This window comes from Aulonocara sp. 'chitande type north' Nkhata Bay, linkage group LG8, assembly GCF_057382095.1.
Source record: "Aulonocara sp. 'chitande type north' Nkhata Bay isolate Kocher_YH1m ecotype deep benthic linkage group LG8, A_spYH_male_GT1.1, whole genome shotgun sequence".
NCBI classification, from domain to species: Eukaryota; Metazoa; Chordata; class Actinopteri; order Cichliformes; family Cichlidae; genus Aulonocara; species Aulonocara sp. 'chitande type north' Nkhata Bay.
The window spans coordinates 21,241,994-21,294,249 of record NC_141351.1 but is presented as its reverse complement, the minus strand read 5'-3'; the positions used below and the strand labels follow the sequence as shown (position 1 = coordinate 21,294,249).

General features: G+C 38.2%; 3 protein-coding genes and 1 non-coding gene across 6 annotated transcripts; 2 read left to right on the top strand and 2 right to left on the bottom strand.

Moving 5' to 3' along the window:
- The first annotated feature begins 8,645 nt into the window (after positions 1-8,645).
- On the top strand, positions 8,646-24,208 carry LOC147323726 (plexin domain-containing protein 1-like). The gene is made up of 13 exons (XM_086304257.1): positions 8,646-9,167; positions 16,280-16,440; positions 19,652-19,795; positions 19,881-19,950; positions 20,051-20,173; positions 20,259-20,377; positions 20,508-20,607; positions 20,861-20,956; positions 21,047-21,128; positions 21,197-21,257; positions 21,343-21,460; positions 22,570-22,727; positions 23,465-24,208. Exons 1-13 carry the CDS (start codon positions 9,092-9,094, stop codon positions 23,588-23,590), a joined length of 1,434 nt encoding a protein of 477 aa, XP_086160383.1. The 5' UTR covers positions 8,646-9,091; the 3' UTR covers positions 23,591-24,208.
- An 872-nt stretch (positions 24,209-25,080) lies between these two features.
- On the bottom strand, positions 25,081-25,152 carry trnac-gca (transfer RNA cysteine (anticodon GCA)). The gene has a single exon. It is a non-coding gene; the product is annotated as a tRNA-Cys (tRNA).
- Positions 25,153-25,991: 839 nt separating this feature from the next.
- LOC147323724 (LIM and SH3 domain protein 1-like) lies at positions 25,992-42,105 on the top strand. 2 transcript variants are annotated; one of them, XM_086304255.1, is made up of 8 exons: positions 25,992-26,159; positions 27,106-27,200; positions 29,435-29,519; positions 33,147-33,254; positions 34,622-34,729; positions 37,187-37,256; positions 37,333-37,424; positions 38,192-42,105. In XM_086304255.1, the coding sequence occupies exons 1-8, from the start codon at positions 26,091-26,093 to the stop codon at positions 38,363-38,365; spliced, it is 801 nt and encodes a 266-aa protein (XP_086160381.1). In that variant the 5' UTR covers positions 25,992-26,090; the 3' UTR covers positions 38,366-42,105. The 2 variants fall into 2 exon arrangements, with proteins under 2 accessions (XP_086160381.1, XP_086160382.1); XM_086304256.1 differs by lacking the exon at positions 33,147-33,254.
- On the bottom strand, positions 38,781-51,736 carry LOC147323723 (kelch domain-containing protein 1-like). 2 transcript variants are annotated; one of them, XM_086304253.1, is made up of 14 exons: positions 51,624-51,736; positions 51,146-51,515; positions 50,339-50,409; positions 49,966-50,083; positions 46,395-46,507; positions 45,685-45,775; positions 45,496-45,594; positions 44,497-44,571; positions 42,081-42,139; positions 41,846-41,958; positions 41,490-41,562; positions 41,227-41,311; positions 39,921-40,000; positions 38,781-39,237 (listed from the first exon to the last, which is right to left on the bottom strand). In XM_086304253.1, the coding sequence occupies exons 2-14, from the start codon at positions 51,245-51,247 to the stop codon at positions 39,117-39,119; spliced, it is 1,200 nt and encodes a 399-aa protein (XP_086160379.1). In that variant the 5' UTR covers positions 51,248-51,515; positions 51,624-51,736; the 3' UTR covers positions 38,781-39,116. The 2 variants fall into 2 exon arrangements, with proteins under 2 accessions (XP_086160379.1, XP_086160380.1); XM_086304254.1 differs by lacking the exons at positions 51,146-51,515; positions 51,624-51,736 and adding an exon at positions 50,791-50,960.
- Between the last annotated feature and the right edge of the window lie 520 nt (positions 51,737-52,256).

Genomic DNA, 52,256 nt, shown 5'->3' with positions numbered 1-52,256 from the left:
GCAGTACTCTGTTTGCTGTGGAAGTTTCAAGATGTTAGAAGCTAAAGCTGCAAGCTAAAGCTGCAAGCCATGCAGCAAACCTGCGTGTTGAGTGGTTGCTGATGTTTGTTATGTTTGTTTAAACCAGCATGCTGTTGCAGCTCTGTTTACCCCCCCCCCCCACACACACACACACTTTGTCTTTCTTACTCATTGTCAGAAGTGGTTTCTATAACTAGATTTGATGAGTTTAAGAGCTTCGTAGGGGTTCGCTGCCATTCTTTTTTACTTACTTAATTTCCCTGTTTTGTGTAGAGTTACAAAGCTTAACATTGTTCTTTTTGTTGGACTGTTGGGGGGGAAAGGGGCATCCATGTTTTTCTTATCAGCTTCACTATTTTGTAATTTTAAAGCTACAGACATGTTTTTTCTGTATTTGGCCAACATCCTGTAACCCTTAAAGGATAAATTGACTTTTTGGACTTTGATTTCCAAATAATCAACTTCCATCCAAGTGTCTGAACACATTGATAAATGCAATGATATTCATACAATTTGTCCTCCGAGAACAATTCAAGAAGTGTGAGCAGAATTTGTACAACCCCCATGCTGTGAATCTGGCTGTATCCCTGTAGCACGATGTGTTCGTATCATAGTGTTCTTCCAAATTGAGGTTACAATTTAAAATGAGGTGCTAGAAATGCCTTAAAGCCTTTTCTCTGTGTTTGTGGGCAGGCAATTCACACCTTGAGCAAGCAGGGCAGAGGTTTTATGGTGCTTTGCATGAAGTGAAGTGAGCAGTGAAATGAAGCCAGTAGATGTTAGCAGGTAGAAGACTGCTGCTGGGACTAAGATAGGATTAAAGCTGTACTCACATCAGTACACAAATACAAATACACGTACATGTTAAAAAAAAAATCTAAAGTAAAGTTTGTATTACTAGTAAAGTTACAGTAATACAAAAGTAGTTGATAGACAATTAATTAAATAATGTCCAGTCATTAACTGTATTCTTTAAAAAATGAGGTAACTTTATTATTGGTAAAACAGATGTTATTTCTAAGGGAATGGCTCCTATGTTTAGTGTCAGGTTTTCTGTAAATAAGATGACTTGTTCTTGAATTGAACTGAACTTTTATGCTTTAATTTAATACAGAAAAAAGAACTTAAAAGGGTGACGTGAGAAAATATAAGTCTTGAATTTGACTCATCTTGAAATCGACTAACACAATATATGGCGAGCTGAAGGATTCACAAAAACACCATATGTCTGCCTCTGTGACTCAACCAGTTCCACATCTGTCCGTTATGATTACTAATATAGGGTGACAGTAATCCTGCAAAGACACATATTTGACAGGGACATGTTGTTCTAAACCTCATGATAGTATTATGTCAGCTGTGTTTTGTATCCATAAAACAAAATAAACCCCCATCTTAACACTAAAAATAACCTCAAATGAACCAAACGTGTGTTTATTTTGTCGTTAGATCTTTGAGTACACTCCTATCCAGGTTTAAATAAGATACTGCTGATACCTGTTTTCAATTGGAACAAGACCTAAGAGTGTGATTCCTTCTATAATGGGAAACAGGCATGCTTTCTTTGTGCCAGGTTTAGGGGTTTTTATCATTAAGATGGGAAAAGAAGCAAAGGACAAGAATGTAGAACAAGGGTCATTGGTGCCCAATAGTTAAAACTGTTATTAATATTAGTTTAAAGCATATAACTGGACCCCACAAAAAAACTGGTGTAAATTGTGTCAAAATAGGCACCTTTGGAACATCTTCAGTGTATTTTGGTATATATTTTTAAGTGTCTTAAACTTTACTGGTCTATCTTGTAAAAAACGTTCCCCTAATTTGGTGTAGAGCTGCCTAACACATCACTTTAAAAGAGTTAAGATCTTAAAACTCTGTGTCATTGCTCTCCTTGTCTGCCAGGTGTGGCGCCTGCCTTTTCTTCTAGAAGTGCAGTTGTGAGGTCAGACAGTGATTTTGTACGAGAAGGCCTCGCAGTCTCAGTTCTAATTAATCCCAAAGGTGTTCTCTCAGGTTAAGGTCGGGACTCTATGCAGGTCAGTCAAGTTCTTCCACACCAAACTCTCTCATCTATGTCTTTATGGACCTTGTTTTTTGCACTGGTGTGCAGTCACGTTGGAACTGGAAGGCGACATCTCTAAACTGTTCCCATGAAGGTGGGAGCCTGAAATTGTTGTGACTGCACAATGCAGTCAGACAAGTACTGTTCTCATGGCAATCACCAAACCAAGACGGAGAAGCATGATTTGTTACTCCAGATAACACGTGGCTCAACCCTTTAGAGTCCAGTTAGGGTTAGAGGGGGTTAGGGTTAGCTGCTTTACACCACGGCATCCAACACTTTGCATTGCACTTGGTTATGCAAGGCTTGCAGCTGCTTGGCCATGGAAACCCATTCTATGAAGCTCTCCATGTACTGTTCTTGAACTAATCTGAAGGCTGCATGAAGTTTGGAGATCTGCAATAACTGACTCTGCAGAAAGTTGATGAACTCTGCCCACTATGTACCTCAATATCTGCTGACCCTGCTTTACAGAACCTGAGTTGCTATCATTCCCACTTTGTTATAATACCACTTCCAGCTGACTGGAATATTTATTAGTGAGGAAATTTAATGACTGGACTTATTGCACAGGTTGCATCCTATCACAGTACAAAGCTGGAATTCAATAAGCTCCTTAGACCTCACAGATGTTTGGAGAAGCAGTCTGCATGCCTAGGTGCCTAATTTTATACATCTCTGACCATGGAAATGATTTGAACACCTGAATCCAAGTGACTTCTTCAGTCTCAGCTGACTGCAGGTCAAACTGCAGGTCAAACTGCAGTCAGCTGAGACTGAAGAAGTCACTTGGATGAGTGACGAAACGTTTCTCCCACAAAACGCTACATCCAGATGAACAGAATCAACATTTGGAGATTTATTTTCCTGGATGATTGAGAATGCATCAAGACGCTTTTGGTAATATAGTGTATGTCTTCCAGTGATGGGAAGAAACCCTGACCAGCCATACCTGTCATCCATCTGCAGTCAGCATAGTGTTTTAACTCAGCCTTCAATATGCATTGCCAGTTTATTAACATACCCATTTGGTAGTATTGCTCAGGCCTTTAGTTACTTGTCAGCTTGCTTGAGTTAATTCTGCGTAATAGTTATTCACTTGTCTTTTCCACTGCTCAGGGAGTCTACCCTTGACCCACCCACCTGCTTACCTGACCTGTTCATTCTGATTATACTTGCTGGAAATGTAACCTGCTTTATGTTCCCAAGTCCTGACACTGCTATCCTAGAAATCGAGAGACTTTAATCTCCTGACAAGGCAAATCCACACAGTCATGCAGCAGTTTCTGTAGTGTAGTGGTTATCACGTTCGCCTCACACGCAAAAGGTCCCCGGTTCGGAACCAGATGTTAGTTTGGTCCTTTACATGTCACACATAGTTTTGATAAAAACAACTCCAGCCCTCTGATGGTCATAGTCAAAAAAGGGACCCTTTTGGGTCCCCTTGGATTTTTGATTCTCAATATATCAGTCATTTTAAAGACTAGTTGCATGAAACTTGGCTAGGATGTGCATTTTAGCATTATTTTTAAAATTCATTGATCCCCTCTATGGTGTTGTGTATAGTAAAGGAGATTCACATAAGTGTTACCATCTGTGGTCCTCGTACCATTTTGGGTCCCATTGACTCCCATTATAATCACATATTTTCGATATACTGTAATCCTGACATGTGATAATTTTTTTCTCGTGAATACCTAATGGATCTAAGCCTCAGGCTTCAAAATAAAGGAAAAATATGTTTTGGATCCAATGAGCACAATATTAGGTACAGCACCACCATAGACATTTTCAGTGGTTTTGAATGCAGGACATGGTTATCTTATTATGCAAAATACATGACAATAAAACAGCTGACCACCATAAAATAGTCTCGATGTAGTGGAACTGATATAAGAGAGTGGTGTGAATGTGATTGAGAATATATTTATAATATATATTACGGGTTAAATAAATAAATAAAAAATAAACAGGGGTCTTTATGACAATAAAGCTATAAAAACATAAAAAATATTTACAAATTTATGAAAAACTTTATATCTGTGGTTAGGTCTGAAGTTGTTTAAAAGATCTGATGTGAAAAAAAATGAAAAAACAATTCATAAAATTCATTGCTATATCACCTTTTGGATGGGGACCATTTTGGGTCCCGAGGGATACCAATGGAAGTATATTGCAAAAACTCTTATTGCTCCAAAAATAATAATGCATCCAAATCAATTCTATTCTGAATTCTTTACCTATCCAAGGCTCTAATAACCTCATGCCAAGTAGTTCCATTTGCAACTCATTTTTTGAAAATATTGCATATTATGGTTTTTTACCCCCCAAAGAAAATAAACAGGGGTCTTTATGACAATAAAGCCATAAAAACCTAAAAAATATAAAGAAAATTATGAAAAACTTTATATCAGTGGATAGGTCTGAAGTTGTTTAAAAGATCTGATGTGAAAAAAAATGAAAAAACAATTCATAAAATTCATTGCTATATCACCTTTTGGATGGGGACCATTTTGGGTCCCGAGGACCATAAAAGGGTGTAAATTTGAAAAACTCTTATTGCTCCAAAAATAATAATGCATCCAAATCAATTCTATTCTGAATTCTTTACCTATCCAAGGCTCTAATAACCTCATGCCAAGTAGTTCCATTTGCAACTCATTTTTTGAAAATATTGCATATTATGGTTTTTTACCCCCCAAAATATAAACAGGGGTCTTTATGACAATAAAGCCATAAAAACCTAAAAAAATGTAAAAAAATTAAGAAAAACTTTATATCAGTGGATAGGTCTGAAGTTGTTTAAAAGATCTGATGTGAAAAAAAATGAAAAATTAATTCATATATGATATTGCTATATCACCTTTTGGATGGGGACCCCTTTGGGTCCCAAGGGATACCAATGGATGTATATTGTAAAAACTCTTATTGCTCCAAAAATAATAAAGTATCCAAATCAATTCTGTTATGAATTTTTTACCTATCCAAGGCTCTAATAACCTCATGCCAAGTAGTTCCATTTGCAACTCATTTTTTAAAAATATTGCATATTATGATTTTTTACCCCCCAAAAAACAGGGGTTTTTATGACAATAAAGCCATAAAAACCTAAAAAATATGAAAAAAATTATGAAAAACTTTATATCAGTGGATAGGTCTGAAGTTGTTTAAAAGATCTGATGTGAAAAAAAATGAAAAAAAAATTCATAAAATCCATTGCTATATCACCTTTTGGATGGGGACCATTTTGGGTCCCGAGGACCATAAAAGGGTGTAAATTCTGACGACCATCCAAGAGCTAGTTCTGCTTTTTCTGTCTGGTTTCCTCTTTTTATTAATATGCCTCTGCAGCTTTGCACTACACTTCCTGTTTTTTAAACTTCCACTAACTTAAGCCTCTGTTGCTAAGGCACTAAGAACATATATTTATTCTTTAACACTTTACAAATGCAGCTTACTAACCAATTTTGCTAGAGTTACTGTATTACTTCATATTGTCATTCTCCAACTGAATAAAGTTAGTTTACACATTTTATTATCTAATACCTTTAACCACTTAACATCTAGTGTTTCAAGGATCAGTGTGAGTGAAGTTAAAAACTCAAATATGCAAATTAATATTTCCTTTTTTTTGTAAATCAGAATTTTCAATTAAGACACTACTTAATTGAAAATGGTAAATATTTCATGGCTCAGACTTTAAAGTTTTAAGCGGATTAAAGTGTACATATGGTATAAAACATTTCTCATTAATGCAGCAAACATTGTGTTGCTCACATTAGTTTTGTTGTTGTTCTTTCTTTTCTTTTTTAAACAGTTCACACAGTTCACAAACATTATGAGTCTGGAGGAAATTCTCATACTTGGCAAACATTTGTGTGTTGTAGCAATATCAGTGAATATACTTTTAATGAACTTCTCACATCAATCGGCAAAATAAACAGTCTCCTAAATAATCATGTGGTACAAATTTACCGGCTTACTGGATCTATAAAAACAGTAAAACCTTCTGCTCTACAGTCACTGTGTTTGCGTATTAAAACAGGGGAAGATAAAACATTGTGTAAGTTTATGGGGAATCACAAGGCAGGTCATATTTTAAGCATAATTCTCCCCGCTAAAGGATCAGAGTGTGTTGGATCATTTTCAGCCAGATCTAGCAGCTCATCTCCATCCAACATCTTGTTCCAATTGATGACAAATGCGCTCATTTAACATTTTGACAGGCGTGAAACACATTTTGAGTTGGCCTTTTTGGTTTAGTCAAGTTAAACCTCTTTCACGTTTCATCCAGAGTTTTGCCCTAATTATGGTACCTTGTGAACAAGCAAGAAGTCACATGAGGAGAAACCCAAGGTAGACACATAGAAAAGATAAAAGAAAAAAAATGAAAATATCCTATACAATACAAAAAGAAGAATATGCTTAAAGTAAGCCGACCACACTGCCTGTTTAATTTAGGACTAGTTTTGTGTACATCTGCTCTGTTTGGTTTATGCACCAAAATATAATGTGCATATTCTGGGAATTTGCACGTTTCAACATTTATAATATAAATGCAAGAATTTAACAAGGCCTACTCTACACAGAACCACATGATGTCCTCCTACCAGTTCATAAAAACACAGGAGGATATAGGAGAAAAATATTGGGGGGCATTAACTGATCATTTCAGAAGAACTATGAATATCTTAATACACCTACTAACATTTCGTCATCCCACTACACTGGGACATTCATCGCTGAAAGTAGAGCAGCACCAATTGCAAATATATGCTGGTGGTTTCCTTATTGTTAACAAATCCTACGAAAAGACCAAAACAATAAAGAGATTCATATAAAAAAAAATATTGTTATGCAGCTACAACCTACACACAGTCACACACAGTCACACACACACACACACACAAACATGTCACAAATTCAGTGTGTGACATGTTCCCTTATTACAACAAGCACACACACCTTGACTTCCAATCCTGTTAACAGAAATGCTCATTGGAGCACCAAATGTGTATTAATCTTCCATAAATTTGCTGTGCGTTTTAGAAAAGGTGAGGACAATGATTTAGGTTTTTTTTTAATTGATATATAAAATAAGGCCAGCCACAAAACCTGTTATTTCAGTTTAATTATTCTTTAGTTTTATACTTGTGTGATCTTTATATAAGACCAATAATAAAAACAAACTAAAAAGAAAAAGATGTAAGCTCTCTAAAAGCAAAAAACTTCAGTTTTAGAGATTTTTTTTATGTGGACAGCTGTCTGTAACATGCTATTGGGACAGATGGAGAAACTTGTGAGGTGCGTTCAGATGATGTTTCTTGTGCCTAAACATAATTACTTTGTGTGAGTAAGGGCAGGAGTGGGCAATTACCAATTTACCAATGGGCCAAAACGGGCTATTGTTCAGAGCCTCGTGAATAAGATGAATATAGTTCAGTTTATAAAGAGATAATCTTAATTTTATGTCTTTATAAACTGCTAGTGGTCAGAGTAGATGATTTAATTATTGTTTTTCTTATTTAATTAACCAGGAAAAGTAAGACAACAAAGATTAAAGTTCCTTTTATGTTCGCGAAGGACAGCAGTCCAAAATTAGTAGCACATACACACATACACATCCAAATCCATGCACCAGTTAGATTCAAAATCCAAAATTTTAGGACAGCCCAACCCTAGGTTTGAGTCATATCATCAATTCTCCGTGCCTGACTCTGTGCAGCACGTATCATAACAGCAATTCTTCTACAAATAAAGAAGTTACTAAACTACACACAAGGCTAACACCGAAGTTTTGTGCTTGTTAGTTTTTATTTGCAATATTTGCTTAATTAATTACTTACTTAAAGCACCGACACCAGTCTTTCCCTCCTGAAGTGGCCCATAGTTCTGAGAGGGTTTTCTGAGAGACATATCAGGCATCTAGTGTGAACACAGGAAAAGCTCTGATAAAATCCAGCAATCCAATAGATAAGATGGGAGTTTTCATCATGGAGCTGTAGCCAAGAAGTCTACAGCAACTGTGTGATGCTATCATGGACCAAAATGTCTGAGGAATTTTTCCAGCTCCTTGTTTAATTCTTTCCACGAAAAATTCATATAGTCCTGAAGACCAAACTACCAATCTGTACCTAATGAAATTGTCAGAGACTTATATAGCACTCCTAGAGGGAAAAGAAACTGGGAAATAAAAATGGTCACCATAGCGCCACTATCAACAGCACCTAAATAATTCCAGGTTCTTCTTTTTCAAGTGTTGGACACAAAACATATTTACCTCATCAAATAATCTTCTACTACCAAGAGTAGAAAAACAGTTCTTTTCAAACCTTTCAATTAAAAATGTGGATTATCTCTGTAACAGACTACAGAGGAAGTTCTTCTCAAAACGCCAACCATTTAACTACCACATTTGTTTTGGTTCAGCTTGCTTCCACATGGGGGAGACATGCTCCTCCCATCTTCAACACCCCCTTTTTTTCTACTGTGTAAGGAAAGGAAAAAAAATGTAGAAATACATAAATATTTCCTCATTTTGGGAAGTCTTCTAAAAATCCAGAGCTCTGTTTTGGAGAAAACAGAAAAACACAAGCGAGACAGACAGACATCCAGAGGGGAGGAGGTGAGACAACCGAGTGAAGAGCTAATTCAAAGATAGAAATGTGACTGAAGCAAAGGAAGAGCACAGAGAAAACACATCTCTTCACTTCAGCTGTTTATCATCTCTCCTGCGTTATGGACCGATCATCTGAGACAGTATTCTGAGGGCCAAACAAGGGCAAAAAAGGAGGAGGGAGAAAAGCAGTAAAACTTGGCTGAAGTGAGGAAACAGCAATTGTGTGGGTGAGCAGAGGCGAAGAGACAGAGACGAAAGGTGGGGGAGTGGTGGAGTGAGGTGCCCTATTCCTTTACACAAAGTGAGAGGGGAAACTGGGGAAAAGAAGAAGAAGAAGACGACAAGGAGTGATCAAGAGAAGGGGAAGGAGGGAGAAGAGTCAGCCGGACATGGGGCTTTATGCTGTTCTCCTCATCTGTCTCTCCCAGGCTGAGCTAGGCAGAGTCTGGGCTCAAGAGCATGAAGGTAAGCCCCCTTTCTTTAACGTCAACACCCAATACAGATCTACAAACAACAGCACCATTACGACTACCTTTTTGCACAACAGACTGTCAAGTGCCACACAAAACAGCTTCTAAAAATCTCAGTTAAAGTTAATATCACACACACACACACCTGAATTTGTTGTCACTAACTATGGAAGGCTTAAAATGCTTTTTGGCACTTTTTATGGCATGTCTATGGATACGTGCATGCGTGAAGTTAACTGGTCTCGTGGTAGTTCTCACTGTCAGTCACAGGAAGCACATAAAAGATGGTGTGCGAGTCTGGATTTTTATTTTCTCTCTCTTTTCATGATGCTATTCCAAAACTTCTGTATTTCCAGTTTGGAGGGGGGAAAATAAATGTCTGGGGTTCATTTGCTTTAATAATACTGATCCTGTGAATGAGAATTTTGGATTTTAACAAATAAATATTTGAGGGTTTAAGATTCATTTCCAAAGTAAAAGATGAAAGTCAGTCAGTGAGAACAGCATCTGAGCTAGGATTTCTTAAATTTGGAAAGCTTCATCTCAGACTGTGTCTCATCACCTGCTCTGTGCATTTCCTGTATATGGATCCTCTGCCATCCTATCTGTAGGTGTGTGTTGGTGCGTGTGTGCATGTATGTATTTTTGTTCTCCTTGGAGATATATTATTTTTAGCCAGCCCCCGTTCTTCCGCTGTTCCTCCTCCTCCTCCGACAATCAGCAGTGCTCTAGTTTCTCTGGCCTCTCCTGTGGTCCCAGTTCCTCTGATCAGGGGCCTAGCTCTGCAGAGGACAACCAGACATACAGAGAGACAGATCTCCTCAAATATACGGTCACACGAAGTCCAGCATAATGTCCAGGCTCATCTTTCCTACTAACACTCCAAAACCAGTGATCCAGATCAATTTATTAGAGTCTCCCTCGTAAAGATGGATTCATATTTGGGCCCTGTAAACTCAGACGTTTTTAGATTAGTGTTCTGTTTCAACAGAAAGTAGAACAGCTCTATACTAAAAAGGAAGTGCTGGAAGCTTGGTAATTAAATGACTACACGCTCAATGACTTATCCAAAGGAACGCCTGACTGCAGATGATGCCAAATCTCTTTTACAGAGCAGATAATAATACAGCAGAGTTAGGTAAAAAGACTACATGGCTGTCCCAACTTTCTCAAAGGTCAGGACCATCAAGACTGTTTACACATCTGCAAATTTCAGTGTAAATTTCACAGAAGTTAAACACCACATAAAAGATATGTGTGGATTTTATGAATGCTGATATATCCATGTACGTGTTGCTTTTATAAGCAGGATATCATCATATTATATCAAATCTGTCTGAAAAATACCAGGAAAATACCTGTGCTAATGAGTTTGTGCAAAAGCAGGCAACACTGTAACTATGAGTCTATAAAGATGCTAGTTGCTAACGTGCAGTAACAGTGCTAACAGTATTTAGCAGTCAGTATCCTTAGCATGTTAGCATGCTAACTTTTGCCATTTAATCTTAAATACAAACAACATGTGGCCCAGGTATCTGGGCTAAAAGCACTAGATGAGAAGCCCAAGTTTATTCACTAATCATCTTCATGTTAGCTGAACCAAATTTCCACAACAACCAATCCAACTAGAACCTAATGGAAGAAGCACAGTATAGGTTTCTGGCACAACCACCTACGTTCAAGGTGGAGAGGAAAAGGTCTGACTTTATGGTCTTGATGGCTTTGATGATACTGATAAAGGTCAAAAGCTAAAACACGTCAGTCAAACAATAATGCAGTGTCAGAGCTTAAAAGTCTTAAGGCAACAGGGAGTTTTTTGCTTAAAAATGCCTTTGCTGCAAGACCTCTGTTGGTCAACAAATGACAGCAACCTATGTTTCGTATGCACAGTCGTGCACTTCTAAAGTTGTGTGATAACCACCTTGGCTTGAAATCTAAACTATAATCACAAGGATCTTTAATGACAAAGTAGCTTTAATTTATATGTATGTACAAGTAACCACTATAAGGGACTGGATCTGTGTTACCTCTATAGTTTCCATTTGTAGTCCAAGTTCCTAATGACCAATCATGTTTGAGCAGATTCTGGTTGTGTACAGGCAGACAATCTGCACGAAGAGCCAAACAGACATTAGCCAAAGGGTAGTTTTTTTAAACCTGACGATTTTTTAGCTTTTTCTTAGCTGAAAAAGCTTTTCTGCATAACAAGCAGTGAATAGAAGACGGAGGACAAAGTCTTGGCCTGGACATCGCCTGAACACTCCGGAAACCTCCAAAAATTGGCAATGGACTCCAGAAGCGAGGGTTACCAGATGTCCCACTTTATATGGGAATGCACAGCATAATTGTCCCTTGTTCCGCCGTTCCACATACTGAGATGATGTATCGCATTTTGATTGGAACTAGTTTACAAAAGTGAACACATGTGGGTCTCACAAGAAACACATGGTTCAAAAAGAGATTCGCTGACCTACTGCAACCCAAAGATCAGTAGGCGGGAGAAGAGCAGCTGAAATAATATTTAAAGTTTTTAACAGTATTTACAACAGAAAAAGGGAATGCACAGATATATAAAGACTATAAATATACATTGTGGCTTTCATTTATATTAATAATAAGTTGTGGAAAATTGCTTTCAAATACAAAACAGCATTTTCCAATAGATGGTCATTGCTAAATCATTAATTTAAACTTTTGTGTATTTATTAAGTTAGACGTTAAAACGTGAGACTACCTCTTAGCCCCATGTGGTTAACATTTGCCTCATGTAGATGGATTTGCACTATTAAGAGTTTTTTAAACAATGTGGCATCTATACAAGACTATTTTGATTTTAATCTGATCGGCTGCACTTATCATTTCAAGGGGCAGAACATTATTTTCCTCTGAAGTCATTTCTTGGTTGCTACTGCACATTTCTTACTAAGGTAAGCTCAGATTTATGACTATAAATATTAAAGCACTAAATAAACAGTTAACTACAACTGGCCAAGCACATCTGCAAACTCAAATCATATGTCATCTGGACTGAAAATGAAAGATCTGTTCAAAAACATAAACAACTGACCCTTGTCAATTTGTGCACATTAATCTAAACACCACATTTTTCTATTTATTTTCAGGTCTTTATCATTCCAGCTGCTAGTGTTTGCGATTGTGTGTTATGGTTACTGCTGTTCTGAGGATAAGGTGCCAAATAGGTCCTCCCACGCTACTAGCTCCAGGCTGGTTTTAACACAGATCACCCTTTTAAAATCCAAAATAATAAAACCACTGCACTGAACTATACTGAGTCGACAAGCGATGACCTCGTCTTGTGATTATTGTTCCCTAATCCCTCTCCTGACAAAGCACGTAATACTGTGTCTCATTTCCACCACTAGAAAAGAGTGATAGGGTCAAGACTTTGATTGTATCTTGAGATTTAATCTGCTCTCGTGTGCTGTGTTTGGACAGTGCACAATAGTTCACTCTCTTCAGTGTGTCTGCCTTTGGAGCAAAGATGTTGGCCTTTTGTTCTCTGTTGATGGGCCTGCAGATAATTCTCTTTCCCCTTCATTGACCAAGTACATGCCCTCGATGTATTCCCGCCTGTACTCAAACTTCAAAGTGTTGCACATTTACCCAGGAAAATATTGTTTTCAGAAGAAATGTATTTTTCGCCCATGGACTTGATCCATCTGAGCAGACTGAAAGGCCATTTAGCTTTTGTCTCAGTTTAGGAACGTGGCTCTGGTTTTTGTAGAGCCTTCAAAAAATACTTTCATACAGAAGAAAATATACCCTGTTGTGTTTCTTAGATATTTGTCTTTGACAACAGATAATGAGGTAAATTATAAGGATAAGTAAAAGGTTTGTGTGTTTATATTGTTATTATATTACAGCTTTGCATTTTCATACTTATAAAGGAAAAAAATAGAGCAAAAAATGAGAGAAATGGAAATAGGAGTGTGTAACATGGTACTGGCATGAATGAATACAATCCATGTATCAACAGAGCAATGTATATGGTTCATCAGGCTGTGTCCTAGTTTGACAACACCCACTAGATTTGTGGCGGTTGCTGCAATGCAGACACATGTGAAGGTACAGTGGACACCGCTGCCATGCAGGTGCCATCTCCTCAAAATAGCGAGCATTTGTTAAGGGATTTAATGTTTCTTAATCAAGTCAACAGACTTGGCACAGAAATAAGGATTTTCTGCTGTTGGATATGTGAGGTTGGCTAAAAAAAAGTAGAAAATCTGACATCCTGCAGATGCATAGATGTAAATTCAAAGGACTGTCAGAATGTGTTTCATGCCTTTGATTTTATTTAGCAGCAACATCAGAGGGCATTTTTGCAGTGAAGCCACTGACTATTCACCCGTACATCTGTCACACATCATATCTGTCACGTCAACAATTAGACCATTCATCAGCATAGGTTTTTTGTTTTTTTTTTTGCACCAGTTTGCACATTCCCAGTGCAGGGTCCACACGCACATGTGTCTGCCAGACATGATGCTACTGAGGCCTGTCTTAAGTCCAGGTCCTTATGCAAAGCCCAGCACACTTTTGATGTTGAAGTTCATCCAGCCCCACATGCAGACAGTTAGATAAGGTTAATGATGTTTCAGGAAAGAAAATGTGAACACTTGGAAGATCTGTAAAGCAAATCTCAAAGTGACCTATTGTAAGGGTGGCGGGAAAAATCTAAGTATAGTCATGGTCTATTAGACTGTAGCCTAAACTGCGCTAACTTGTGTGCAGCCCCTGAACTCCCCTTTTCAGTTTTCCTGCTCCTCAAAGCTCCTCCTCATTGTTTAACTCTGCTGTTTGAAGCCTCCTCCGCTGTTTAGTGATGATGATGATAAGTGCCAATCTGACCCAGTTAGAAGCTTTTTGTTCTGCAGCAGTGAAATTAGCTTCCACCGCACCATAATCAAACAAGATTCCTCATTAGCACAATCTCCCCCGAGTGTGTAATAACCTCTCTTTTTCACTTGTCCTATTTTGTCCCTTAAGACTTTTTAATTTAATATCATTCTTACTTTAGAAAAATTAACATTTTATATATATTTATTTTATGCACTCTCTGTTTGTGTGGTATCAGGTATAACTTTGCGGAGTGCATGTTTTTTGAATCAGCGAAACAATCAAAATACAGGCAGTTAATGTTGGGCTTTAAAACCGGACAGGAACCTTTTGATGTTGAAGCCACAAATTTCTAATTTTATTTTATTTTTATAAAACTAAGTTTAACTATATTAGGTGCACAAAAACTATAAGGTCATAGCCACCGTGACACGTTGGCTTGTGAAGTCCCATTATGAAGCCTCAACCTGAGTTGTACGCCAAGGCGCTAGATAATCCTTCTTTCTGACAAATTTTATTTTATTTTATTTTATTTTATTTTATTTTATTTTATTTTATTTTATTTTATTCAGTATGACACAAAATGAGCGACTGAGCCCATAAACTCATCAGCAAAGTGTTTACAGAGGCCTGGGACGAGGGCCACTTTCTCTTCTTTTGCAACCACATGTATTTCCCCCTGGTGATCGTTAAAAAGAATGCAGTTTTAAGATACATTAAGACCCAGGAACTACATCCATCTTTTTCAGTCTTTATGATTAGGTGTGAGTTAGTCATAAATATTCATTGTAGTTTTTGTATTAATATATAGTCTATATGTCTATATAAAAGATGGAAAGCAATGTCAACGCAGAAGTGCCTTAAAGCAGCTCCCCTCTCCCCCAGCAGAGATTGACTCCACTGGTCACAACACGAAGTCTGATTGTATAGATGACTGTGAAAAAATTACTAGTAAAACTACTAATAGTTAATTTACCGCCTGTGTTAAGAAACTGGAAGGTTACAAAGCTATGCCTATGCAGCAGCGATTTGCTTTCCTGCCAATCTCACTTTCAAGCACGTTAGCAAGTCCAGCCTTTGATCTTAGGTCATCTTAGGATCACAGTCAAAGTTTTCAGTTCATACCAGAGCTGCAGGATGGGGTCATGGTTGGGGGTTTGTGCAGTTCTTCAACAACAAACGGTGAAAAACATTTTCTACAGGCCTATTTTTTTGTACACAGGCCTTTCATGTTAGATGAGACAGGGGAGGAATACAAACTACTGCTAAACTTATAATCTGGCATTAACATTTTAATCATAACAAACTGTCAATCCAATAAAACAGCTCCAGACTGAAGGGGGGGGGGTTATCCACATAATTTTGGCCATAACTTCGAGACGGGGTTCATCTTTCTCACACTGAAGGGAATGTTCATAACATGCTGTTAATTAATAGCTCAGTTCAGTGAACTAACAGCTCAGAACCAGACAGCAAAGGGAATTTAATCCCTCTGTTTCAGAGGGAATAATGAGCTCTTAACCCTGTAGAACTATCAGTGAGTTCTGCTGATTTTGCAACTGCCAACTAAAAATGTGGACAGTGAGTCATAGATCGGTTGAAAAAAACATAAACAGCCATCTATGATCTGTTAAGCAGATGTCACGAAAGCCCACACAAATGTAGGTGGTCAGTAGAGATGTGAGTGCTCTAAAAAGATGCACACACAGACAAACCCCCACAATCCTTTTGTACATACACAGGGATTATTTGAACAAAGAACAATGTTGGCACCACATGATTAAAAAGGAATCATGCCCCTATTTCTGCATGACAGATGTATACAAAATCTACGGTGTTGTTTGTGCTGATCTTATTTCTGTCTCTGTGTGAGTTATTGCTCCGTGACCTCTAAACATGGATTTAATTTTCTTTAGATATGTATGCCTGTTAATGATCCAGATTATGGTAACCAATAAAGAACAGATGTGACCACAGAGTTTAAAGTCAAAGTCATTATAATGTCTATAACACAGTTTTCACACATTTTGAGAGATAATTACATTATCTTGTTTTTCCTCAAAGTAATTGTGATTTAGTAAGCAAGTCTGTGGCTTTTTGTTTGTTGAACTCTTATGTCTCAAATTGATGGTTAACAACAGGTGAGAGATTATGTGGTGAGAGTATTTATTCATGGATTAAATCCTCAAGAAGTACATCATCGTGAATGAATCTGCATGTATGTGTGTGCTGCTGCTTGTGTTGTTCTAGATGCATGGAGTGGAACTGCTTTGGAAGATCCGTCCAGTTTTCACAGAACCAGGAGAGACCAGCAGACCCCACACAAACACAGGGAAGCCCGCAGCTCACAGGCTGAAGGAGGAGGAGGAGTTGATATCAGTCCCCTGCCTGACAACATGACTCGCATAGTGGTGAGATGCAATGACTGATTCATGGCTAAGACCTTAGATTACAATAGTGACAGTAGGAAAATCAACTATTTTAATATGGCCTAAATTCTGTTCATAGAAATGACGCTCCCATTGCTCTTTTACTTACAACACATACAGTAAATATCAAGTTTAATGTAAGCTCTAAAATAATGACATCATGCCTATGCTTGAAGCTAAAGCTACACAGCATATAGCTGTTCCTTAAGCTTTCAATCTCTCTAATGGCCAGCAGGGGGCATCTGCTCTGGTTGTGGTCCAGCTAGATGGCCATGAGAAAGTGAGCTTCATATCAGTCGATTTCATACCATAGTAAACACTTTCCTAATGTCTTTACTGTCTTAATTGTTTATCTTATTCTTATTGTATTCCAGTGTTCTCTAACTTTGCACTGTCCACTTTCTGCTGTAACAAAACAAATTTCCCCCGTCTGGGACTAATAAAGGTTATCTTATCTTTTCTTAGATGGCCAACTCTTTTTCAATTGAGAATAATGTTCATTTAGAAAATTATGGTCCTATTTAGAATAAAACAGATGTTTTTGTGTTGGCAAACCTTTTGTAAGACTGCGATGGCCAAAACCGCCAACAGTTTCTTATAGAGCCACTTTCAGCTGTCATAACTCTAAGTTGGTATGAGGTTTCCTGTTGAGCAGATATGCTGTGTTTGGTTTTTTGCAAACATGGCACTGTGCATAATAACCAAACATCTTCAATTTGGTTTTATGTTTCCAACGGGCACTTAGGATTGCAACTGTGCAAACCTTAGCATGCTGTTATGTTCTTTCTAGAGAGAAGAGCAGTCCAAACAACCCATATTATTCAGCCATTTTCTAACTGTACTGTCTTGAACTTTAAAAGTTCTACAGAGGAACTGTCTACAGAGTCAGTTTTGTTGCTAAGTTTGTATGTTGAGACTGCGTCACTGCATGTGGCTTCAGAATGTGCTGTTTGTATTGTATTATCTAACTCTGCTAAAATTATGCTAAAATTAGCCTAAACTGCATAATACTTCCTTATGGAGGGCTCATTGTTGTAGAAAACTGTACAGCCACAGAGCTACAACCAGTAAGAGCATGAGAAAAACTGCCCCAAAAACTGTGACCAGTGAGAATGAGGTCAACACAGCTGTGCAAGTCATTGTCAGCTGAATTACAGAAATGAGAATTCTTATATTTATTGGTTCTGCAAGAAAAAGGGCATTAATAGCTGCCAACTTAAAATGACATTAGCCTGAGGGATAAATATCCCCTACTTATTTTAGGAAAACTAAACCATCCATTACACCAAAGCCAAAGAATCTTTAGTGTCAATCAATATAGTGATGTTTACATGGTTATTATAATCTTTAAACCAAGAAACAAGTTACTTTCACGAACGCTGCAGAATTAACCTAACCATAGGCTGGGGTATCACAGGTTGGTATGCTGACCCCTAACAACATTTTAACCTTTAATATAGCTCATTGTTATCTGTGTATGACAATATGAAGAGATAAATGTGAGGCAAACTCTAACTGTAAATGGCTTTGGTAATGATATTGTGCTGACAAGTCAAGTAGCTACTGCCAAGCCAGAAAAAATAAAGTTTAGTCAAAGGTAAAGCCTGTAGCACATCACTGTCCTGTGCCATTTTCCAGTCATTATTTTAGAAGTGTGTGTCTGCGTGTGTGTGTTTTTAGTGCATGGGATGAGGTTTTATGAGTGTCTTACCTCCTAGACTCATCTTTCACTTCAATCAGCCTCAGTAAAAATTAGCCCAAATAAATTGTGTTCTACGTTTTTTTCTTCCTCTCCCTACAATTCAAATTGAAAACAGACCACATACTTGTGTTGCCAGCTTACAGTGTTTGTTTAAGCATGGCTGCGCACGAGTATGTGCATGTGTGTGTGACTCACTTGGATTGGATCACAAGTAACCCTGTTATAATGCTGCTGCTGCTGCTGCTTTTTTAGGGGGAGGCCTGATCTCAATTTCCAAAACCCTCCATCTCCTGTCCAATCAGAGTCACTTCAATAAGTCAGTCAGCTGTGAGGGAAAATAAATGATTATTCTCCTCACCTAGAATCCCCCTAGAAAATACAGGCTGGTGTCAGGCAGTGGAGATGGAAGAAAAAAGTGGGTCACTTGCTGTAAGTGGAGCAGCCGGAGCTGCATTTAACTGCTCCACTTTCTGAGCCCATACTAAACCCCAGAACCATTGCTCTCTGTCACCTTCAACTATGCTATAGATTAATAATGCCATCAAGACTGGAGATCTGTATGAAGACACAAGTGCTTGTTGTCAAAGCCAATGTGTAAACAGCTCCATCAAGTGGCACTATGTGAGAAGGACTGAAGGGAAAAATCCCTGCATGACTCACTGAGTTTTATCCCAGTTGTTTTTTCAAAATAAGACATTTTTGCTTTTTTCACATTATTTTTGAGCTGATCGACTAAATAGTGTTTTTTTTTTCACTTCACACTTACACTAACCTAAATATTTTTCACAAAAAAGAGGAAAAAAGGTAAGACTGTACTTTCATCTAATACCAGTAATAATACCTGTAATACCTGTACTACAATATGGTGCAGCGAATAATTATAAGCTTTATTTAACTAAGTAAGCCATTAAGAGCAGAGGAAATAGAGTAGCTTAAAACATATATATCAAAATGTAAACACTGGAAAATCTCAACAAACCAACTCACAAAATGCTGCCTCCTGTTGGTGAAAGTCAAGTTCTGAAGAAGGTAATTTAAAAAAAAGTACCTTGTACAAACACAAATGTAAGAAATCTGTTTAGAACGATGATAAATGTTTTGATTAGCTATTAGAAACTGGTACAATAGGATGCAAAAATCCCCCAAATGTTCATAAAGATGAGTTCTCTTTGATAAGATTTCTTCTCAGAGATATGTAAAAGGGTAAGATGTTCTATTTTTTTCATTTGTTATTATTATATGGAAATGCACGTAGCAATCCTTTAGACTACTAGTTTAAGATGTACATAAAACAAGATTGAAAACTATGCATCTTTATTTTGGAGTGTCTAGAGCTACCCAAAATGTATACATTTTGAATTATCCAGTCCTGTAGTAAGTCATTGATTTCAATATAAATCAGTCTATTTCATACAGAGACCTACTCTAAACTACCTCACCATGATTAATGTATTCAGGAAACTTGTCTAATGAGTGACCTCTTTCTCTCAGGAGGACTCCCAGAAGTACTACAGATGGCAGAGTTTTGGTCCAACAGACACACAGACTGCAAGCTTGTGGGTGGATATGGACAACCTGCACAAAAACCAAGTCAGAATTCACGGCATACTGTCCAACGCGCATCGACAGGCAGCGGTGAGATGAGCGTTCGCACATTCAAGCACTAATGTCTGATTTACAGACAGATTTAACCACATCTGACATGTCTTCTTATTCACAGAGAGTGGCACTCTCCTTTGATTTCCCCTTCTATGGGCACTACTTGAGACAAATTATTATAGCAACTGGAGGTAGGTCACATGCTTCAGTTTAAAGATGTGCTGTTCGACCATGAGGTAGAGGTGTTTTTAAAATCTTTAACAGTTCACTTCTCTTAATGTTTCTCTTCAGGTTTCATCTACATGGGTGAAATAACTCACAGAATGCTAACCGCCACCCAGTATGTCGCTCCCCTCATGGCCAATTTTGACCCTAGCTTTACTAAAAATTCAACAGTGAGGTACTCGGATAATGGTAGGTAAAGGTTCCTCTATGAAGTCTCTAGAGTTTGGGAGCTCCTGGGTATCTCTGACTGGCCTTTGTATACTGCTTTGCCCAGGAAATTTATTTGTCGTGCAGTGGGACAAAGTGCGGTTAAAGGACCGAGAGGCAGCGGGGCCTTTTACTTTCCAGGCAGCGCTCCACAAAAATGGAACAATTGTTTTCAACTACAAAGATGTAAGTTATGTATTTTTAATCAGATGTAGCAAAAAATATAATTCCACCACTTCAATATTTTGTAAAAAACACAGCTCAGCTTGAATGTCAGGTTTACCAGTGTCAAAACAAACTTCTGTTCTTTTTTGAGATCCCATTGCCAGTGGAGGAAATAAATTCTACTGAGCATCCGCTGAAAGTTGGACTATCTGACGCTTTCATGGGACACCTCCCTACATCACTGCTGTCAGGTCAGTTCCTTTAAAATAAAAAAGAGATGCTTCCTCTACTGTTAATTTAAAGTAATTATTCATATTTTAGTAAATTATTAAGCCAGTTAAGGCAGAGGAGTAAAAGCAGAAACTAAATACTTTCCATTACAAGTAGTTCAATTTGAACAGGAGTTAGTCCCCTCTCAGAAACATGGAGAACAGACTTCATTTTAAGTTTTCACATGAGACTTAATACAGAAGAAAGGCTGACATTCAATTTTTGTCTTGATAGAAGCAAAGCGGCGTACTATCTATGAGTATCATCGTGTTGCCATTGACACCACAAAGATTGTGAGCGGATCAGCTTTTGAGTTCACACCTCTGCCCAGTAAGTTCTGTTTCAAACTAGTTTTTGTTCGACAGCCTAGCCTCATTACTCACCCCGTAACTGCGTAATGATGCGATTCCCGTTCCCCAGCTTGTCTTCAACACACATCCTGTGATCTCTGCCTAACATCCAACTTGACAAGCAGCTGTGGCTGGTGCAACACACTTCAACGGTAAGACAAAGTTCAATTCGTGATGTTATGAGACTCTCGCCTTTTCTCACTTTGCTTTTCATTTCTAGATGTTCTGATGGTATAGACCGACATAGACAAGAGTGGCTGGATTACAACTGCCCTGAAGAGGTGAGACTCATTACCATATTACACAAGAGAGAGATGAGCAGCTTTGTTACTGATTCCTGAGTCATTCTTTTCGGCATTCACTCAGGCTAAAGGCATGTGTGAGGACTACAACACAGTTCTACCTGAAGCAACTATGAGCTCCTTTAATCACTCCTCTCCAGGTCCAACCGTTTCAGTGCTTGAAGAACAGCCTGTTACTAGGGGTGAGTTGGAAAATACAGTGCTGGTATTTCAGCAAAAACTCAGTCCCACAACTGGTGAAGGATTAATGAAGGAATATTTAATTGTTTATTTTTTGGGGGATCATGCAAAATGTGACCCTTTGTGAATAGATTAAGGAGAAGCAGAATTACTAGTAGCTCTCTGACTTCTGAGCATTACAGAATTAAAGCTGAATTTCCATAGAGAGCATAAGCATTCAGGTACCAGCTGCACGACTCAATATAAACAGTAGATAGCCCCTAAATCTGTGTCAGATTTAAACTTGTACATCTTTGCAAACATTTTCAGAATGTAAAAAATAACAATAACAGAAAGCTTATCATAAAGCTAGTCTCACTATAAAATTATGACTAATAATTGCTGAACTTATCTATGTATTTATATATGAGATTTTATGTAGATCTTTTCAAAGACATGTTTATGTAAAATCAAATGTACCTAAGCAAATAGGAGTGCCTTCTGTTGCATTGGCAGGGACACTTTTTATGAATAACTAAATTTTCACTTTTGACAGTAATAATCAGAAGAAACCATTAGAAGTGTGTGAGCAGAAGCTATGATTTCCAAAGCTTGTAATCTAACCAGGGGTAGGCCCCAGGGATCAATCCTAGGACCACAATTTATTCATTCAATATGTTCAAAAATTTTAAGTTCATCTATATGTTTCTACTTATTTATTTGTATAAATTCTGCTAATTAAGAACCCACTGATTTTAAATCTCATGTGTTCTATTATCATAGTTAAATAAAGATTATGTAAGTGTCAAACTCAACTTTAATAAAGTCCAACAGTAAAGTAGTCAAATATTTGTTTTTCCATGTGGACTTTGGGAAGAGACTGATGATTGTTTTTTAATGTTTTTCTGTTGATTTTCTGTGTATACAGATTTTGGGGAGATTTACTGTAAATACAAACAAGTGAACATGAATTTCTTTTTTTTTTTTTTTTAATTTGAAAACGAAAATTGTCCCCACTTAGTTTTAGGAAGTTGGCCACAGAGTTTTCCAAAGTAAAGTCCATAGTTAGCTACCTAGGCATTTCTATATTTAGAAATGCTTTAACAGGAGCAACAATCTTCCTTCCTTTCAGATATACAGACGAGCCCTCCAAACAACGGGATGACAGAGAACACGGCCATCATCGCAGGCGTTGTGGCTGCTCTAGTTCTGCTTGTAGCTCTCACCTTACTGGCTGTTTACTACATCAACACACATCCCACAGTGGCTCCACCATTCTACCTCATGCAGGTCAGAAAAACAACATCCAGCTCTCATTCCCTCTGCAGTAGGGATGGTCACAGACTTTAATTTTCTTTTAAAATATAGAGGACCTTTTCTTGTCTTAAAATATATGTTTTCCCTTAATTTCACTTTGACCTGGTGGGCTGTAATATACTGCTATGGTCAGATGGTGGTGGTAAAGTTGTTTTAAGCCACTGTTGAAATACATCATTGATGCTGGTATTAAAAGGAATGTAGATTTAAGGCACTTCTGCATTGGCTTCCCTTTTAAACCTGGAAGTTATGTCCATCTTTTATAATGTCTACATAACTACCAGACTTCAGACAGGTGAAACGTGTAAGCATGCATACTCTGTCACTGGGTGACCAGTTTATTTCACAGGTCAATGAAATGACAGATTCACCTGATGAATGAGAAGTGGGTGATGTTCATGTGTCTGCAAAAAGACTTGCAGAAGTCTGTGACAAAACAGCCCTGAACACTGGAAACACTCTCCTGATGATCTTTAAGCTCCAATGGGCCAATGAGCTTGTGGCTTCACAGTAAAACCCACTCTTGACTTGAAAACACTCACCTTTAAAATTCATAAAAGCACTTGCAGTAAAGTTTAGGGGATTTATGGATGTGCAATAGGCACATCCCAGTGGCTACATTCATCTTTTATGCCGTCTATGGTTGAAGCCTGCATCTTCCCATTTGCCTGCTAGGTGGTCTTTACCTACTACTGTTTCTCTGTCTGCAGCGACGCACCAATAACTACTGGCCCTCTATGAAGTTCCGCAATCAGGGCTGTCACTCCAGTTATGCTGAAGTCGAGCTCGGGGGCCATGAAAAGGAAGGCTTCATTGAAGCTGAGCACTGCTGCTAAGGGTCTAGGACTTGCAGGACTCAATCAGTGGAAGAGAGGACACCATCTTGAGGAAAACTGCGGTACTACAGGAGGATGAATATGGACATTCAGGCTGACCATCAACACAAGATGTCCTTACTCCAACCTTTGAGGCTGGACAGTGTTTACTGTAACTGCTCTTGTAGCTCTTGCCAGCTTTCTCTGTGTCTTTTGCTGTTTGCCATCACACAGAGGATTAGCCATATTATCTAAGGGTTGGAGGGTTTGAGAGGAAGACGGCAGTACAGAAATGATGAGATGCAAATGTCCAAAAGCCAATGATGCAAGGGCCTGTCAGGGAATGAATTAAACTAGCCTTCATACTGCAAATCAATGTACCACTCAACTTTACTCTGTGTTTTTTGTTTTTATCCATTTTATGGAGTCACTTTTGTTTCATGAAACTTCTACGCGAGCAACGATGAGTTCATAAAATGTTATATCTATGTGGATATTTAGCTTTATAGCTGATAGTGATTATAAGGACGTATGTTGTTTGGATGAATTTTAGAGACGTGTTATGAGGGTTTTCTTTGAACCTTTCTGTTTAAATGTCTTCTAATAAAAGCTGGTGACGAGTCTGGATTTTGATCTCAAGGTCATAGTCTGGTGAGTGACTAACATCTATTTAGATGGTTTTCAATTTTTATAACTAAATGAATGAGCCTTAAAATATAAGGAAACAGCATTAAAGATACTATTAGAGAAATACCTTATGTGGGCATTAATACTTCATGTGCATCTAATTTTTAAAAATAAATTTACATTATAGCTTAAGCACTGCTGTGATAACAACTCAAAATGACTGCATGTATGGAATTCATTTTTTATGCAAATTTATTTGACAGCAAATGCATCTGTCTCGCCCTGAGACAGCTAGGATGGATGGAAATTTATCTCCTTCCTTGCTGAAGTCCCATGATAGGTTAAAAATTGCAAAAATGTAAGGTATTTAGGGCTGTGCACAGCATTGCCACAGGATGGCGCCATAACACAACACGAAATTCCACATGACAAGCGCAGCCACGGTGATCATTTGTTATATTGAGCTTAAAGATCAAGGTGTGTACCGAGCAGAGACAGATATTCCGATAGTTTTGCTAACATACAGGCATATTAACCGCTTGCAACGTCTATAAATACTTGTAAACTTTGCAGATTAATAAGAAAAGAGATTTTCCACACAACTAATGGTGACAAAATCAAAAAGTAAAGTAAAAGTACACATTGGGACATGTAATTAATTTAGTGGTAAAACCCTCTGAAGAATTTCTTTTAGATAAGGTGGAATATAGTATTTTAAGACGCGGTGGGAAACATAAAAGCGACAAAAAGACATACGGCTACTCGTAGAGATTATGTTCGTTAAGTAAGGAATAAACTTCATATATCGCTAGGCAATCGGTGAAGTTTTCTATTACATTTATTTATACGAACGCAACGACAAAAAGTCACCAAGGAAAGAAAAGAGGGGGCACCCGGATTTGAACCGGGGACCTCTTGATCTGCAGTCAAATGCTCTACCACTGAGCTATACCCCCGATGCACGAAATAGGCCAGTTTTGGCTATATGAATATACCACATGTTCAGTACTGACACGCTGAATATACTATATAGTTGTTTCTTGCATTTACTCATAAATCCCAACATATATTATAATACACAGGTTTGTTTAGTCCGAAGCTTTCCGCTAACTTAACAATGTAAACAAAATGGCAGACCTGGTTGTAATCGAGCTTGTTTCCAGCAGAGGGCGTCAAATAAACAAAGTCGAACCGCAGTACAGTATATTATCATGTCCCCACGTAGCAGTTGGTGATATCTATTTATCATTCACGTCATCAATAGCATGGAAAATTCTTTGTTTTCTTTACTGGTTAAATTTTTGTGTTAGTGCTGTGTATGGGGTTTTTTTTTAAATAAAAAGTTGTAACCCTGTTGTTGTATAAATGTAGATATTTAGAGCTTACCGCGATAAATTTATGTTTAGAGTCGACCTTATTTATTTAAAAGCGTTATTACAGTACATTTGGATTAGTCTATGTTGTTACTCCTTTTAAGGTTATCAACCTCACTTCTCCTCAACGCTGCTGATGCTGCCTTCAAGGCATGCGAAAACCCTGTAATTTACAAAACATATTTGGACAAGCTAAAGAGGCCGCTGAATGATGCGCAATGGTTTCGTTTGTTTTGTTGTTAATTCATTTTAAGTTACTAAAAATATCATATAGAATCACATTTGACGACCATCTCGTATTAATTACTTAAACACCAGAAGTAAAATTGCTATGTCCGACGACCCGTAAAGGCGACATGAGGTCTCCGTGCTGCACAGTTGACTCCTCCTCGCCTTGGGGTCATATTAACTGAAATGCCTGCGAGAAAGCGGGAGGACGGTTCGAGTACCAGCTGCCCATTACAGGTCCTTTACTCCTGAACTTTTGGACTAGTAAACTTGTTTTTGTTTTTTCTGCAATCATGAATCCGCCCTGTGGGAGATGCAATAAACCAGTTTACCCAACAGAAAAAATAAACTGCCTTGATAAGGTAAGGTGAAACAAGTTTAAGCCCATCCACTGACCTTAATGTGATTTACTCTAATGTATGCAAAGATTTATCAGGTGAGTTTCAAGACTAACTTATACTTTCAATTTTATTATAGATATTTTAAATTTAAAATAGTTTTGTCCACTTGCAAAAGTTCTTTTTTATTCTACAGTTTTAAAAATATTTTTATGCAGTCATATCTCATGTGATGCTTTAACTGGGTGCATATTTTGTACAGTCACAACCAAGCCAAAAAAAACATGCAAAATGGAAGTCTAGATAATACACATAAAAATCAACTAGAAATTTCCAAATGTTAAAAAATTTATATCTTACATAATCAATAATAATCTATGTATCTGTGGTTTCTCAAATAGATGTACTCTGATCATTTTAGTGGAATCAGATGAATATTATTTATAATCAAGATGATCTAATCAATTTAAGGACTTAATCAAAGCAAAGTGACCTGAGTTACAGAGATGTTATCAATTCCTGATTTCTTTTGGGAAAAATGGCTTCCTGCAGGACTTTTATTTAATAATGCAAAAAATATATTTATGGGAAAGTTTATATGCATAGTGCATAGGTTTAAAAATGCACCTAATTTCACAGCATTATTTCTCACAGTCATTTTCCATTTGAACCATTTCTTATTGGAAATCTTTTAGTGAAGCGATGGGAGAAATAGAAACAGATTAGTAGGACAGCTGTGGCCTTATGTAGAGGAGTCAAGGGATTTCCCCGCTCAGAGAGAGAAAGAGAGAGAAAAAAGTTTTATTTTTTCAAATGAAAAACCATTTAATTCAATCAGCCAGTAAGAGTGAACAAGATTTCCACAGTGTTCTGTCAAAAAAGGTTAATACAGATCTAAATTTGTGTCGATGGAAATGCATTTTCTTCTAAGTTTAATACTTCAGACTTTATTTCTTCTCTTTTTTCCTAGTATTGGCACAAAGGTTGTTTCAGCTGTGAGGTCTGCAAGATGGCCTTGAGCATGACGAACTACAAAGGCTTTGAGAAGAAACCTTACTGCACTATGTGAGCGTTCACAGCATGCACCACCATGATGACTAAAACAAACACTTAAAATAGCTGGATAGCATCTGACTCTTTGTTAAGAGCTTGCAGTATATTTGAAAGAAACAAAACCGTATCTAAAATATAAAAGATGTGGTTACCTTTCCTCTGAAGCCTCAGCATTAGCATTTCAGACGTAGACGTGGTGGTTTTTTTGTTTGTTTGCTTGCTTTTTTTTGAGCCAGCCTTATTTGGATGAAAGAGTCAAGTGCTAAGTTATGAGGAAACGCTAGCAAGCTTGTTCAGAAAGCTGCATCCTTTTTTCTTTTTTTTTGGCCTGTCCCGTTTGGCTCTTTTGCCATCAGAATTGTTGTCTAAAGGCAAAGAAAGATGCCCAACGGATTTACTTTACCAAATTGACCATCCCAGCCTTGCCGTAATGGTCCATTTGATTCACCTTTTATTGTTTATTTTATTTTCACTTACTGAATACGGGACAGACTTGACTGGGGGAAAGAAGGGGAGAAAGAAAGAGGGAAAGAGAAACAGCTGAGAAGAGGGACGGGGGAGAAGGGCAAAAAACAAAAACCAACAGAACGGGCAGAAAAAAAAGAAAAAGAAAAAAAAATACATATATCGATCACCTGGATCACCTGCTGAGAAAGAAAAAAGAAAACAAGCAGAAGAGAACAAGAGTAATAGAATAAACAACATCACAATGATATATGGGAATATGACAGTAAATACTAAATATTAAACATTATTGTGCAGCACATAAGATCAACAGAACACAGTGTGCTTTGAGGTAGGAGCCAAAAAGAGTGTAGTTTGTGGGTGTGATCACCCGTGTGTACACCTGTGAGCATGGACGCGCTTGTTTTTTTAAAAGGTTCCTTCATGTAATGATCTGCTAGAGGGTGTGGGGGGGGGGGCCACAGCCCCGTCCTCCAGGGCATGAAGTAGGTATGGAGGAGATCAAATCTCCAGACATCCAGAGGCCCCCAGAACACAAGAGACCAAGGAAGAAAGCTGCATCCTTACACTGTAGAGGTGATCCACACAGACACTGTGTGTGCTAACTAGTGCCAAGTAACTGACTAATAAATTATAGAATTTCATTCACTGAATTTGAAGCACAGATTTCTTGGACAGGCTGTGCTTTGCAGCATGCCATATTATAAGTCAGATATTATGAGTTTGCATTAACACACGAGGTCCAGAAGTACAGTTCAGTAATGCCGATTACTGGAGGTGAGGCCTACAGTATCAGCTATGGGCTAGGTGTTGGCACACCTGTCAGTCAAAGGGCTCAACTACTTTAGGCCTCAACAAAATCCAAATGAGTGATTTCTTGGGGAAAAAAATCCACTGTACAGTAATCATAAAAGGCGAATATTGTAAGTTTATTGCTGAATTTGGACATTTTAACATGGGAGTCACTTTTGGAGCCAGAATAAAATGGCCTTTAGAGACACTAGTTTTTGACGTTTCACTTTTTCAGCTCCTTTAGGTTACTGCTTGTTATTAAGTAACATTAGCGTCAATCAAAATCAGTTCATTACGCAACTATAGCCACAAAATTATAATACGTAGCATTATAGGAATTATTTACTACGGCCTTTTTTTCTATTATCTGTGCAAGGTGATTGAACAGGTTTGGTTGTTTCATCATTAACAAATCTACCACATGAGCAGAAGTTAAATTCTGAAGCAGTTGAGCAGGAGAAGCTGCAGGCAGCATGTGGAAGTGATGGAAAAGAGAAGTGTGAGCAGACAGATTGAATCATGTGATTCCAGTCATTCCTAAAGATTGACGTGAGATTAGAAATTTGCTGTCCGACTGTTATTAAACAGCAACCCGGGTTCATCTATTGTGCTCTTTACATAATATTATAAGGCACAAATTATTTGCAGAATGAACAAATTAATCAGTTCATTCAATTCAGTTTGACAACAGTTTGCTTCTCCTGAAAATCAAATATTGCAAAAAACAAAGCAGCCAAGCATAAAGCCATTGAACATCCATAGGAAGAAGACATTCAGCAAAACCTGAACTAAAATGTACGGAAAAACTCTATCAGCCAATCATATTGTTGGGCTGGATTTCATAGAAGATTGCTGTTATGTTGTAGGACTTTGGTTAACACCAATCAATCTAATCATGGTCTTGCTGCTTAACTGGATAGATGGGTGGATGAATGCATGATGTGAATCTTCATTTATCTAATTTCTTCCCTTCTGTTTTTTTTTTTCAGGCATTACCCCAAAACCTCCTTCACCATAGTGACCGACACCCCCGAGAATCTGCGTCTCAAACAACAGAGCATGCTTAATAGTCAGGTGAGACTTTAGCAGTTCAGGCCTATCTCTGCCATCATTTACATCTTGGTCTTGACCAGCAGAGAAAGGAGATACTGTTTGCAAGCTCACTGCAGCAACATCGCTTGGTGTTACATATCTGTCAGTCCTGATTGCCTCTTTTCCGTCATCACAGTGTTGAAGGTGGTGCGAGAAATAACAGTTCTGCTTTGGTGTCTTTGATAACCAGATATGCCAGGGAACTAAATGTTACACTGTAAAAGCTGGGCATTTTAACAGAAGTTGCTTTGGCTCATGTTTTATTAAAATTAGCCCTGAATTTTCCGCCATGGCCCTCACACTGTCACTGAGAGCAGTGATTCCAACTTTGGTGGCAGCAATTGTTTGGAGCTGTGCTGATGTCAGCTTTTTTGGCACCAGCATCAGTCTTTTTAAAGGTGGAAATAAGTGGAGCTTTTTCTAGGTTAAGCACTGGCAACAGCAACCCATTGGTGGAAAAGTTCTATATATATATCTCCTTCACTCAGCTCGGTATCAGAGCAGGAGATCAGGACGCAGATCTTGGCTCTGCTCTCATGACAATTGGATTCCTTTGATTAAATCAAAGGTACCCTTTGATGAGTTACTTAAGTAAGGACATGGTAGCTTCATTTTGAGACTCTACTTTTACAACATGAGCCAATCTGACATTCGTGAAGTTCAAATGCGTTTCGTCAGGAACTCTTGTAAATGATCAGAGGTTTGAGAGCATTTTTAAAAATACTCTCAGATCCAGTCTCCTTTTAGCCTCTGATGTGGTACCGGCCTCCTTTTCCCTGCCATCCCTGTTCTTAAGCTCTAATCTAATCACACTGTTCATGCCAACATGTTCTAACCTGATCAAAGAGATAAGTCCTGCAAGTCACGCAAAATTAAAGAGATTCCTTCACAGATTAAACTTTAGGGATCATCTTGCCACTCAGCATTTTGAGGTGAAGCTTCTCTTCCCTTTTAAAAGGATGAAAAAAGTTAGGCAATCCACTCACGACTGCATTTCTGCAAGACCCGTGCAGACCTGTATTTGTTAGACAGAATATCGAAATTTGCAGAGAATAGTTAAATTTAGTTAACTGAACACAGCATAACCTTTTATCAGTTCACGTTTCCTGTTTATCAGGAAATGGTTTCTATAGCAAAGTATTCATGCACACTTGCACATTTGTTTTGAAATTTTCAAGTGCTTTAAAAAAAATGCATAAGCTGGTGAATGGTATTTTTTCAGTTCTTAAGAAAAGTGAGGGGTACTTGTCAAAGTCTGACTTGCATAGGCCCATATGCTCCAAAATCAGTGTCCTCCTTGGTCATACTAAAGTGTTTACTGCAGATGCACTAAGGTGCTATTCACAGAATCATTAACATGAGCTTGGTTGTTATTACAATAAATTAACAGCAATGTGGGTGTTTCACTTCTTAATTACCGAACTGTATGACTGGATTTTACATATAAATATGTAAAATGAATATAGCTGAGGGGGCACAGTTAGCTTTTTGGATGGTCCTCGACCCCTACCCCCATTCATAATGTCAGCAGTTAAGCTAAACCAATTGCATAGGTATGCAGAACGCTAATCTGCATTGCCAAGAAAAATCATCCAAGTGAAAAATGTGAATTTTGTGAATTATTTAATACATAAACTGTTTCTGAAAAGAGAGGACACAGTTTTAAATGTAACTTTTACAATGCAATAAACAATGCAAAGGTCTTATAATGGCTGAAAAAATCTTAAAGGTTGCAGTAACACAGCAGAAACCATTACACGTGTATTAAGGTACATGAAACCATTTGATATTTTTGTAGCTTCATTGATGTCATCTATAAATGCATCAAACAGTATTGACTTTCAGTGCTGCTATTGTGTTTCCTTTGTCATCGCCTTGCTATTTTCAAGTGTTTCTGTGTCAACATGTGGTAATAAATCAAAAACATTCATGGTAAATATTAGCACATCTGTTTGATGAGAGGCACTGTGACCTACATCTGCCCAGTTCACTGAGGTTTGTGAGCATTCACTTATGCACAGCTCTTTTAAGGTCCCCATCACAACAATTCACCTGGGCTGAAGTGTAACCTTGACTGGGTCATTCCCTTCTTTTGTAGATTTGCTGCTGTGCTTGCAATCATTGTCCTATTGCATGACCAAATGTTGACTAAGCTTTAGCTGTCAGCCACATGGCCTCACTTTTGACTCTAGAATACTCTGGTATACAGAGTTCATGGTCGACTCAGTGACTGCCCAGGTCCTGTGGTTGCAAAACCTCATGATGTGTAAGGTATATGTGGTGCTTGTTTGGTTTGCTGTTCTTTATGGCTCCATTTCCACTTTGTTCTCCTCTGTCAAAAGCACATTGTTACAAAAGTCTTGCAGTTCGTTCAGATGCAGCTTTGCAAACCTAAACCATAATGCCAAGTAGGGCTGAGTGATAAGAGGAAATGTACCTGTTGGGAGGGGAGATTGATGATGCAGTCGCAGCGTGTGGGAGAAAAAACTGAATTACGTGCAGACAGCTTAATATTGCCATGGCTGTTTATACTGGATGGTTGTGATAAAGCCATTTTAACCATCATAGTGGGAAAAATTTGCGATACATTAAGTTTATTTGGTATATCGTCTACTGCCATGTAGAGGCTTTGTCTAACCAACTCTTCCAAACAAGCAAAAAAATGTTTCACCTTTTTTCTAATTTTGCTGTTATGAATTTTATTATTTAACATGTTTACTGAGGTGTGTAGGCTCTGATATATAACTCTTGTTTTCTTTTTTTATTTCTCTGAGCACAGTCTAATTTGGGGGGAATTTGCTGGGAAATCCACCCCCGGGAAGTGCGGAAACTTTTTGACGATCAGTTAATTAAGTGTATTTGATTAGCAGCACTTGGCTGCAACTTACACTCTTAATTCATATGGACACAGTAAGGCTGTACTGAGTTTTTCTGGTTTTCTATTTTTTCAAAGGATTGAGTCCTATAAAAAATGTGACTGTCTTTTATTTTTTATTCCACTAGATTCCTTTTAAGCTGTCTCTTTGAACAGTTAGTCTCTAAATAAACAAGCACCTGATGAAACAGGACAAACACGCCAAGAGCGGCTGTATTTTTGGTTAGCAATTTAATCTGTCGTTTCATTTCAACACGGCTGTTATAACAGCATGATCAAATTTACACCACCACCCCTCCCGTTCTGCGCTTTACTCATCAAACCAGCCCAGTTCATTGTTTATAACCATAAAAGTCTCTGCAGTCAAGCTCTCTTACCGAGGAGGCATATTCCTCATAGCAACATCATGACTCACTTATGTTTGCATGTCTGCGTGAGTTCGCGGGGATCTCAGATTTACTTTCAAATAAACATGCAGGCATGGAATAAGTTTGCAAGTGTTTCCTTGAGGTTTTAAGCTTCAAAAACTCTCACCAAAAGGCCATTTAAAGCCCTGCATGAATCAGTTTTTGTATATTTTTGATTAAAATGCAGTAAAAGTGTTTAACATGATCATTTTAGCAAGTATAACCCTTTAGAATTGAGAATTTAAGCCAAAGCATTGCCCTAAGCTCCTTTGTCTAAGTTAAAAACATTAAAATGAACAATAAAGACTGATGAATGAAAATTTACAGGCGCTCTATAAGGAGGAGTTTGAAAAGAACAAGGGGAAAGGTTTCAGCGCCGTGGCTGACACTCCAGAGATGCAGAGAGTGAAGAAGACACAGGACCAGATCAGTAACGTATGCTCGGTCCACCTTAAAGACCACCAAGAATCGAATTCTCCGATAACATCTCCATTTATCCATTACCTCTCCAATTATAACAAATGATCTTCCTTCTTTTTTTCCCTCCTTCTTTAAAACATTATTGAAGGTTGTGATGCGGCTTTGCTATCTGCATGTCTGCATGTCTGCATGGGCTTCCATACCATCTTATTCTTTACATGTAAAAGTCTTTGTTAATCATCCTTTGTTGGCTTTGATTCAGTGCTGCATTCAGGTTGTGCTACATTTGAGATGAAATGAAAAATAATAATAATCCCAGGAAGTTAGGCAGGTGTGCCTTGCAAAATAATAAAAGCATAGATGAAAAGTTCTAAAGAGATATCTGCTTAGTTTACAAGCTTCACTAAAATGTAAGCATTTGCAAAATGTCTTAGATTTTCCACTTCAGGCTGCAAAGAAGCCATGAAAAGAACTATTTTCTTTTCATGGCTGCAGGATTGGATTTTTTGTTGCTGTAATAACAGATCGTTGTAACAGTAAAACGATGCACAGTGTAACTGAATGCGGCTTCATTTTAAAACTCGACTTCCGTGGCTTTAGCTGATGTCAAAGATAAAACAATGCATGCATTCGATATGTAACAAAGCTAACTGTTTCCTTCCACTTGTGTCATTTAACTTGTTTAATGTTTAAAGAAATATTGGATCATTGTTGGGAATGTGACCATTCACTTTCTTGGTCAGAGGCAGATAAAAAGATTGACAACACTCTCATGTCCGTATGCTAATAATGAACCACCAGCCAGTTGGCTTAGTTTAACCATTAGGCCTCTTAATATCAATAACATTACCCCCTAAGAGCTGCAGATTCGTTTTTCCACTGTTTTCACAGAGAAAGTGTTCACTAGTCAACCTTATACATGCTTGAAGAGGAATTTGGGGGACAGACCCAACAGTTAACGACTGTTAGTGGCTTCATATTAACTGCTTTAAACCGTCCTCATAAAATCTAGTCAATAACAGCTCTAAGTCTGTAAGGCCAAAAGGAAAGATATAGACCTTTGCAGTTAAACCTTATAGCAATGAGGAAAGTCAGTACACACAGATGTTATTGTACCTGGGCTACAATGCAACCAAGATTGATGCAAAAGAAAGGAAGCACAGCATTGCTACATATTTTTTAGTCAGAGTAATTTCAAGTGGTATCTCCATCTTTTCAAAAAAAAAAAAAAAAGGCATTCGGTTGGATTTTAATAACAGATACAGCTCAGTCCTGATACACAAAGAGAGTGGAGTTAATTTTTTTAGAATAATTTTTACCAATAAAGCAGTTTTTTCTTTAAACTTCAAGTTATTCTTCTAAAATAACTCTGAAATTTGCAGGCCCTTTACAAGGAGGAGTTTGAGAAGAACAAGGGGAAAGGTTTCAGTGTGGTGGTCGATACTCCAGAGATGCAGAGAGTGAAGAAGACACAGGATCAGATCAGTAACGTAAGTGCAGTCATGTTGTCAGACTCCTTCAATATCTTCTAATAGAACTTTTGTATCTTCAGTTTGCTCTTCACTTGCAAAAATAAGGGAAAACTGCTGGATGTTTGGCCTTGACTGTCAAACATCTGGTATGCATCTCACTATGGCAACATTTTTCAGTTCCAGAAGGATGTCATAGACAGATGCAAGCAGCAAGTCTGCAGATGTTAAAAAAGGCATTTTAGTTTTCAAAGAAGAAAACGAGAAAGTCCAGATCAGGATTGTAGATTTGCTGATGGCTTCAGCATACAAAGCAGAGAACATGTTGCTGCAAAGAGCAGCAAAAGATGTCAAGAGTACAACCCTGCAGAGACACACAGGCACATTTCAGGCATTTCTCTCCATCCACTGAGGAACAGCTGCCCTATATGGTCAAAGTCTCTCAGCTGTGGACACAAAGGGAACTGCTATCCACACACACATACACACAAACTTTCTCTTCCTCTCTCATGAGAGCACTAGTTGTAGAAAGGAATCATGGGTGATAAGCTGTGTGTCAAAGGGGCAATCTATTATTTTTGTCCACTGGTATTAGTATGAGTCTTTTTCTCATTTCTCCACCCTCACTTCCCACTTTAAAAACAATCCCTTTCCTCCAGTTTTATTCCCACAAATTCCTGTTTCTGTTTACTCCTCTCGAGGTTTCTTGAGGTCACAGGAGGCTGCTCCTTCTCTTCCTTAAGCAACATCCAGTTTCCTCTAAGTACTAGACCCAGAGTTGTTTTTATTCTTGGGGGACATACTGTATGTTGCACAAGCAACATACCAAACTAACAACAGAATAAGTTCAACACATATAAAGTTCAAGAATCTTTGAGTTGCTTTGTGTCACTGAATACCCCATCACCAGCAGCTTCTGTTGGAAAACGCTGAAAAAAGCAGTTTTTAAAAATAAGTTGCTTTCAGACAGTTAGACCAAAAAAGGCAAATACAATTTACTGCATATAAAAGCTCAGCCAGTGATGTCACTAGGTCATTAGTGAAATTCTGTTTTAAAGCCTCAACTTGAATATTTTTGGCGTAGCTATGTTGGTTTATTTATTTTTTTAATCAGTGAGGGGTAGATCTCCATGACATATGACAGTGATCTGTCATCAGTATTAGTCTGAATGCCAACATAATTGACAGCGTAAACACATTGTTTTATTAAATAATATGTCAAATTAGCGATTGAGACTATAAACATATTAGACAAGTGTCACAACTTGGCTCATAAGGCCATGGCAAAAAGGTTGACACACCGCTTGCCAATATAAACATTATTTATTAAACCTAATTAAACAACTGAAATAGAAACTATTGACATTTGCAAATCAATGGCCTCAGTGACGTAGGGTGTAGATGAGTGAGGACATGTAAGCAAGTGAATGTATGTGTGTGTGCAAAAACAAGTGCTATCTAGGGTGTGATGGTCACAAGGAGCAGGAGGGAAAAAGAGATTGCCAGCTCTAGATTTATAGCCTGGGAACAGCTGGCACTAACAAACCCTCCTCTGCCCACCAGCGACATCAAAACAAATGAGAAAACCTAAAATAGTTGATTCTGTTCATCTAAAACGTTTCTCCCACTGAAAACGCTACATCCAGATGAACATAATCAACGTTTTTTGAGATTTCCTTAACTAGATGATTGAACGTGCATCAAGACAAATGTGAAAAGGTTGAAAACAAGAGTCAGGGGTCGTCACACGTCTTTACTAACCACAAAGATAAACTGAAGTGTACGACTGCATTTGCAACTTCCTTTTGCAACCAGTGGAGAGAAACATAATTATTGATAAGTGTAAGACGCACCAAAAGAAGCTTCTAGGACATGCTGTTAGTACAGGTAACTGCGCAGCAAGTTTGATAATGCCATTAAAAAAGCTTCAAAACGCACAAACATGGCAAAGCGGTCCAGTTCAGAGGACCCTAACTATAACCCTAACCCTGTTATTGGAAGTGAAACCTTGAAGACAGCTTTTGGCTACAAGCACACCTGCACATCAAAGTGATTCCCTGTTATATCCAAATGAATGAATTAAAAATAATTTGCTGTTTATTTAATGAAGGAAAAAACAGTTCTCTGTATTGGGCTATAAACATGGTATTTAATGATATAAAGGTCAGCATTTTTAACATGGGAGCCTGTGGGGGCTTTTTGAGCCACTCTCAAGTGAAACTAATGTGACAGTGGTTGACCTTCAGAAAGGAGCAAGTGGGCTGCAACTACTGAAAATAGACAAATAAAAGCAGACACTAAATAGATGTGGGTCTTTCTCTCTCTGCGTCTGTGGCTGCAATATCCACTCGTCATCTCTCAGCACCTCCTAAAATGGTGAGCTGCTTCTCACAGTGGGAGGGTTTGCTGAGGCTGAACCGTCAAATGTGAAAGCTTAGCACCCCCGTGTGGATTTAACATGTGTGCATGTGTGTGCAGATAAAGTACCATGAAGAATTTGAGAAGAGCAAGATTCGAAGTGACGCGCCTCCTCCGGAAAATAGGCAAGGTGAGACAGATCCTTACACAGGGACTTTATAACAGTTTTCCCTTTAAATGTGTGTATGAACTGTGTGTGTGTTTAGACTATGAGGACCAGCCATCCAACCCTGTCAGTGACTTTGGTCAGTCTGCTGGACAAATGCGTACTGCTGCTGTAGCACCACACAGTGGAGGGGTAAGAACAATACATAAGCAAACGTATGCCCAAAAGTATGTGGACACATACATTACACCTGTGTGCATGCTCTCTTTTAAGATGGGCCTCATTCTGTGGGTACATCAATCATCTGGAGAGATTCCTCCAGAGGTTGAATCTGCAGGGATTCACTATGAATGTTGATTGATAAGGCCTGGCTTCCAGTTCAACCAAATCTATTTTATACCAGAATAGAAAACCAGGTTTTTATGGATGTGACTGTGTAGACTGGGTAATATGTTGACCAAAAAAGCCACAAGAAGAAACACAAGCTGTTGCACAAAATTATATTTTCTATACACGTCATTTCAAGTGTGCTCCCACATTTTAATAGTAAAGAAAGGTGTCTACACACTTTGGCTCATACCCTGTATTTGTGTGAAATGTTTTTCAAGCTTTTTTAAATTTTCTCTTGTCTCCTGCAGCAATAACACAGATCCCGGATACTATCAATTCATAAAACACAGCTGTAGTTTTTAATCTTTCACCATAGGTGTGAATGCTCACAGTTTTAGACTTTAGATTTGATTAACTATAAACACAGCAAGCTCTAGTGAACTAATATTAAAACTTCTTGCCATGTATTACATTTGCTTCTGTTTATTTTTCCTGTAGGGAAACTAAATTCAAATGTATCCTGGTAGACTGTGTGCTCTTTATGTTCTTATCTGCTATATCAGTGTGTCTGCATGTCTGACTGGTTCTGTTCATTCATCTCTTCTCTGTGTGTGTTTCCGCTCATTCAGAAGCGCTACCAGGCCATGTACAGCTACATGGCAGCTGAAGCGGATGAGCTTTCTCTGCAGGAAGGTGATCTGATCTTAGATGTGGAGCCGATAGATGAGGGATGGGTGTTCGGCTTTAACCAGCGCACTGGGCAGCGGGGCATGCTTCCTGCTAACTATGTACGACCTGTGTGAAACAAACAGTTCTGCCCAGCAGATATTCAGAGATCCACCTCCTGCCCTGTGGATCTGCTGCCCACACCTGCAATCAGGCTTTAAAAATCACCTTTTTGCAAATGAAATATTGCATTTAAAAAGCATCCCTGCCTGGTTCTGCTTTGCATTTTTTCCATAAATGTAATTTTCAAATCGTATGATGGGGCTCTGCTTATGGTTTCTTTGACTTCCATGAAGAATAAATATTGATAATAAAGCTTTTATGTTTGTAAGGTCAAAGGAGAAAGGAGGAAAGGAAACAAATTCACAATAAAACCCATTCATCTTCAGATTTACTAATTATTTATATTTTTGAAGGGTAACATTTACTAGCACAGAACCCACTCTTAGAGTAGAATGTTATCCAGTGTATTTTTAAAGCTACAATTACTTATATTTTTACAATTGCTTATGCTTTTATTTTGCAACATTTTCCACTCTTAAAGTGATAACAAAAAAAAGCTACACTAATATGTTACATCAATACCTTTTATTACTATTTCACAGACAATTTTTAAACGTTAAACAGACAGCACAACATGAAACCACAAAACGGAATAATTTTACCCAAAATTAAAAAGGCTTCATTTACAAATTAAGTTAAAAAGTATCTTATCTAGCACCATTTTTCAAAGTATAAATACATATTCCCAACTTATAAATGAAGACATTTCAGTGAAGACTTGCTCAGAATCTTGGTGTCTAGTCTAAACATAGTCCTCTCTAAGTTTTAAGAACTGGCAGAAAAAAAGCTCATTCTCTTCTCAAGTGTCCTCTGTAGCTTCGATGGCAGCCAGCTGAGCTGCAACCTGAGCAGCTCTGAGTTTTGTCCAATGACATCCTCACATAACCTGAAGAAGAGCAGAACACAGGAAAATACCTCAGCGTGCAGTTTTATTTATTCAAGGGAACCATTATGTTTTCTGTCACCTACACTCTCACCAACCACTTTATTAGGTAGACCTTGCTAGTACCAGCTTGGGGCCCTCTTTTGCCTTGAAAACTGCCTTAATTATTTATGATACAGACAAAGTGTTGAAAGCATCTCTATTCCTGCTGCTCACGGGATGTTTTGTATTTTTCAGAGAATTCTCTCTAAAAACTACAGATGGTTGTGCAGGAAAATCCTAGAAGATCAGCAGTTTCTAAAATACTCAGCTCGGTTTGAAGTTTAGCAGGTTGTCTTGGTCATGAGCTGAGTTTGTCATGTAACCAGACGATTAGATATTTGTGTTAATAAGCCGTTAAACATGTGTACCTAATAAAGTGACCTGTGTTCGTATAATACCAAGATAAAGCTTATTAATCTAACGCCTTGCTGCATGTGAGGCAGCACAACTACAAGGAGTTGCACAGCTGTGTTTGCAGACTTTATTAAAACTGATTAATTCTGTGTAAATGGAGGTTGTGAATGGAGGTTTCAGTGATGACAAGAAATACATGTGTTAAAGTATGAAATGATTAACACAACAGAAAGTATGAAACCCATGCTGCATCTTTGTTAAATGAATCCTAAAATTTTAGTTAGGCATACCTGGAGAGGGAGTAAGGCTGAGTCTGAAAGATGAGTACGTCTCTGCAGTGATGTGGTGATGGAAGCCTCAAAATAACCATCTGATGACAGGATTCAAAATAATCCCATGAGGATGGATGATACATGCAAGAATCATTATACCTTTTTTCCCTACTTGAACGTTTTTGGGCACAAAAATTGAATCGGTTTATGGTTGCCACACTTAGTGAACACTCTGTATGTCCTACTGTACGGTCATATCAACGTTTGCACGGACTTCTTGCAGATAATAAATCATAAAGACTTTCTTCAAATCCCTGACATTTTCTAAAGTACTGCTACATTTAACATTAAGAATGAAATGTCAAAATGCTTTTTTTCCATCTTTAAAGCTCATGATTTCTCTCCCACAAACGGTCCTAGGTTCATTTTTTCTGTGCAACATCAGCACCGGTGATCCCAGTCATCTTATTTGAGTTAGTTTTCTGTTTGTTAATGAAGCATAATGCTAAACGTTCTACATCTGAGTCTGAGATGTGGCTTTTAGGGTTGTTGTTGTTGTTTTTTTTGCAGTTTCTTTGAGCATTACATGATCTGAACTTGAGGGAAACACATTGGGAGACATCGTCAGCTTCCCTCTCGTAAATAAACTTTCTGACTGTAGAATGATGGACTTCAAATAAAATGGAAATGACCCAATAACCCTTCCCAGATCAATTAGCAGCAATAATGGCTTCTCTGAGATCATTGCTGGTGTCTCTCCTCCTTCACACTGTGCTAACACATAGCTGGAGGCTCCAGACCAGCAAACTGCCAAAATGTATGTTTTTATAGAGCTCTCCACACTTGCTGATGATCTGATAAACAGATAATAAACTTCACTTTGGCTTAGTATTTGTTAAATAAATAATGGCAATTTGTAAAGTGCCATGTTGTTGTGGTTCATCTGAGGCCCATTTACCTCATTTTAAGACCCGTTAAGGAACAAATTACTGTTTCTGTTGCCTTGATATGTAAAGCCTTAGAACTGAAAGAGGTTATTTTTCACATGACTCTGCAACACATTGCAGGTGCATTTAATACTTTGAGCCCTTAAACTACTTATGCTTCATTTATGTAACACTCCTGGTTAAAGACGACGCTGTAATTGGTTGACTCAACAAGTTACCTTAAGAGTAATGGGGTTTAAAAGTATTTAAGGAAAGTTGCTGTTTAATGCAGCAGCCTTTTGATGATGTCTGCAACGGGAAAGGATTATACCACAATGGATTTATTCAGTAAGACCTTACAGTGTAACAAAACAATATGACCGATGTTAATCACATACCGAATCCATGACGATGCGGAGGTTCCTGCTTCCCCCAAACACCACAACGTCACTATCCCTCCCCAGGCACGCCGTATGGAAAACTCTGACAAATAAATAAAGGTTTACTGCAGCAAGGCTTAAATTTTGTGCATTTTGAAGTGTTCTGAGGAATAAATAACAAGATTTTATGGATAAAATAGACATTTCTGTGAGAACAAATTATGATAAAACTATGAAGCTGAAACACTTAATTTTAACATTTACAGAATGATTTTAATTACCTGGGCTTGTCTTTGTGGGGGTTTATCATCTTGGTCCACTCTCTTGTTTGTGTGTTAAACTGCCAGGCATCATCTAAAAGAAAGAGGCTCATGATAAAATAACGAAGCTTCACTTTCACAAACCATTCACTTCCTTGAACCAAAAGAATGATTATATGCAATCAGAATGGTTATCTGTTTTATAAATGGCATCAGGAAAAACAAGTGGGGATTTGCTTAAATATTTGGGAGTTTTTTTGGAAATCGGACCACAAAGAACCACTTCATTTTCTGCCTCTTTATAATTACTTTCATTCTTGGAGTATTTTGTCTCATCCCATAACAGATCGGTGCTTATTCTGGGTTCTTAGACTTACTTAAAGTATCTCCATTTGTGCCAAAACCTCCGTACATGAACAGCGTGTGATCTGACGTGGGCGTCATGGTATGCCAAGAGCGACCAAGAGGTGCAAAAGCTGAGGAGATGTCACTGTTCAAAAAAGATAAATAAAAAAATAAAATAAAATACAGAGCAGTGGTCAGTAAGCCACTAAGGACAAATCCTGTTAGGTCATTGCTTTTGTATGTGTGCAAGAGTGAAAGAAAATTTACAGTTTGGTCCAGGTCCAGGTGTCCAGGTCTAAGCAGAACATGTCCAACTCTGCTGCTTCCTGCAAATGTAAACTCAGATGTTAGGCATTGCTCTTGCCTGAGGCACTACACTTGGCTGTAAATGACTGCAGCACTCAGCATTAAAAGAAAAATATGAAGTACAACAACTTTATAAATTTGTGCACATCTGGACCGGTTATTTTGCAGCTGCTATTTTTAGACTGTATGTAAAAGAGGGCCCGACATAATCACCCCCTGATGGCCATTTAAGGAAAGTTCAAAGCACTTCCATATTTGCTGCACTTTTCAGACCTGGAAGCTATGTCCATCTTTTATGTACAGTCTGGAAATCCTGTTTGACTACTTACTGGCTCTTCCACCAGTCTGTCAAAACAACAACACATTTTTATTTTGAGGAGAAGGAGGACAAAGTTACAGGAAGTTACAGTCTGCCAAGTAGGGCAGGTGGTGAGTTAGTAATATGCTCTTGTTTTCACAAAAATCTACAACCCCTCAGCCTCCTAGTAGACACACCTATGGTATCAATTTCAAAATCACCCTGTTCTCAAGCTATTGCATTCACAAACTTAGGTCTCCACGCCGCCCGATCAGTGGCGTGACAACAACACCCCATCACCCTTTTGCAGGTGAGGGGTAAAAAACAGATAATTTCAGGTTCAGCTCCACACAATCTTGTGAATGCTGCAGTGTCGATCCTCAATATTAAAGCCGAATTAAAAGGAAGATGATGAAACAAAATTGGAATATGTCTGTGAAGGTTATCAGTCATCCAGGTCATCGTAGTCAAAGGAGCTTGCAAAGAAAAGCGTCTGGACTTCTTTGAGTTACTTGAAGACGTTTCACCTCTCATCTGAGAAGCTTCTTCAGTTCTAAGGTCAAATGGTGGAGAGTCCCAGATATAAACCCCCCACAGAGGGACAAAAGGACCCCCTGATGATCCTCTAATCGCCTGAGCCAAGGTGTGAAACTGGGTGTGGGTCCCAATCAGCCAGAGTTTCGGGTGAGCTCATTGTGAAACCTGGCCCCACCTTATCATGCGAATTCCTGAGGTCAGATGGCCCAGGATGTGAGTGGGCGTTAAGGCGTCTGGGGAGGGATCTCAAAACTGGATTATAGATGGCAGACAGTTGGTGTCATAAAACACCGTCTCTGTTCAAAGACGGTCGCTCACAGTGGACATAGATGGCTTCTTTCACTCCTCTTTCAAACCATCTGTCCTCTCTGTCCAAAATGTGAACAACAAAATCGGAAGCTTCACACAAAGATAAAGGCATACATTTAATATGCCTTTAAGGCCACCAGTTATGCTGGTCTCAATGCCTACTTTGCTCTCTCATCTTTCTTACGGGACTAGTTACATGCAAAGTTATTTTTTTCTTCTTTGTCTACACCATTCTGGGCAAGAAAGGTGTTATCAGCCTTTTAGAGCGCCTTGAGGTTTATGTTCATTGTGTGATCCCATGGGTGCTTACGTTACACTTTCACTCACACCTGTGGTGAGTGAAAATATATTTGCCTCTTTGTGTCTCCATATAGAGAAGCTGCAAGCTGATATGAGTTGGTGTATTTTTTCAGTGTGTGTAGAGCTCAGAAATATAGGCGTTTTATTACGACCTTTAGCATTTGAACATGGACTTTGTCATATTTTTTACTGTATGACAGTCGAGTCAGTCTGAGGTCAGAACAGAATTTCTATGGAGCAAACTAATAATATTGGCATGCTGGGAGAGGACTGGAGGTGTGGAAGGAGATAAACCTAAAAGGGGCAGCTGGGAAACTTAACGTGATTTATAAATCCTGGAACTTTTTGGCATTTAAAATCATATTTTTGGAGAAATAAAGTTTTAAGAGAGTGACTGTTAATCTGCCATACACTACATGGCCCACAGAATATATATTATTGTTGAGCATCTCAATATAAAGCTATGTCCATTAATCTGCCGTATTTCTGCTCCACTTTTCTGAGATTTTCCCACCAGACTGTAGCTGCATTTGTAAGGTGGAACACTGTTTTTAGGTGATAAGCCTTGACTTCCACCTCATCCCAGAGAGGGTGGATGGGATTGAAGTCGTGACTCTGTGCAGGTCAGTCAAATTCTTTCACACCAAAAAAGAAAACCATTTTTATAAAGGATCTGGCTTTGTGCATGAGAGCGGCTTCACGTCACAACAGGAAAGGGATGTTGAAACAGGAAAGGGCCTTCCCCAAACTGTTACCACAAAGTTGGAGGAAGAGTATTGTCCAAAATAGTTGCAGTATACTTCAGCATTAAAGTTTCCCTTTGAGGACGACAAAAATGCAGATCAACCGATACAAAATAGGTTGCGTGCAAGAGTGTCTGCATATTTTTGGCTGTTTATGGTGTCGTTAAGCAGCTCAGAAAAGTGAACTCACCACACCACCACTGATGTAACCTTTGTTCCCCAGCAAGGCACTGGCATGGCAGCCTCTGGGGGATGGAGCAGAACCCTGAACAAAAGAAAACACACCATTTTATTATAAAAATCAGCAAAACACAAATTATAGTTTTGTGACATCATCCTTCTCCTTTTTTTTAAATGTTTTTTTATTTATTATAGGCCCACCCAGAGCATCATCCTTGCTGGTCTGATAAGCTTGACAAGAACTAATGAGGCTGGTGATCTTTCCCCACAACCATCAAACCCATTCCCCACAAAATGGTCCTCAGATGATGAAGCTTAGACCCGCAGCTTTTCCTGGAGCACCACCAGCATTTCAATACAGTGATTTTACCACTGCAACCATCTCTTCGCTTTCAGTTAGACCCTAATTTTTCTACATACATGAAAAACCTATTATATACCCACCATGCTGTCATATGGTATTCTATTATATGAGCATTGTAAACACAATTTAGGATGTAGCTAAAACCTTAATTCCTTCTAATGGCCAGCAGGGGGCGACTCCTCTAGTTGCAAAAAGGTGTCTAATTGTGTACAAGTCTGTGGAAAAACAGCCCTCAGCTCCCTTAATTATGATCTCAGTAAACACTTTATTTGTGAGTGTATTATCTCAGTTGCTATTTTAATGATTTATTAATTATTTCAAGGTATTAATTTAGTAAATTACAGAATTGTTTAAAAGTGTGGAATTTTTCAGCTGGGATCAACTTCTGCTCCAGTCATTTGGTTAAAGATAATAAAAAATACCATTTTAGTGTGTAATGCTTCAAGGTCATAGTTCAAAGGTCAGACATCAGCGTGTTGTTAGAAAGCAGGCTGATGTCAGCACGTTGTAATAAAAAAAAAATCATAAAACATCAAAGTTTTAGTGTAGCTTCTGGTACAGCTGTGTCTGAATACAGCCTCTGAGAACTGCTAGCATGGATAGCCTAATAGTTCAAAAGTAAGACCATCTTATCGTTTTACTCACTTGAGTCTCTGGCATGCTCCATGTAGCTGTGAGTGTGTCAAACACATTCACCTCACTGTTCCATCCCTTGCACAGAGTTACTTCATTTACAGCTCTTGACTAAAAAGAAAAACATATCGATCATCATTAGTAAAACAACGATTAACCAATAAATTGGCAACCAAAGTTCTATATCAGAGTAATATCTACCCAGGACATCTCTTCTAAAGTGAAGTTTGATGACGATGTGTTTCGTAACTCCCTCAAGGTCTTGCATCCATATCCACCAAAGTAGATCAATCTGCACAGAGACAACATAGGAGAGAATACTGCTCTTTTAACTTTCATTTACAAATGAAATTACTGAAACCTGGAAGAATTTGTGAAAAAAAGAAAAAAAAAAAAACAAAACAATACAAACAAACATCCTTCAATTAAACAAAAAAAATGAGGTAAAGGTGCAACATAAACCCCTGCTATTTGTATGTATAAAAATATCAAATTATATCCAAATTATATCAATCACGGTAGCCAAGTTTATATAGGTTCTCCTCGTGTATCGTGTGGAGTATGTGATGATGGGAATTAGGTGAATTATGTGGGATCAATAAGATGTTGAGCAGGGGTAGGAATTAATAAGTATGTTCATACTTCTTCCTACTCCTTTTCAGACCAAACATTGTTACATTATGTCAGACGATTTTGTTTTATTTCATTATATATTTTTTGTTTATCTGAACACATACGTGTGTGTGTGTGTGTATATCTACATATATATTCGTATCTGTAAATGAAAATATATGTAGTGTGTATATATTGTTTTTTGTTTTATATGTCTGAAACAAATAAAGATACAATACAATACAATACAAAAACTGGGGCTGCTATTCATTGACAGCTTGTGTATTGTAGTAACTGACCTGCCTCTGTGTACCCAGCAGGAGTGTTTGTTACGAGGTGAGGGGGTCGTTCCCTTCGTGTCAGTCACTCTCTTCCATGAGCAGCACGGCTCAGAGAGGTCAACGCTGAACATCTACAAACACCGTTCAATTTATTAGACAAAATAAGAAAAATACACTCGCTGGCTACTTTGGTAGGTACACCTGATCAGTTGCTCCTTAATGCAAATATCAAATTAGCCAATCATATGGTCAAATGCATTTAGGCATGTTAGACATGGCCAAGATCAAACTGTGGATCAGAATGAGGAGGAAAGGTGATTTAAGACTTTTAATGTGGCATGATTATGGTGGCAGATGGGTTGATCCGAGTACTTCACAAATTGCCGATCTACTGATTTTTTCCGCACAACCATGACTTGGGTTTAGAGAGAATGGTCAGAAAAAAGAGAAAATATCAAGCGAGTGTCAGTTCTCTGGGGGAAAAAATGCCTTGTTGATGTCACACATCAGAGGAGAAACCAAACTGGTAGGAGCAAATTTGCCATAAACAGCATGAAAGCAAGGATCCATGCTACCTTGTATCCATGGTTCAGGTGGTAATGGTGCAGGGGACATTTTTTCAGCACACAGTCTAGCCATCTAGCCAATTTTTAATTCAAACCTTTTTTTAAAGGAGCTCCTGGCTGCTTGTGTTTGTATTTTATTGTCAAAAATGAACCACAAATTCTTGACTCTTAATTTTGCATATTATATGGATGGTAAATCCACACTGCTTATGCACCTTTTCATTTTAAAAGTCATTCTTTGTGAACTTCTAGTCTGCCTCTACAGAGAGCTTTCACACGCTTCAAATAGCTATCAGAACAGATGATCGAGCTGGATAATCTCCATCCAGTCTCTACAGAGTCTGGTATGAGCCTGACAAAACAGCATTTGTGAACCACACACACACACACACACACACACACACACACACACACATTTGGAGACCGTCTTCATACCCTGAATCAAAACATGAAATAGATGAATCTCCTTTATGCCTCTCTAAACACTGATGTGCAGACAAGCCCCTGCGACTATCTTTATGCACGTCCGATCACATTGTCCAATCTTCCATATCAGTGATAGCCACCAGAAAGCATAAAGAACAGGTCAGGCTCTGAGTGACTTCTAATTAAACATTATCACAACAATGACGTCACACAGCTGAGCCCGTTTTCAGAAGAGACAAATATTTGATGACCTCTGAAAAAGTCAAACAACTTTTACAGCTTTCTTTTAAAAAAAAAAAAAAAAAAAGCTCAGAAGACTTACTCAAATAGTACATCTGAAACATGATGAACAATATTACACTTTAAAAAAAAAAAATACATAACTTCAAATGTGTTGCTCCTGGGGAAGGAGGCATGCATATCACTGCACATACATGTAAAGTGTCAAGCAGTTATGCAAGGAATTTTGTTTTGTCTGTTGTTTTTTAGAAACCCCTAGAAAGAGAGCCTTATCTGCTTTCTTACTATCGTGCATCTTAGTAATATTGTGCTGAAATTGACTTTAAAAAAAAACATGTTTGCTTTTTTGCAAGTTACCAAAAAATGTAAAGTCTGATATCAAAAGTTGACGGGCGGGTAGCTGGGTGTAGTTTTCCAAATCTATTCAACTATCCTTCAAACAGTTCTGCTGAAGTATGTACTCCCACTGTGAGCAAGTCTAGCAAAGTTCAGAACGATAACTTGATCTTCACAAGAACAAAAGTGCCAAGATGCTGATGCCTCTCAGGTCTAACATGTACACCAGCTCAAGTCACTAGCTAACTTTTTGACTTTGTGTATGCTAATATTTGCTCATTATATCAAAGACAAAGAACAGCCAGTGTATAAATGCAATTTTCCAATGTGAATGAGACATTTTAATATATATATCCAGCAGATCTCTGTCCAGAAGAGCTACCTTGTATCCATGGTTCAGGTGGTAATGGTGCAGGGGATATATATATATATATATATATATATATATATATATATATATATATATATATATATATATATATATATATATATATATATATATATATATATAAATAAATAAATAAATAAAAGAGCTGCCATGGTGACAGTTTGGAGGAAAGGATGGGAGTAGGTGGGAAGGTACACTTTCTTGTCCATTCTTCTAAACCACGATTACATGTTTGTACAGCTCATTTACCAAATTTCACAGTAAACTATCTGACAGGAGCAAACTGGTAGGCAAATTGTCACTGATACATCTACACCCAGTCAAATAGAAAGGCTAAAATAATTTTCCAACAGTTTCACATGTTACCATGAAGTTAGTTAAGTGAAATAGTGAACTTATACTGGTCATATGTGTGAATGTGAGTGTGAATGATTGCCCTGCAACAGACTAGCGACCCATTTTGGATATACCCCCACCTCTTGTTCTATAACAGTTGGGATAGTCTCCACCCCCTTAACGACCCTAAATTGGATAAGCTGAAGAAAATGGATGGATGGAAGTAGCTGGAGTGCTGTTAACAGCATGCTCTGAGAAACTGCAAAAAACCCAAGAGCTCAAACTCTATAGGCCTCTGTTAACATGTTAAATGTAGAAGTTCATGGCAGTACAGTTGTCAAGTACAGTGGTGGATGGGTAATGATTATGGGGCTTAGTTTGCAGCCACAGGAGCATGACCTCCTCTAGATGTGAGGACATCTCTGCGACAAGTTAAAACTTCCTTGAAATTGAGCCATACAAGAGGGCATTTACCTTAAGTACTAATATCTGCATGGAAAAGTTCTTACCCTGCAGAAAATTGTACAATTAGTGTCTCATTAGTGAAACATGTACGTACACTGGCCCATTTTTAACTTACCACCGTGCATTTGTTGGTAGAGCTGAATTATTCTGAACCAACAGGGCTATGCAATCTGCTGTCAGACACTCACTACAGCTTGAGTGAAAGCTCAATAAATAAAAAAAGACTACAAGAAAAGGAACCAAGCAAGTGAACGCCATGGAGCGCATGATTTGCAAGTCCAAGATAAGAAAATCAACGTAAAGAAGAAAATGAAAATCCAGATTCTCCAGCATCCATAGAATAGTGCCAAGATGTCTAAGTGTCGACATCTGGCAATACCAGAAGTATTTTAATGAAAGATATGATCATTTAAAATAAGATGAGTTGAGATAATGAATACTGGAATATGTGGAATATGTTTACACTAAAAAGTTTAGTGTTATGTTTTCAAGAGGAAGTAATGGCTGTATTCAGGTTAAAGACTATTTAAATTGGCTGAACAAGACAAAAAATATATATATCAAGGTCCACACCTCAACCAAGCTGAAACGCTGTCACACAACCTTCTGCATAATTATTTCCTCCGCTGAAGTTTTTCAGACACTACCTTTGCATTTTGATGGATGAACGTGGTAAGTACCAGCTGATTTATTTTATTATGTCCTGATACATAAAACCATAAAATTGATAGAAAGTTTTTGTATGACTGTAGAAGTTTGTTTAAGCATTTATCTTTATCAAACGTGACGCTCAGGTCTGAGTTGGAACAGAATGTGTGGCCCAGCATCTCACCTGGCTGGAGTACCCAGCTGTTTCATATCCTCCAAAGATGTAGAGTTTAGTGTTAATATTAGCACCGCAGAAGCCCGACAGGTCTGGTGGGATGTCTCCAGTCATCTCTCTCCGCTCCCTGCAAAGACAAAAACGTTAAAAAACACCTGTAAAAGATAAGAAGGTAAAGCCTTAGAAATCTTAAACACACATATAAAGTAAACACTAAGAAAGGTTGGCTTTGGTTTTAGTTGACCTGACTCAAATAACCATAAAAGAAAAGGCTGTTTTTTGAATGCTAAGTCACTTTTATCTAGTTTGTCCTATCCTCTGATACATGTCAGTGTGACACACCGTTTATCTCAGCTGATAAACAGCCCTCATTTGATCTTACCACATCCCACTGTCTAAATCACAGAGCCATATCTCATCACTGGGCAACACGACATCCTGTCCGGCAACTACCTGTGAAGGAACAAAGACAAGATAAAGCTCTGAATGTCCTCTTTTGTTCACTAAAGCTGCACATTGCTGAAAAGCTGTGGTGACCTTAGATGGCTGATGGACATAGCAACAACCTGGATGCAGCAAGATGCAGTTTAAAAAAAATGTTTCTTGTTGAAACATGCTAGAAGGATTTCCTAGAAGGATATTTGAAATCTCCAGTTCATTTGCCAAGTTGGTTTCCGCAGTGTTTTTTTTTTTAAGTCTACATATACATATACAGTCACAAACGCATTGAACCAAAACAACTGTTCACTTTTAATTAAAGTGAACAGTTACACAAAGGTGCTTGTACACCTTTGTGTAACTCACTCAGTTCAGTAGCAGCTCAAGCTGTAATACCTTTCAACGACACATGCTGGATGCGTGTTATTTGTCGTACTCATAAATACGAACACTGATATACTCCGGTGATTTATTCCTTTAGGATTCAATTTCCTCAAAGTAAACACAGCGAGGACGCACTGAGTTACCATAGAAGCAGTCACCAGTGACTTTTTCTTTAAATTTATTGTCATGACTTGGCTCCGCGTAGAAACACCTGCACCTAATCATCCAGGTAAAGAAAGGAAATTCTAGAAAGTTCATTCTCTTCATCGAAACGTTTTCCCCCACTGATGACGTTCAGATAAACAGAATCAAGTTTTGGGGACCTGCACAGGTAGCGAGGTTATAATTACACCTCGGCTCTTCTTACCTGGTAACCTCCCCACACATACAGCGTATTGTTGTGTATGAACGCGGTGTGGCTGCTCCTCTCCAGCGGGCTGACCGGCGCGTCTCTCTGAGCAGCATCCATCCCAGCTCTGCGCTCTGACTCTCCTGCCTGATGAGCAGCGCCACGTCGCCCAAATAAAAACCGCCGAAAAGTGCTTAACAAAGCTTAAGGTGAATGCTGTGGCGGCTCAGAGGACCTGATCGTGTCGCTCTGGCTCAGAGAAAAGTGCCGTCTGAATTGGAGGCTTTGCGGAACGTGTTTTTCAGGCTTGCTGCCTTTGTTTACTCCTCCCATAAGCATGAGCCCTTCATGCAAGTTCGGCACACCAGGTATTGCGTGTTTAGAATACCTAAGTGATTAAGAATCATTTGTTTAGAATGGGCCGCATGAAAATTTAACACATTGCGCGTAATTTCTCTGTGATAGAGTGAAATATAATCATGCTAGTATACTCAACAATAAACAGGCAGGTTAGAAGCAGTGAAGTGGATATTTTAACACCCCAAACACAGATGAAATCAGAACATAGAAGTGCCAAGTATGGCAGGTAGGTTTGGTATTAAGGAATCTGCTCCGAGTGATACATCTGTTCCTTTTCTTGTCAACCTGTTATACAGCCAAGACTTCTCCCTCCTCCCCTCTTCAGGAGCTTCCAAAATTCTAGTTGAATTCTAGTGAAATGAAGGTCAAAACATTAGTTTCATTGATCCTGTTTTTTCCCATAATACTGTAAATCACATTTAATCTGTGTATTTTCACTACATATTAATGGTCATCCACTTCCTTCTGCAGGAGCTCTTTGTCTCTAAAAGCACATTTCAAGGTTCATGTTAAACTTGGACTCAAGTAGAGTAGCTTTGCATTATTCAGTTTAAAATAATACTTGTTTTTCTCATACTGGTCTTTGTTACAGCCCCATAGACTGTTTTAGGGCCTCTCGCTTTAAGCCATCCTTCTTCTGATTGGTAAACATAAGGTCTGTGGGACTGCCATGTGCCACATGTGACCATATAAGGGATATCCACACTCAGTGAACTAAAACAGAGTCCAGAGTGAGGATCAAACTATCTGTTTAGAACACTTTGAAGCA

Bases quoted from the DNA above. Each gene is read 5' to 3' on its own strand.
- LOC147323726 (XM_086304257.1), top strand. From the start codon at position 9,092: ATGGGGCTTTATGCTGTTCTCCTCATCTGTCTCTCCCAGGCTGAGCTA. The intron at 9,168-16,279 runs GTAAGCCCCCTT...GTGTTGTTCTAG, and splicing joins CTGGGCTCAAGAGCATGAAG to ATGCATGGAGTGGAACTGCT. The intron at 19,951-20,050 runs GTAGGTCACATG...GTTTCTCTTCAG, and splicing joins AATTATTATAGCAACTGGAG to GTTTCATCTACATGGGTGAA.
- LOC147323724 (XM_086304255.1), top strand. From the start codon at position 26,091: ATGAATCCGCCCTGTGGGAGATGCAATAAACCAGTTTACCCAACAGAA. The intron at 26,160-27,105 runs GTAAGGTGAAAC...CTTTTTTCCTAG, and splicing joins AAATAAACTGCCTTGATAAG to TATTGGCACAAAGGTTGTTT. The intron at 34,730-37,186 runs GTAAGTGCAGTC...ATGTGTGTGCAG, and splicing joins CACAGGATCAGATCAGTAAC to ATAAAGTACCATGAAGAATT.
- LOC147323723 (XM_086304253.1), bottom strand. From the start codon at position 51,247: ATGGATGCTGCTCAGAGAGACGCGCCGGTCAGCCCGCTGGAGAGGAGC. The intron at 45,776-46,394 runs GTCAGTTACTAC...GTCTCTGTGCAG, and splicing joins TGCTGGGTACACAGAGGCAG to ATTGATCTACTTTGGTGGAT. The intron at 42,140-44,496 runs GTGAGTTCACTT...TTACATTTGCAG, and splicing joins GTTACATCAGTGGTGGTGTG to GAAGCAGCAGAGTTGGACAT.